The sequence below is a fragment of the Drosophila eugracilis genome, unplaced genomic scaffold, assembly GCF_018153835.1.
Source record: "Drosophila eugracilis isolate 14026-0451.02 unplaced genomic scaffold, ASM1815383v1 contig_1739, whole genome shotgun sequence".
Lineage (NCBI taxonomy): Eukaryota > Metazoa > Arthropoda > Insecta > Diptera > Drosophilidae > Drosophila > Drosophila eugracilis.
The window spans coordinates 36176-108264 of NW_024572576.1; the positions used below are offsets into that span (position 1 = coordinate 36176).

The 72089-nt window shown below is 42.3% G+C and overlaps 3 protein-coding genes across 3 annotated transcripts; all 3 read right to left on the minus strand.

The window, feature by feature from the left end:
• Positions 1–18326: 18326 nt before the first annotated feature.
• On the minus strand, positions 18327–25711 carry LOC121530511. The gene is made up of 2 exons (XM_041819669.1): positions 25499–25711; positions 18327–18710 (listed from the first exon to the last, which is right to left on the minus strand). Exon 2 carries the CDS (start codon positions 18693–18695, stop codon positions 18327–18329), a length of 369 nt encoding a protein of 122 aa, XP_041675603.1. The 5' UTR covers positions 18696–18710; positions 25499–25711.
• On the minus strand, positions 18709–24739 carry LOC121530510. Its single transcript, XM_041819668.1, has one exon. It carries the CDS (start codon positions 23644–23646, stop codon positions 18769–18771), a length of 4878 nt encoding a protein of 1625 aa, XP_041675602.1. The 5' UTR covers positions 23647–24739; the 3' UTR covers positions 18709–18768.
• A 15311-nt stretch (positions 25712–41022) lies between the features above and the next one.
• LOC121530512 lies at positions 41023–41889 on the minus strand. The gene has a single exon (XM_041819670.1). It carries the CDS (start codon positions 41887–41889, stop codon positions 41023–41025), a length of 867 nt encoding a protein of 288 aa, XP_041675604.1.
• Between the last annotated feature and the right edge of the window lie 30200 nt (positions 41890–72089).

Below are 72089 nucleotides of genomic sequence, written 5' to 3' on the forward strand. Positions count from 1 at the left end.
GCAATAGTATTGACACACTTGTTTATGAACTCATGCAATTTATTGACATGCAACTTTCACGTCTTTGACTTTTTAATCCAAAGTTACTCAATTACGACAAACTAGAATCCATTAACAGCCAAAATATACTTTTAATCAAAACATCAACTTGGATTAACCACAAAAATAACAAATAACTACTTACTCACATATCCCTATTAACCACAAAAACATTAACACTAATAAAATAATTCCTTATCCCGATCATAATGGGACTATTCAGATCAACAATCAAATTTTGAAGATGAGAATAAAATTTATAATCAAGACAATAAAGAAGTTAATAATGAATGCATTAAAAATATAATTAAGCGCAAAAATCCAATTTGTAATTTTATACCAACTCTTTCAAAAGAAAAGATTCAATACGTTGAACCAAATATTATACTTACATGGAATCTACCTGAAACTACAATAGAACAAAATTGTCAAGAATTAAATGGCGAAATAAAAATAAATGGAAGCAAAATTATTAGAATAAAACAATGTAGAGTTAAAATTGGAAATGTTATTTTAAGCGAAAATTCATTAAGTCAAGAATTTGATTTAACAGCATTGTATTCACCGAATAATGTAACCAAGATAAAGATTTTTTACACTAAATCCCCTTACCTTTTTATATACAAAAATTAGAAAACAAGAAAAAAATAATCAAGAACCACAACAAGAAATAGAACCGGCACAAAACGAGTGCCTGCATTGTACCCTGAAATGCCAGCCCAAGCATAGGCAACCCTTTTTAAGGGGAGGGAAGTGATATATTCACATATTCACATACCAAGAAATAAGAATATGCAGTGTAAGCGATCCCACGCTGAATCAATGTAAATAATCCACATCCGGAGCAGGCGGTGCTGGTCCTCAATAACATAAACAATTATTGCAATGACTAAGTCCCGCCCCCTGAGTGTCACTCTCGCTCTTGCTTCCAAACTTATGTGCAACCATATAGCCCATTGAAGAAGTCAACATAATTTGTTTTCCGTTTGTAAGAATAAAAATTATTGCCGTCTTCAGTAACTAATATTATAATCAATAAAAGTGATTAGTCTTCAATGACTAAGTCTTAAAAAACTAACTAAGACTAACATTGCATCATAGGTACTATTAAAAAACTAAATAGATACAAATTAACCTGTAACTACAACATAAATATAGCCCCTTAGGATTTTCCGTATCGTCATCAAGCCATCTACCTGCAAATGTATTCCCGTTTTTTGCAGATGCGTATAAGAATACAGATCATAACAAAAACGCAAACACTCAAAACTCACAAAGCGATCTGTGCACTCGGGTGTGTGCTCTTTTCTTGCTGTTCATGAGTGCGACAAACACTCGAAATGTATAAGTGTGATTCGGGTGCCCAAAACAGACACCCTTGACGTTTTCTGGTGTGGACATTTATTTTTAAGCGTTTTATCATACATACCGAATATCCGTGCATACAAGTATTTAAAATTTTAAAATCAAGTCAGCTAAATGTTAAACTGATGTATTATAATCAGCCTATATACTATGTTCTAGCTACTCACATGTTCTTGATTGTGTTTCATTGATAAGAAATTTTTTAAATCGCTTGTTACATCCAAGTGTCGTGTTCAATCAATTTCAATACCATTCAACCCATATCGTATTTCATTGAATAGATACGCCATACAATTGTTAAATAAAGCTATTGTTGTTACGAGTGAATCATCAAGTTTTGTGATATGCCCCTGAATGTGAAGAAAACTTTCACTTGATTGATTTTTGTTATATCAATTGCCTTATCAGAAGTATGTTTTATATTAGGTTCTAATATTTTCGAAGTGAATCCCAATAATGATCCGATTGATTTATTCTTATTGAAAAATATTGGATCAGTTGAAGTGAAAATTTCCGATTGCAAAGTATTACAGTTTGGACTTAGTTCACTAATATCACTGATTTCATATGAACCCACAGGGACTTCTATGTTTTCCAATATGAAATAGATAATTTTATCAATCAACATTTGTAGTTTAACAGTATGTGACTAGACTTATCAATCCACACTGATAATTCTGATTAAGCAGTATGCAGTTTTAACAGTTTACTGTTAAAATACAAGCTGTTAAAGTCAGCTGTTCCAATCGAACACCACGCGCTGTTAAAAATTTTTATTTTGTGGTGCAACTTCAAATTGGTAATCTACGTTGTGTGTTTCGTTCGTATTTGTTTAGCAAGCGGTGTCCCCTTGTCACTTTTGGAAAGAAATTTGATCTTTGCAAAGGGTTTTAAAACAAGTTTCAAGGAGTACCAGTGAGTGTCCATAACCATGTTGTAGATTTGTCAATTCTGAATTCAGAATATATAAGCTTATTTGCGTTTTTTTGCGAATCTTTGCGTAATTTGAATTTTTAGGAAGCAACCTCTTGTTCAGCAATGCTGAAGTTTGGCGTAAGCCAGGGAGTAGAAGTAGAAGTCATGCAGCTGTTGGCTTGTGAAATTTAGTCTGCAAATGGTATCCACGCAAGGGAAGAGGACAATACATACTTTTTTTTATATATTAATAATCAAATTGATGAAAATGATGAAGTTGAAAATGAATACCTAGAATAATACTACCAAAAAAATTACTTTTTGAATAACTTCTATATTTATTATCCGATCTGAACCGATTTGACACATTTGAAATAGGACATTCATCCAAAATTGGGGTCTCTAACTTGAAAAGGTCGTTGCTACGCCCACTTTTCAAAAATACCTTCCTATAGTCATAACCATCATTATACAAGAAAACCTGTAGTGGAAAATCTTGTTAATTTTAAAAATATTTATTTTGGCCAAAGAAACGGGTAAAATTCCACATAGTGCAGTGGCTACAGTTTTCTTGTCAACTTTTATGCATTTGCTTTTCAGCTGATTGTGGGCTTATTTTCTTTTATTTGCACGTACCGAACGTACCTGTTTGTATTAGTGGTTCATAGTCAGTAAGAGCTTACGAAACAGAAACTGCAGTTGATGTAGTTGTTGTCGTCGTTTGTGTCGAAGTCGCCGTTTTAAACGAAGGCATTGTGCTGGTCGTTGTTGTAATAAGCAGATCATTGGTTATGTTGGAGGGGTCGAGGGACGGCCATTTGGCACTCCACAGCTGTCTTTGTGATGTACCGCTTGCACATAATAAGCCGGGAGAGAGCGCGCGTGCTCTCTCCGTATTCGGTTGCAGTGTTGCAGTTGTTGTTGGTTCTGTTAATTCTTCCGCTCTTATGGAGAAGTAAGCGTTATTTCTGATTGACGAGAGCCGACGTTCGTCTGGTTGTTGCTGCCGAGACTTGCTCATTATGGTTTTTCGAGAGATAGATTTGTAACAAATTGTATTATCGCTTATATTAGTAATTAGAACACTTTATATTGGACATTACCAATGCAGATAACCACAAGTACACATGATATTGAGGGAGCAGTTACATAGTTTATTGGGTCTAACTTATAAATTCTACGACAAATATTTCCAAAGTTTTCAAAGACATCGGCTAAAATTAAAACGCCACTTTCTAAGTAAAGCTTTAAGTAATCCCTTCCTGTGCAAAACTATAATCTTCAACACTACAATTTTCATCGCTAAGAGAATTATAAAAACTATTAATGCTAGGAAGCTGGGTTTCGTTAAACTTTTCAAAGCTATTCAAGTAATCATAAGGAAATACACCCTTCCTACGCATTTGTCTGAATTTCTCTCCTTGAAATTTTGTTGCGAGAATTTTAAAATCCCTATCATCCATATAGCTTGATAATTTTTCCAAGCTAGAAAATTAGAAACCGTTCTGAATCTATATACCTAATTTGATATCTATTTAATGCATTTAGTTTTATAGTTTGCGTAAGAGCTATGTACAATTCTTTATTACAAGGAATAGAAAAATTATGAAAAACAACGGGAAAAAATGGATCGCTTAATTTATATTTGGGCTTACAGTTCTTATGAATAGGACCTACGTATTTCCCAGAAAATTGGTCGAAGTGTTTGTCCAGGTCGCCATCGTTGATTACCTTTTCACAGGCACAGCAACTTCCTTCTTGGTCAAAGTCATCGATTGGATCTGTACTGGAATTTTTTGCTGTGGCCCAATATTTGTAAAATAAACTCAAAGTCCTTTCTTTGAGAGTTTTACAAAATGGCTTAATGCAATCTTCAACTGTAATTTTATAAAATTTAAAATATTTCAAATTTATTAACTTAATTTTTTAAATTTATTTTCATAAGTCCATAACTCATTCAGAGTTGTATCATATTTGTGTGTAATATAGAAGGAAAGAAGGATTATTTAAGCAGATCTCATAGTTTTCAAGGACCGCCTCTATGTATGCATATATAACTACTGGAGGTGATAGCTTCTTATGATATCCTTTGAAAGAAGTGGTCGTATTCGGTTCAGGATAGTACGAAGCCACTTTCCCACATTCAAGCTTATTGTGGGTAGTGTTCGTTGTTGTATAAAACTGTAGGCAGTTATCACAAAAATATTTTCCTGCGTGCGATTTTGAATGCTGAGAGCCGCATAATCTTTTGATGCACGTAATATAGGCATAGTGCATATTTTGACGGTTATTAATTCCTAATATATTCACGTGGATTGGTAGAATCTCTTGAGTTTTAACTGTGGGTCCCACAATTTTTTTACCGACATTATCAATTTCATACACATTGATGCTAAAATCTTTATTTTTTCTCGAACTGACTTATTCCTTTTTTGGAAATTGGAAACTCAATTCCTGAAAAATCCAGTCTCTTTCCTTCATAAACAATGACTTCTGCATTGATATTTATGTGGTAGTTTGCGGGTTTCGTTAATTTCTCCCGTGAATATTTCTTTTGTTGTGGCGTTGCAAAAGTAGCATTCTGAAATCGCTGTTAGCTAGAAATGCTAAAATTGCCCACTTAAAACAAAATACGTCTGTGTTTTTAATATTTATTATCGCATTTCGCGATCTTATGCTATTCGGAGCTGGTATGAAACCGCTTGCAGGAATGTTTTCTAGTTTAACTATAGTGGCTTCTAAATAATCAAAGTTCTTGATAGCCCAACCAGAATCCTTTTCCTGGAACTCACTGCTCGATGTTATTAGAGATTCTATTGCGGCATTTAATTCTACAATAATTTTTTCCACTTGATATACCGATCTATACGCCGTTGCAAAGAGTTTCCTGGTTTCAACGGTTTCTCCGTCATCTATTTGTTTCATATAAGACGCGTACACTCTTAACGAGAATTTGATAGCTCTATATTCTGAATCATTCAATCATTTAAGTCAATTACATTTTCATTTGGACGTGAAGTATTTTTATGATTTACATCTTCTCGGACCGAAGCATTCTTATGGTAATTAGTTAGCATATGCTGACTCAAGATACTGGATACCACAAGTATGGCATAAAATTTCTCTTTTTTGCTCTTGTGTATTCCCGAAATCTTAAGCTTTTTGGAGGACTATTTGGTTCCTTACCCTCATACGTTCTTATCCGCTTGAGGGCATTTGCTGATGTTGAGGGAATTTCGTCTCGAACAATAGCTGATTCCCGTTGTTTTCTTTTATCCTTCTTGTTCATGAAAATGGTGAATGCATTTTGGGGTCCTTCACAATTCTTATAGTCTTATAGTTCAAATTTATAGTCGGGAACTATACGGTAGCACAAGTCACATCTTATTTTAGAACTTTCCATTAAAACCTCGAAGGCATTCCGAGGTTTGGAACACTTGTCATAGTGATCACTAAACTCACACATCTTCACAACCATAGCACACAAATCACATGCAATTTTAGACTCCATTTTTGATTTAAAGGATGTAGTTTTTAATTTCTAAAACCTTAAGCTGAAAGTAGCATAGGACATAGGCTGATTATAATACATCAGTTTTACATTTAGCTGACTTGATTTAAAAATGTTAAATACTTGTATGCACGGATACAATCCGTGCAATCCGAATTCAATCGTTGTTCTCATACGATCGTAAATAGGGAGAATAACTATGATAATCTTTCTTTATTATTGAATTATCGATAGTAGGTTTCTCGAGCGCATTAATTATATGTGTCATTTTTGTTTTTTTAATTTGAAACCTAAACTCAATAAAAAATTTTTATTGCAATCTGTTAATGAGATTTGTTGTCGTTGCCGTAGTTGTTGTTATTGTTGGCGAGTGACCGATCTCTAACGTTGGTAATACGAGTGAGGAGCTGTTATTGTTGTTGTTGTTACGCTATATTGCATTGCACGCAAATCCTATTGATTTTTGTTATATCAATTGCCTTATCAGAAGTATGTTTTATATTAGGTTCTAATATTTTCGAAGTGAATCCCAATAATGATCCGATTGATTTATTCTTATTGAAAAATATTGGATCAGTTGAAGTGAAAATTTCCGATTGCAAAGTATTACAGTTTGGACTTAGTTCACTAATATTACTGATTTCATATGAACCCACAGGGATTTCTATGTTTCCAACAAGAATATCCATGTTTTCTAATATGAAATTGAAAGGAATCCTTTAACCAGGAAAATAACATTCACCGTTGAGTTCTGTATAAAAACGGATTTTATTTTTCTAAGTCTTCGCTTACATAGCTAACATGAAATTCTTATAATATACTTATCTATGGTCTACGCAGAGACCACATCTGTTTGCCTGAGCGGGAGCCTTATCAACGGTCCCCCGCAAGGCGACCCTTTGTACAGCGTGAGAACTATATTTATTGTCAGACTCAAATGGCCTGTACTTAAGATTACAACTGTTCGGCGCTGCACCCTTGTAGGTGTTATGTTACAGATCATTATTTACGGCTCTAGATAGATTTACATATTGACATGAACAGAGCTCGTAAAATCTTAAATTTATGACAATTAGTGTTCAAGGTGAGGTGTACAGGATATTAAGTTGTAAACTCTTTACGTTGACAATGCAAACATAAAATTAGTGGACTGTATTTTCTTTTATTGGATATATTTATTTATGTGCTTTAACTTATTATACGACACCTTGCAATGGTCCGGCGAAAGTAATAGCTTGCAATCTTTGCCTTGTAGCACATTTTCTTATGGCATATATGACCATGATTATTATTATTATTAATCCGAGTCCTAAAGAAGCATGTCCGGAAATGTGATGAAAATGCAAATCTTTTAATTTAATATGATTTTCTTTTAAATATTCAATTTCCTTATCTAGGCGTACAATCTCAACAGTATGATTAATAGAGTTCAATTTCAATGGATCCCAAACAACCTTTGGAATTTGACTGATATCTCCTACATACGATGATGATAATACCTCTTCACTTTCGGATTGAATATTATGATGGGCAATCAAAATCCTATCATCTATTCTAGCAGTACAATCTGGTGCAATACTTAGAATTCCTTGCGTGGGTAAATTGAGTAACTGAATTTCTGCATTCGTACACTGTAGTCGTATCTTGGAATTAAAAGGAACCTTAAACAGCCAACTACTTTTCTTTTCTAGCTCTGACCAATAAGAAGAAGAATCTGTCACTGTTTTGTATATACAGTTTGAAACTCTTTTTGGCTTAAGTGGTTGTACTTCACAAGAATTGTCATTCGCAGAATTCCAAGGTCAACTTCCCTGGCAAATTCTCTTATTTTGCTGCCATCTTTGACACTGGCTTAACGTATATTCAGACATAATACGATAAGAATCTATTTCAAAATTATAAATTAAGTATTCCGAGGTCATGTGAACCATAATCATTCGGTCCTCATTCTGTATTGTCAAAGAAATAATTCTAAACAGCTTAGATGGATGTCTACTAAACAGAGGAATTTTAGCATTTATAATTAATTTATTTTCGACAAATAATCCCCTAGCAGTCAATAGCGTATAGATCTCCTTAAGCTCAGTACCTGTCCTTTTGTTGTTTTTTAACAATCAGTATTCTAGCGCTTCTTAATTCATCTACTGTCAGAAAAGCTGGTTATGAAGCCTTTTTAACTTTAATACTAATAAATCTTAGTACCAAAGCTACAACTCGCTCCAATTTTTGAAAACTTTAGTATCCTTCAAGTAACGTAAATATGTTGTTTTCTGTACTCGTGATTACGGTACTAACAACTATTTCTTCTTTCTGATCCAATTGAAACTTTGGCCAATGGTCTTTAGACATCGAAAGCCAATTTGGCCCATTCCACCAAATTGAGCACTCTTTTAATTGGGTGGCGCAAATACCTCTGGAGGCAATGTCAGCAGGGTTATCTTCCGACTTCACATGACTCCATTCTGTATTCATTAGTTTTCTTATATCATCAGTTCTACGTCTAATAAATTTATCTTTGCAGTTCCCATTACGTATCCAAGCTAATGTAATGGTGGAATCACTACATGCAAAACTTTCTGCTATGTTAGAAATTTATTCCTTTGTTCTCTGCTTTAACTTACTTAAAAGATGGGCTGCGCAAAGCTCTAACTTAGGAATAGTCTTTCTGTTTTTCTTAGGATTTACTTTACTTTTACTAGCTATTAACGTGACCGAATCTTCTACCTTTGCATATACAACCGCCGCTTACGCTTTTTCAGAAGCATCTGCAAAACCGTGAAGCTGAACCGGAAAATTTATATGTGTCTTTATCCATCTCGGAATCCTAATGTTTTCCAAAAATTTTAAATTTTCTTCGTACAACTTCCACTCGTTTAAATCAAATTTATTTCCTGTAACCACAGTCTTTGCATAAATAGTTTCCCAACAATAGTAACTGGTGATAGCCATCCTAATGGATCGTATATTTTTGCTAGGCTCGACAATACTATCCTTTTATTGATTTCCTTACTGATAGTAAATTTAACGCAAAACTTAAATTCATCATTAAAAGGTTCCCACTGAAGCCCTAAAGCCTTCACGGACTCATTCTTTTCAATGCTTAACGGTTTGTTTTCTCCAGCATTCTCTACATTTTCAATAATTTCTTGATGATACATTTTTTCAATGTCCGCTGAAACTACATACTGCCATCTGCGCCACTTTAAAATGATATCGAAAATATCTTCTTGAACTCTAGGTCCAATAAACATAATATCATTTAGACATTTACTTTTAGTTGTTTTTGCCGACGCATCAAAAACAACCCTTAATATTGTTGTTAAGCTCGCATCTCTAGTTACGGCTTGATGGGGTAAATAATATTTACCTTCTGAGTTTGCCTCAACCATATGTCCTAAAGACATGTATTCTGTCATAAACTTACAGTATTGTTCTTTTAGGTTTTGATTTTTAATTAGTTTTTTCTCTAAATTTAAAAATCTTGCCATGGCTTGGCCTTTGGATTCCCCTAAGGTTTGTTCTTCCTTAAAGGGCATCTTCACAACATATCGTCCTGAAGAGTCTATGTGTGTTGTTTTCGTGAAATTTTCTTCACATAATTCGGATTCTAAATCCTCTTTACTTTCTTCCTCCAATTCCCAAAATCTTTCTAAATCCTTGCACTCTATCGTGGTCGCAACTACCGTGTTACTTCCTTTTGATTTGGTGCATCCAGAAACTATCCAACCAAAGTCTGTGTTTTGACCAAGAAGAATAAAGATAAACGTTATTACTCCTTTTTGAAGAATTTTAGCATATAAATCGGCTCCTATAATTAAGTCCACTCGACCTGGCTTGTTAAATTCGGGATCGGCTAACGGGTAGTTTTGCCACCTCGTTTTATCAATATTTAATGATCGCATTGGCAACGCTTTCATTAATTTTGGAAGGACAATTGCCTCCACTACTAATTCATTTTTCCTTTCTTTTAAAGGTTTAATGTTTAATTTTATTTTATGCTTTGATATCCATTTTTTTTATCGAGAAAACTCCACTAATCTCAATATAATTTCTTATTTTTGGTGACTTAAGTATTTGTGAAGCTTCCTCTGATATTATCGTACTCTGTGATCCACTGTCAATCAGCGCTCTGAGTTTTTCAAAGCCTCCACTAGCTGATTTCACATGAATCAATGCTGTGGCCAATAGGGCTTGTTCCGTCGTCCTACACGTATTCACTTTTTCTTTATTATTATAAATGTGAAGAAGCGTGTGGTGCGGTTTCTTGCAATTCAAGCAAAGAATTTCATTCGTGCACTTTTTATTGCTTGAATGCTTCAGACACTTAAAACAAATGTGCCTTTTTCTAACCCAGTCATTTCTTTCTGCTGGTTCCATATCTTTAAATTTATAACATTGTGTTATATTATGGGTTGGTAAATTACAACAAGAGCAATTTTCTTTGCTGCTTTTGTTTTGAAACTCTTTTCTAAAAGGTTTATTCTCCTGTGGAAAAGAGGAAATGGAGCTGAGTCTTTGCTCTAAGAACTCCATGACATCAGAAAGTGCCTGAATTTCTTTTGTCTTTTTTACATGGCTCTCATATAAATTTAGAGAATCCTTGTTAAATTTTCGAAGCATTATGTAGGCAAATACTGCATCCACATCTTCGGATAAATGTGCCTTTAATTTAATAATATATATTGACTCATTAATTGTGTCGATAAATGTTTTAATTTGCCTTTTGGATTCAAAATTTAAATTGGGTAAATCCATAAGCCTATTCATATGATCAGAGAAAATTTTTCTTCTGTTCTCATACCGCTTGGTTAGCAACTCCCAAGCGGCTTCATAGTTATCTCCAGTGCCTAGCAGTAAATGGGAAACCACGTTTTTGGCTTCTCCTTTTAACGCTGATTTGAGATAACTAAATTTAACGGCAGTTTTTAGGTCCTCTCTTGTATGAATGAGTTCCAATAACAGCTCATTAAATAGATCCCATTCTTTGGTATCACCGAAGAAAGTGGGTATCTGTATTTTTGGTAGCTTAGGTAATTCCTCTGCGTTTATAGTTATAGATTCCTTAATAATATCTTGTTCCTTGCTAAGTCTTTTATCTATAGCGTCTATAATGTTTCCGACATCGAATTCTAATTCGCTATCATTTCAAATTCCTTGCTTTTAAAACAACTTCTTACTTCCTCAATTAAACCAAAAGTCTTAGTTTTCCAAAATTGAATTTTATTTTTTCTCACCCCCAGGGAAAAGAGATCGGACGTTAGATTATTAACGGATTCATTTAATTAATTCCTTAAACACCCAGCATTTATGTCAAATTCTTCCTTCAACATATCAGCCCTCGATGCGTGCCTAATTTCGCCTATTTCTGCAACTTTTTGATCACCGCTTCCTGCTGTCTTACCCGAGTCTTTCTCAAACTGAATCTTAAGTTTTTCAAGTATCATCATCATCGCATCATAATGTTTTAATGTAAAATACTCGTGCTCAACTGGTCCTACCTTTAGTAAAGCACTATGATTGTAAACAAACACCTTTTGTATGTCCAAAGTTTTTTGAAATTCCGGAAGCGTTAAGTGCATTTTTGCCTCTAAAATTCTTATTTGCTGTGTTAGCTCGGACTGCCTCTTTAAGAGCTCAATGGCCTTTTCGGATGACATTTTCTTAATTTATTTATAATTTTTTTTTTTAATTAAGTTATTTAAATTTAGGAATGAATTTGTATTTCTTATCTGAATTTTTCCTGTTATGCCGCTGTAGACGTCGATGGTAGGAGCGATGCTTGCTGTTGAAGATGTTGGTTGCTTGTTGCTTGATGCTGGTGATGCTTGCTGCTGAAGTCGTCTTGCTGTGTTTGCTGATGAAGTCGTCCTGCTTTTCTTCTTTTTTTTTAGAGTTGATTTCGTTGTTGTTTTTATTTATTTTTTTATTTAAGTTTCTTTTTGTGTTGTAATTTTTCATTTTTGTTTTCGAGTTGTAATTTTTGTTTTTGTTGGCTTTGGATTTTTAACTTTTTAATGCCTTTTTAGCATTGTAGGCACTTTATTTTGCTTAGCTCTTTGGCTTTTAGCATTTGTAGGCACTTTTTCTATTTGAATCCAACTTATTGGATTTTTTAGAATTTTATTGGTTCACTTGTCTATTTTTATTTTCACAAGTGTAACACTTTTCTATGCATTTTTCACAAATTATTATTTTTTTATTTTGTCTGATGTTGGTCTCAAACCACCAAAAAAAATTTATTTTTATTTTTGGTTTAAAAGACACACACTTTTTATGTTTTATTTTTCCGATGTTATGGCCTCGGAAACGCTCAATGGTTAGCGACCTTTAGCTGTTCTTAAAAAAAAACATAATCTTTAATGTGCTTTAAAAAACAAAAAAAGACTCTTTGCTTGTCCTTTTGCTTTTATTTAGTTCAACACTTTTGTCTCTTACCTTTGGTAGGGGAAAACAATCGTGTGAACCTATTTGCTACCTTTAGCTGCAAGCGTCTAGCACTACGCAGAATCTTTAAGGTGCAGAAAATCTCTGAGTTTCTTACCTTTGGTAGGGGAAAACTGCAGAGAGGTCTGTCCAATTGTTCCGCATGGAATCAAAAAGGCTCGATTGACCAAAATGAAAGGAATCCTATAACCAGGAAAAGAACTTTCACCATTGAGTTCTGTATAAAAATTATATTTTATTTTTCTAAGTCTTCGTTTAAGTAGCTAACATGAAATTCTTATAATATACTTATCTATGGTCTACGCAGAGACCACATCTGTTTGCCTGAGCGGGAGCCTTATCAACGGTCCCCCGCAAGGCGACCCTTTGTACAGCGTGAGAACTATTTTTATTGTCAGGCTCAAGTGGCCTGTACTTAAGATTACAACTGTTCGGCGCTGCACCCTTGTAGGTTTTATGTTACAGATCATTATTTACGGCTCTAGATAGATTTACATATTGACATGAACAGAGCTCGTAAAATCTTAAATTTATGACAATTAGTGTTCTTTTTGAACAGAAATAGATTATTTTCTCTATCAACATTTGGAGTTGAAAAGTAAGTGACAAGACTTACCAATCCACACTGATAATTTTTGATAATTTGTATGTTTAGCAAGTGGTGTTCCCTTGTCACTTTTGGAAAGAAATTTGATCTTTGCAAAGGGTTTTAAAACAAGTTTCAAGGAGTACCAGTGAGTGTCCATAACCATGTTGTAGATTTGTCAATTCTGAATTCAGAATATATAAGCTTATTTGCGTTTTTTTGCGAATGTTTGCGTAATTTGAATTTTTAGAAAGCAACCTCTTGTTCAGCAATGCTGAAGTTTGGCGTAAGCCAGGGAGTAGAAGTAGAAGTCATCCAGCTGTTGGCTTGTGAAATTTAGTCTGTAAATGGTATCCACGCAAGGGAAGAGGACAATACATACTTTTTTTTATATATTAATAATCAAATTGATGAAAATGATGAAGTTGAAAATGAATACCTAGAATAATACTACCAAAAAAATTACTTTTTGAATAACTTCTATATTTATTATCCGATCTGAACCGATTTGACACATTTGAAATAGGACATTCATCCAAAATTGGGGTCTCTAACTTGAAAAGGTCGTTGCTACGCCCACTTTTCAAAAATACCTTCCTATAGTCATAACCATCATTATACAAGAAAACCTGTAGTGGAAAATCTTGTTAATTTTAAAAATATTTATTTTGGCCAAAGAAACGGGTAAAATTCCACATAGTGCAGTGGCTACAGTTTTCTTGTCAACTTTTTATGCATTTGCTTTTCAGCTGATTGTGGGCTTATTTTCTTTTTATTTGCACGTACCGAACGTACCTGTTTGTATTAGTGGTTCATAGTCAGTAAGAGCTTACGAAACAGAAACTGCAGTTGATGTAGTTGTTGTCGTCGTTTGTGTCGAAGTCGCCGTTTTAAACGAAGGCATTGTGCTGGTCGTTGTTGTAATAAGCAGATCATTGGTTATGTTGGAGGGGTCGAGGGACGGCCATTTGGCACTCCACAGCTGTCTTTGTGATGTACCGCTTGCACATAATAAGCCGGGAGAGAGCGCGCGTGCTCTCTCCGTATTCGCTTGCAGTGTTGCAGCTTTTGTTGGTTCTGTTAATTCTTCCGCTCTTATGGAGAAGTAAGCGTTATTTCTGATTGACGAGAGCCGACGTTCGTCTTGTTGTTGCTGCCGAGACTTGCTCATTATGGTTTTTCGAGAGAGAGAGATTTGTAACAAATTTTATTATCGCTTATATATGTATTTAGAACATTTTATATTGGACATTACCAATGCAGATAACCACAAGTACACATGATATTGAGGGAGCAGTTACATAGTTTATTGGGTCTAACTTATAAATTCTACGACAAATATTTCCAAAGTTTTCAAAGACATCGGCTAAAATTAAAACGCCACTTTCTAAGTAAAGCTTTAAGTAATCCCTTCCTGTGCAAAACTATAATCTTCAACACTACAATTTTCATCGCTAAGAGAATTATAAAAACTATTAATGCTAGGAAGCTGGGTTTCGTTAAACTTTTCAAAGCTATTCAAGTAATCATAAGGAAATACACCCTTCCTACGCATTTGTCTGAATTTCTCTCCTTGAAATTTTGTTGCGAGAATTTTAAAATCCCTATCATCCATATAGCTTGATAATTTTTCCAAGCTAGAATTTAGAAACCGTTCTGAATCTATATACCTAATTTGATATCTATTTAATGCATTTAGTTTTATAGTTTGCGTAAGAGCTATGTACAATTCTTTATTACAAGGAATAGAAAAATTATGAAAAACAACGGGAAAAAATGGATCGCTTAATTTATATTTAGGCTTACAGTTCTTATGAATAGGACCTACGTATTTCCCAGAAAATTGGTCGAAATGTTTGTCCAGGTCGCCATCGTTGATTACCTTTTCACAGGCACAGCAACTTCCTTCTTGGTCAAAGTCATCGATTGGATCTGTACTGGAATTTTTTGCTGTGGCCCAATTTTTGTAAAATAAACTCAAAGTCCTTTCTTTGAGAGTTTTACAAAATTGCTTAATGCAATCTTCACCTGTGATTTTATACAATTTTAATTATTTCAAATTTATTTACTTACTTTTTTTAATTAACCTTCATAAGTCCATAACTCATTCAGAGTTGTATCATATTTGTGTGTAATGTAGAAGGATACTCCACACGCTGAATGTTTTTGCACCTTTGTTGTTGCCGATGTAGCCGGATTATTTAAGCAGATCTCATAGTTTTCAAGGACCGCCTCTATGTATGCATATATAACTACTGGAGGTGATAGCTTCTTATGATATCCTTTGAAAGAAGTGGTCGTATTCGGTTCAGGATAGTACGAAGCCACTTTTCCACATTCAAGCTTATTGTGGGTAGTGTTCGTTGTTGTATAAAACTGTAGGCAGTTATCACAAAAATATTTTCCTGCGTGCGATTTTGAATGCTGAGAGCCGCATAATCTTTTGATGCACGTAATATAGGCATAGTGCGTATTTTGACGGTTATTAATTCCTAATATATTCACGTGGATTGGTAGAATCTCTTGAGTTTTAACTGTGGGTCCCACAATTTTTTTACCGTCATTATCAATTTCATACACATTGATGCTAAAATCCTTATTTTTCTCGAACTGACTTATTCCTTTTTGGAAATTGGAAACTCAATTCCTGAAAAATCCAGTCTCATTCCTTCATAAACAATGACTTCTGCATTGATATTTATGTGGTAGTTTGCGGGTTTCGTTAATTTCTCCCGTGAATATTTCTTTTGTTGTGGCGTTGCAAAAGTAGCATTCTGAAATCGCTGTTAGCTAGAAATGCTAAAATTGCCCACTTAAAACAAAATACGTCTGTGTTTTTAATATTTATTATCGCATTTCGCGATCTTATGCTATTCGGAGCTGGTATGAAACCGCTTGCAGGAATGTTTTCTAGTTTAACTATAGTGGCTTCTAAATAATCAAAGTTCTTGATAGCCCAACCAGAATCCTTTTCCTGGAACTCACTGCTCGATGTTATTAGAGATTCTATTGCGGCATTTAATTCTACAATAATTTTTTCCACTTGATATACCGATCTATACGCCGTTGCAAAGAGTTTCCTGGTTTCAACGGTTTCTCCGTCATCTATTTGTTTCATATAAGACGCGTACACTCTTAACGAGAATTTGATTGCTCTATATTCTGAATCATTCAATCATTTAAGTCAATTACATTTTCATTTGGACGTGAAGTATTTTTATGATTTACATCTTCTCGGACCGAAGCATTCTTATGGTAATTAGTTAGCATATGCTGACTCAAGATACTGGATACCACAAGTATGGCATAAAATTTCTCTTTTTTGCTCTTGTGTATTCCCGAAATCTTAAGCTTTTTGGAGGACTATTTGGTTCCTTACCCTCATACGTTCTTATCCGCTTGAGGGCATTTGCTGATGTTGAGGGAATTTCGTCTCGAACAATAGCTGGTTCCTGTTGTTTTCTTTTATCCTTCTTGTTCATTAAAATGCTGAATGCATTTTGGGGTCCTTCACAATTCTTATAGTCTTATAGTTCAAATTTATAGTCGGGAACTATACGGTAGCACAAGTCACATCTTATTTTAGAACTTTCCATTAAAACCTCGAAGGCATTCCGAGGTTTGGAACACTTGGCATAGTGCTCACTAAACTCACACATCTTCACAACCATAGCACACAAATCACATGCAATTTTAGACTCCATTTTTGATTTAAAGGATGTAGTTTTTAATTTCTAAAACCTTAAGCTGAAAGTAGCATAGGACATAGGCTGATTATAATACATCAGCTGTCGAGAGAGGCTGTAAATAAAACGAGCGTCTGACGTTGTTGAGTTGATATTTCAAACTAAATTTTATTCGTTCAAATCCTATCTTAAATAGCTAACATGAGAATGTACATTATTGATCTTAGTTCTAGACCCACGCATCGGACAGTTCCCAATCGTGGGTAATACTCTAAGTGCGATAAGGGAGCACACATTTACTCCGATAGCACATATGGTATCTTAAACAAACCCAGACCGCTCGCAGGAGGTCATATTTCGGGTTGCTTGTATTTAGGTAGGCCCAAGTGGCGGATGTACTTATAGATAGACAAATGCAGTACATAGCTGCAAAGATTTAGTACCTAACATATGCATCTTATCTATGTATATACTTTTTCGTGTGTTCTTTCTGAACATTCTGCCAAAGGCCGGCAAAACTGACATAAGATTTACATAATTTATTGCTTATGTATAATTGCTTCAACGATTTAGTGGACTGTAAATTTTTATAATTTTTTAACATATATATATTTTTTACTTAATTATTTGAAATTAAATTCCTGGCAACGGGCCGGCGAACGTTATGGCTTCTAATCTTTGCCTAATCAAACATTTTTTCACAAAATATATTATTAAAACTGCTATAATTATCAATGAAAATATAAGCCCAGCGTGTCCGGAAATATGATGGAAATGCAAATCCTTCAATTGTGGATGATTTTCTTTAAGATCTTTAATTTCTTTTTTTTTATTTATCAATTTCAATCGTATGATTTAATGGGGTTAGTTTTAACGGATCCCACATAATTTTCGGAACTTCGCTTGAAATGGAGTGGGCGGAGTTGTCCAAAAAATAAGCCCGGCTATCTCGGCGGATGTCGGCCGTAGAAGTTGGATGGGGGTGGTTGCAGCTGGAAATTCCCACAAGTCCAAAAAAGAAGAAAGCGGCGAGATCGACTTCACGATGGGATGGCACTTTATTGCTCACTTCAGATTTTAGAATCCGTTAAACTAAGTTAAAACTAAAGAGGAACCCAAACTGGACCGCGGAGTGGTGGGTTTCGCCGGGAGCGGGAGAGCACCGGAGAGCGGGAGTGCAAGCGGGAGTGCAAGCGCCAGTGCAGCGCTCGCTCTTACACTGCCGCTCGAAACTAAGCGCCCTTATGGCGCGAACATTCTCCCCCCCCTTGCGGCAGCAAGAGTCAGGATTACTCCTCGTGGCATACTCCGGAGACGGTCCATCCAAACACGGTGCTCTGAGCGACGGGCAGCCCATCTTCCAGCTTCAGGAACCCCGGTTGGATCAGCTTGGGGAACAAGTCTGACCCCAACGCGAGGGAAATGGTCGATGGGCGATGGAACTGTTCATCCGCGAGCCGGATATCCTCGAACTTGGCCCGGATGGTGTCATTCAGAGCCCGTACTGGCGTGCGAATCCTAAGGCTGGGATCGAGCCTTAAAACGACGTCGAGCCTGAAGTCGCCCGTGCGGGATCGGATGGTCGCCGTGCAGACCTCCTCCTCGCCTGTCTGCGTGACGGGCAGCCGGTATGCCGTCGCCAACGACCGGTCAATACTGCTGACCGCCATGCACGGGTCGATCAGGGCCCCCATCTCAAACGTGGTGCTCCCGGTGTCGAGCAGCACGCAGGCGGTCGGGAGGATGTGAACCACCCTCTGTCGCAGATAAGCCGCCACGGTCAGAGATGGAGTGGGGGCCACTGAACGCGCTGGTTCCCTTGGGACGGGATGGCGAGCCGGCGTTCGGTGCGTGGACGAGAGGTTGATGGCACCGCCTCGTGCATGTGGAGCAGGGTGTGATGATCCCCCCCGCACGTTTTGCATCCCTCGGTGCTTCGGCAGGTCCCTCCTGAGTGCTCGTGGGCGAGGCAATTCGAGCAGTACTTATTAATCAGCACTGCCCGAAGGCGCTTCTCAGCGCTCAGTTTCTGGAACCTCTTGCACTTCCGAAGAGGATGGATGCCCCGGCAGACTCGGCAGCGGTAGGATTGAATACCTCGGGTACGTCTGCTATCCAAATCCTGGGCTGTGCGGGGACGCGGCACCATTATGTTGAAGTTGTTCTGCGAGGAAAAGAGACAAAAAGTTGGCTTAGTATGTGACCTCGCAGACGGAAATAGATTAATGGCTGGAAGTAGCCGGTTCCTTGCTCTCCATAGGGAGAAGGATAACCTTATGCACGGGCCGTTTTATTGTGCCGCGCGCCGTACGGACTTCAGCCACTCGAACTCGGCCATCGGCTCCGGGGAAAACAGAAACAATTCTGCCGAGCCGCCATTCGTTCGAGGGCAAATTATCCTCCTTAACTACCACCATATCGTCAATTTTGATGTTTCGGGTCGGAAATTGCCATTTGTTGCGTTTGTGGAGTTCCTTGAGATACTCCTCTTTCCACCGCGCACTAAACTGCTGATGTTGGGCTTTCAAATGTTGCCATCGATTGATTATCGACTTGGCTTCGCCCTTTATCTCAGGCTCAGCCGTGGAAAGCAACGGCCCGCCAATCAGGAAATGGCCAGGCGTGAGGGCTAGCAGATCGGAGGGATCTTCAGACATCGGGGATAGGGGTCTGGAGTTGAGGCAAGCTTCGATCTTGGCTAGGAGCGTCGCAAGTTCCTCAAATGTATACTTGCGCGTAGCCGTGGCTTTATAGAAAAGAGTTTTGAAACTTTTCACCCCTGCTTCCCACAGACCCCCCATATGCGGAGCCCCGGGCGGGATGAAGCGCCAGTCAAGTCCCTGATGGCTGTGTACATCAGTCACAGACTCTTTGACGGCTTGAAGGAAGTCCCGAGAAAGTAGAGAAGCTGCCCCCACAAACGTCTTGCCATTATCAGAATGAATCCGCCTTGGGCACCCGCGCCTAGCTACGAAACGAGCGAAGGCGGCTAGGAACTTTTCGGCGGTGAGATCGGATGTCGGCTCTAAATGGATAGCCTTCGTGGAAAAACACACAAATACACATACATATCCCTTGGTAATGAGACACGCTCTCCCGGTATAGTTTTTAATCTCGAACGGCCCGGCATAATCAATGCCCGTATATGTAAAAGGCCTCGAGAAGGACACTCTGTCCTTTGGAAGATCGCCCATCAGCTGAGTTTGCAGTCTCTTTTTGTAAATCGTGCAGATCTTACACGGATTCACCACTGCCTTGACCAGATTCTTGAGTTTAGGAATCCAATACTTCGATCGGATCAGGCGAACGATCAACTGACTACCGCCGTGAAGAGTAATCTGGTGGGTGAATTGGACGAGAAGGCGAGACAGTCTACAGCCGTAGGGCAGAATTATTGGATGCCGTTCATCATACTGGAGGGCTCTAGAAGCTGTGACGCGACCACACGCCCTTAGGAGGCCGAGTTGGTCCGTGAACGGAAACAAGTTTAAAATTGGACTTGCCCCCGGAAGGGGCTTCTTCGCTGCCAAGTGCTTCAGCTCTTGGCCGTATGCTCGCCGTTGCGCGATGGAAATCAGCGTTTGTTCTGCCTCTCGGATTTCTTCCCTCGTGGGTCGGGAAGTAGAGGAGATCGCGCCCTTACGGCAGCGGCTAAGGAAGCGCCGAACATACGCCAGGACTCGCAGTGCTTTGTCCAGTTTAGAGAAGCGTTCGAGAAATTCGTCAGAAGGGACCTGGCTGAAATGCACCTTCACCGCGCGCTGCTCGAGCTCTGTGTTCGGTTGCACAATGCTTTGGGCTGGCCACAGCTCTTGTGGCCCTTGCAGCCACTCTGGCCCGTGCCACCAAAGTTGACTATCCGCTAACTCGAGTAGGGACACGCCTCGACTAGCTAAATCGGCGGAATTTTGTTCGGATCGAACGTGTGCCCAGCAGTCGACTGGTACTGCCTGCGTTATCTTGGCCACTCTGTTGGCAACAAACGTGGTCCAGTTGCACGCCGGCTTCCGTAACCAGGCCAGAACGATGGTCGAATCGGTCCAGCAGCGTATGTCGGAACTTGTTGTGGGCATATTAGGAAGAATAGCCGTTACCATTTCGGCTAACAACACGGCGCCACATAGCTCTAGCCGTGGAAGGGACACGGTCTTGACGGGAGCGACTCGGGTCTTGGATGTGAGGAGGTTAGAAAGTATTTTCTGACCCACCTCGACGCGCACGTAGATCGCCGCTCCATAAGCCTTTTGGGACGCATCACAGAATCCATGATACGCCACTTTGATCTCAGGCTGAAAACAGACCCATCTCGGGACGCGGATCTGGTTGAGGTCGGAATACTCATGAAGAAACGCCTGCCACCTCTGACTCATTTCGCTGGGAAGCTTATCATCCCAGCTGAAATCTTGTAGCCAAATCTCCTGCATAAACATTTTGGAACGTATTATAAACGGAGCGAGCCATCCGGCTGGATCAAACAACCTCGCGATTTGGGACAACACCTCCCGCTTTGTAAAGGAGGGTTCCACCACTATTTCTGGCGGCACGAAGTAGAATTCGTCGGACTTAGCCCTCCATCGAATCCCGAGCGTTTTGGCCGTGCTTTCGGTATCGATATCGAGGAACTCGCTATGAAGGAGGTGTTCGGCCGGAATATTTTGTAGTATGCTCGTGTGGTTTGAAGTCCACTTCCTCAACGGGAAACCAGCAGAGCTAAGAGCTGCTTGTAGCTCTTGGATTGAACTATGGGCCTCAGATATGGAATTTGCCCCTGCCAGAACGTCATCGACGTACATATGTTGTTGAAGAATGTGGCTGGCTTTTGGAAACGCCCCTTGGACATCCTCTGCTAGCTGCTGCAGCACTCGAATAGCGAGGAAGGGCGCACAGTTGACCCCGAAGGTAACTGTTTTCAACTCAAAGTCTCGAATATCCCCCTCCTTATCTCGGAACAGGATTCTTTGAAAGGGTGTATGTTTCGGATCGACCCAGATCTGACGGTACATCTTTGTGATGTCCGCGCTGAACACATATTGGAAATATCGCCATTTCAGAATTTGAATGGTCAGATCGGATTGCAGGACTGGACCAGCATGAAGAATATCATTTAAGCTGGTTCCATTCGCAGATGGACTGGAGGCGTTAAATACAACGCGAAGCTTTGTCGTAGTACTTTCGGGCTTGATTACCGCGTGATGTGGAAGATAGTAAGTGGGGGAACTATGAGTCGATGGAACTTCGTGCATATGACCCAGATCCAGATACTCCTGAATCACGCTGTCATATTGCTCTTTTAACGGAAAGTCTCTTTTTAAACGATTCTCGTTTCGAAGAAACTGAGCTAACGCAATGGACCTTGAATATCCCAGATCGGACCCCGAGTTTTCGGGGTCGCAGAATGGGAGCGTAACCACGTACCTCCCGCTTGCGTCTCTTGCGTCAACAATTGCCGTGCTCAGCAGGACGGCTGTAGTATTTGCAGCGAAATAATTTTGCACCGTTGAGGTGCTCGCGGATGCATTGCGACTGGAGGATTGTTGCGCCGAGGGCGCCGAGGTTGGAGAGCTCGTGGGTCGAGCGTTTGAGGAAGTCGTGCTTGAGGAACTGGGGGAGCCGCGATGCAGCAATGTATGATGCCTCCCCCTACACGTGAAACAGCTATGTGTGCTCGTGCAATCACGTAGCTGGTGGCCTCTAGCGAAACAGTTCAGGCATAGCTGCTTCTTTTTGATGTAGCCGGAACGCGCGTCGACAGACATGTTGAGAAAGCGCGGGCACAATCTGATTGGATGATTTTCCTTAGAACATAAGTCACACCCCTTTTGTTTGGGGGTGACCTTGGTCTCGAAGGATTGCAGCCTTTTGGGAACTGACTGAGTCGGCTTCATATCCTCGATAGCCTCAAGTGTCCGATACCTTTCGCTTAGGAAGGTGTTCATCTCCTCCCAAGCCGGAATTTCGGACTTCGAAGTTAGCGACTGTTCCCATAAGCAAAGGGTTAACTTTGGCAGTTTGCTGGCGCACAGGAAGACCAACAGACAATCCCAGTTGTCAGTGGAGATATTGGAATGTGCTAGCGCTGTTAGACACCCCTGAATCGTAGACTGCAGCTCCTTTAGAGCATGTCCCGACTCTTGAGAAATGGAGCTCAAGTTGAACAAAAGCTTGAGTTGGCTGTTGACTAAAAGTCTTTTGTTTTGGAAACGGTCTTGAAGCGCTGCCCACGCTGACGCGAAGCCGTCATTTGTAAGCGGGGATTTGGACACTATGGCCTTTGCCTCGCCACTAGTTTTGGTGAGGAGATGGAAAAGCTTCTCGACCGGTGTCAGCCTGGGGTTGTTAACATAAACTGCCGTGAACAGGTCCCGGAAAGTGGGCCATCGGAGGTAGTCCCCATCGAAAACTTCTGTATCGCAGGGCGGTAGCCGGCAACCGGACGAAATAAGCGGTTGAGAGGGAAGAGCTGGATCGGCTTGAGGCGTCACTCTGTCTAGCGTTTCGCTAATCTGAGCTGCACATGTCTCGTATACGGAGTAGCAATAGTCATACTTTGCTTGTAGGAGAGGTAAGGTGCTGAGGGATCCTTCCTGGGCAATGAGGTCAGAGCAGATTTCGTACTCTTTTTCAACCTTCTCCCATAAGGCTCGCACTTGCTGCAGACGGACTTGCAATGTGTGTGAAGATTGCGAAGCCTGACCAGGAGTATTGATTTTGTCTTCGAAAGCGCTGACGCGATCGCTCACAGCGATGAATTTGTGCAACGCAGCGGTTGCGGCCGTTGGCTGCTCGGCTACCGACATTTTCCTACTAGCGCGCGTGACCCTCAGAAATTTAGTCCCGGATGCAGAGGGATTCTCTGGCTGTTCCACAAGTGAAGATTCGCTCGACGCTTTCGCCACCGGTTTGGAGACGACAATTCTCGGACTTGTTTTTGAGCCCGTCGTTGGGCGATCTCTGATCTTTGGCGTGGCACTCGAGCTTCTAGGTCTCGGGCTAGCGGACTTGGGCACTTGTTTGACGCGAGAAGGCAGCGGAGAGGAAAGGGTGGTCTTTGTTTCCTTTTTTGGTGTCGGCGTTGGCTTCTTGTCACCCTCAACGGGCATACTCAGCTACGCTGTTTAAATCGGAAGGCCTTCCCACCGCCAAAAAATTAAGGAAACGAATAAAAAAAACTGACCCGCAGACTCGGTTTGGAGCAAATTAGCTGATATAGCTAGAAAAATAGCTAGAAAATAGCGACCGGTTACGAAACGCTTATTGGAAAAAATAGCTAAATATAGCTATGAGTTACGGAAACAACAAAAAATAGCTGAATGCCCACTGACAAAAATATAGCTAAATATAGCTAAGAGTTCTGGAAACAGCAAACAATAGCTGAATGCTCCCTGACGAAAAATATAGCTAAATATAGCTAAGAGTTCTGGAAACAGCAAACAATAGCTGAATGCTCCCTGACGAAAAATAGCTAAATCTCGCTGAGAGAATCAACCCAAACGACTAAAAAGGCTGAATAGCTAAACACAAAAAAAAAAAAAAAAAACCAACCGAAACAATGGAAAAAAAAAAAACCGACACATCAACCGCAAGAAAAACTTCGACAATCAATTTAAAAAAAAATTAAATAGCCAAAAAAATTAAATGGCTGGTGGTACGATAGCCTAGGAGCAGAATTTAGATTTGGAATTCTCTGGCAAAAATTTTTCTGTAATTTAGGAACACAATCGAAGTTTAACCACTTTTGCGACACAAGAAAAAAGAAGCCAAAAAAACTAGCTGAAAAACGAATCTAAAATAGCTATCGACCTTGAAATTTTCTTTGACGATTATTCGAAAAATATTAATTTTTTTTTTTTTTGCGCTCGATTTTGAATTCCCGTATGGATGTAGGATTGGTGCCGTGTGTTTTGCTCGTTACTATTTGAATCGTGTAAGTGCCTATGCTTGCATATGAACAAAACGGAGACAAAATAAAAATTGCCCAAATATATGTATGTGTGTATATGGAGTTCGATGCTTAGCACAGAATAGCGCTAAGCTCTGCTCATGTATGTATGTATGTATTTGATGGAAAAATTTTGGCTGCTCGCAGAATAGCGGGGAGCTTATGTATGCGAATATATATGTATGTCAGGATAGCAATTAAAAAACACAATTAATTTTTTCGGATATATGTATATGAATATCAGGATCGCAATTAAAAACACAATTAATTTTTTCGGATATATGTATGTATATGTATATGATATATATTTATTTTATTGCTGGAACGAAATTTTAGTTTTTGGGTATATTTTTATTCTTTATTACAATTTTTCATAAATCGTATAAATTGACAATTTAACCATTAATATAAAACTATAAATTTCGGCGTAAAAAATATTTTATATTTGTGTGTATGTAAAAATTGTGCGTAAATTTGATTTTCAATTGTTAATATGTGTATGGGTCTTTGGAATGATATATATGTAGATATATGTATGTGTAAATAATATAATAATTTTATATGGCTTTGGACAATATGTGTATGTATTAATTTGTACGTGTATACTTGGATATGTGTAAAGAATATTATATTTTTTAATCTTTGTTTGATTTGTGTGTGTATATATTTGGAATTTTCAACATGCAGTTCAGTACCGGACGTGGATATGTGAAAGTGATTTTGCTGTAATATATATATGCACATATGAATGTATATATGTATGTACGCTTGGAAACTAGCGGATCACAGTGAAAAACTATGTAGAGGGCCAATATTGGCAAAGCACTTTGCACTTTAAAATCGAAAAAAAATTCACTGCGGCTAGGCGTATGTTTTTTATACCTATATTCTTGTATATAGGCATCTATATATCACTTCTCACTTTTTCACTTGGAATTTGGACTCGGATGGAAATAACGCCTTGGAAAAGGAATATGGCGACCACGGACGAAAGGTTTGGAAAATAGTCGTACTTATCTTGGAAAAATCCGCAAAGGGGGGCGCTGATCAGGATAGATATCCGGCTCGAAGGACCATGAAATGGAGTGGGCGGAGTTGTCCAAAAAATAAGCCCGGCTATCTTGGCGGATGTCGGCCGTAGAAGTTGGATGGGGGTGGTTGCAGCTGGAAATTCCCACAAGTCCAAAAAAGAAGAAAGCGGCGAGATCGACTTCACGATGGGATGGCACTTTATTTCCTCATTTCAATTTTAAAAACCAAAAAAAAAAAAAAAAAAAAAGAAACCCAAACAAGGGCGGGTGGGGGGGTCTGCCCAGGGGAGGAGGGGGAGAGAGGGAGGGGGGGCAAAAAAAGGGGGCGCACCCCCGGCGCTTTGCTGCCTCACTAAAAAAAAAAAAACAAAGTTACCAGAAAAGATAAACAACATAAAATTTATAGAGATTGTGTTCACATTATATTTTATTTTTCAAATTAAATTTTATAATATTTAATTATAATCTTATATTCTTGAAGTAAAATACAAAAAAATAAAAAAGAAAACCCCCCCCTCTGGAAACCCACAAAAATCCAATTCAAAAACAGAAAAATTAACCTTTATTTGGTATTAAGCGGAACCTTAAACAGCCAACTACTTTTCTTTCCAGTTCTACCCAGTAACTTGTAGAACCAACTATCGTTTTATATACGCAATTCGAAGCTCTATTTGGTTTTAATGGTTGAACCTCACATGCGTTGTCATTCGCGGAGTTCCAGGGCCAACTTCCTTTGCATATTCTTTTACCTTGTTGCCATTTTTGACATTGATTTAAGGTTACTTCACTCATTAAATGATACGAATCGATTTCAAAATTATAAATCAAATATTCGGAAGTTAGTTGTACCATTATCATTTGTTCGACATTCCTAATAGGCAACGGAATTAGCCTGAATAACTTAGACGGATGCCTACTAAACAAAGGCACCTTTGCACTGATGATTAATTTATTCTCTATAAATAATCCCCTTGCTGTCAATAAAGTATATACCTCCTTAAGTTCCGTACCTGACCTCTTCCCTGGAATTATTAGATTTTCCGACAGATTTTCCTGAATTTTAGCAATCTCACTGAGTTTTAGCAATCTCGCTGATTTGGCCTAAGGATGTTTGTATTCAGCCTACCGTGATTAATATCTATTAAAAGGTTTATAATCCCGGATTGGACTTTCTCACCTTCTTCAATCAATGATTGAAGCTGTTTGGTTACCATAAAGAATTTTATCGATTCTTTGTATACATAGTAATTCTCCTTCAGAACTTCTGTCATGTTCTCAATTCTTACTTGCATACTCCTAAAATTGGCGTTAACATCCTCGGTTGTTCTTTTTAATAAATTAGTAGTTGAATCAACAATTGAAGTTTGCTTTTGAACCAATTTATCTATGTTCCTCTGATTGTCTAATACGTTCTTCATATTTTCTTCTAATTGTTCCCTGTCATCTTCATCCATTATACCAAATAAAATATGATAATGGAGCCATAAACTCGCTTGGTTCTGGATCTTCAAAGCTATGAAGTTTGTCACAAACTTTTCTCATTTCCCTTATCAGAGCTTTTCCTTTTGAAATCATCTTGAAATATGCATCCATATTATAATAGATCACTAAATTCCAAGATGTACTTACAATTTCCACATCTCCTAGTGGATCTAAATATATTGCCGCAGTACTATTTATCTTTTGTACCTCAAACACATTCTTTTTGGGTTTCATAGCTGAAGCACTGGATACCTGACAAACTAAAGCAATCAAAGTCAGTATCACTATGCTCCCTAGTTTAGATAACCTAGGGGAAACTCTTTTTTTATGGTTTACGGTCGGAGTTGTGGTTGCATCCTCAGCTTGTTGTACACCAACTAAAGGACAAATCTTGGTAATCGGCCTCGTCAATGATGCTTCTGAGGTTTTTACTTTGACAACCCTAACTTTATCGTCCTTGCCTTTATGAATTTCTTCTACTTTTGCCATTGGCCATCTGGCTGGGTGACAGTTTTCATCTTTTAAAAGCACTATTTGCCCTTTTTCTATATTTTGATTACCTTTTTTCCATTTATATCTTTGCTGTAAGGTATATAAATAATCCTCTTTCCATTTGACCCAAAATTCTCTTCTCATTTTTGAATTAATCTCCACCTATCTAGGCTCGAAATTTTTTCATTTTCTTCAACTGCCTCCACTATATCCAACGTTGGTCGACCTATTAAGAAATGCCCTGGCGCTAGCACTTCATTATCATCCACGTCTTCTCCCGTTGTGTATAGCGGCCTAGAATTCAGTACTGCTTCGATTTGGCATAAAAGGGTTGACATTTCTTCGTATGTCAATATACTATCTCCTATCACTCTTTTTAAATGATACTTTACGGACTTAACACCCGCTTCCCAAATACCTCCAAAGTGAGGTCCTGCCGGCGGGATAAAATGCCACTGAATTTTTTCAGTTTCCTTTTCTGCAGCTACTCTGGAGTTATATTGTATAGCTTTTACTAATTCTTCGTCTAACTTCCGTGCAGCTCCTACAAAATTAGTACCATTATCCGAATATATATTGGTACATTTTCCCTTCTTGCTATAAATCTTTGTAATGCTGCTAGGAATGCATCAGAAGTTAAATCACTAACAACTTCCAAATGAATTGCCTTCGTAGCCATACATACAAACACTGAGATATAGCCCTTAAAAAGTTTTTTTGACGCCGATTTTTTTGAGCATTTTATGGTATGGTCCTGCATAGTCTATACCTGTATTTAGAAAAGGGTATGCTACATTTACCCTGCACTTGAGCAGATTACCCATTATTTGTTTGCCTGTACATTGCCGATATCGTGCACAGGTGACGCACTCTCTCAACCCTTTCTTTAGAGAATCCCTTAACCTAAATATCCAATACTTCCTTTGGATTTGGTTTCTCATTAAATTAATGCCACCATGCAAGGCCTCCTTATGCGCCTTTTCAATTATTAATCTTGTAACGTGGCACTTATCTAATATGATCGGGTGCTTGACATCAAATCGCAATTTGCTATTTTGTAGCCTACCACCGACCCTAAGTATACCATCTTTGTCTAAAAATGGATTTAAACCTGGAATTTTACTTATCTGCTGTATTTCCTTGTTGGCTCGTAAGCATAATATTTCGGTCATAAACTGCTGTTCCTGTTGTTTTTTAATTATTACTAATCGAGCCAATTTTAATTCATTCGCTGTCAGCAAATGTGGGTAGGAAGTCTTCTTGACTTTCATAGCGATAAACCGCAATACCCAGGCTACGACCCGTTCCAACTTTTGAAAACTGGAATATTTATCCAGCAACTTAGAAATTGTGTCTTCGGCTTCTACTATCATTGTGTTTACTGTTACTTCTTCCTCTATAAGTAACTTGGGCCAGTTTTCCTCCGGCGTTGTGAGCCATTTTGGCCCGTTCCACCATAGCGAACAATCTTTTAATTTTGTTGCACAGATACCTCTGGAGGCAATGTCTGCTGGGTTATCCTCAGATCTTACATGATTCCATGCTGTATCCTTTAATTTTTAAAATTTCTTCAGTTCTACGTCTAATAAATTTATCTTTGCAGTTCTTATTTCGTATCCAGGCTAATGTAATGGTCGAATCACTCCATGCATAACTAGTTGTTATGGCCGGAATAGCTTCTTTCGTCCTTATCATCAATAGACTTAAAAGATGGGCTGCGCAAAGTTCTAATTTAGGGATGGTCTTTCTATTTTTCTTAGGATTCACTTTACTTTTACTTGCCAATAATGTGACTGATTCTCCTACTCTTGCATATACGACTGCTGCATACGCTTTCTCAGAGGCATCAGCGAACCCGTGGAGCTGAATCGCAATCTTAGTTCGTGTTTTCAACCATCTGGGAACCCTAATATCTTCTAATGATTTTAAATTTTTCTCGTATAGATTCCACTCCGCCAAATCATTAGTAGATAGTTCCTTATCCCAATCGATTTCTTCTAGCCAAAGCCTTTGCATAAATAATTTTCCCACTATAGTCACTGGAGACAACCACCCCAATGGATCATATATTTTGGCTAGGTTTGATAATACCAGCCTTTTATTTATTTTCTTATTGTTTTTCAATTTAAACGGTTCCCATTGAAGCCCCAAGGTTTTAACTGAGTCTGTTTCCTCTATGCTCAGTACTTTATTTTCCCCTGCATTTTCAACGGTATCAATAATTTCTTTTTGGTTGGAGATCCATTTTCTTAAATTCATACCTACTTTCTCCAACTCCATTGAAATCATGCATACTATTTTCTTGGACTCTTCAATGCTGTCTGATCCAGTCATTAAATCGTCCATATAGAAATCATTAATTATAATCTCTTTAATTAATTGATCCTGACATCGATTTCCAATCTCAGCTAACACCCTGGTTGCTAGATACGGAGCTGATGCCGTACCATATGTCACTGTGGTCAGTTTATAATCTTTGATTTTGTTTTTGGGGGAATTTCTCCAAAGTATATGTAAATATTCCTGATCGTTTTCTGAAATATTAATTTGTCGGTACATTTTTTCAATGTCCGCTGAAACTACATACTGCCATTTACGCCATTTTAGAATAATATCAAAAATATCTTTTTGGACTCGAGGGCCAATCCACATAATGTCGTTAAGACTTTAATTATTAGTAGTTTTTGCAGACGCATCAAAAACTACTCTTAATTTTGTTGTTAAACTCTCATCCCTTATTACGGCTTGATGTGGCAAGTAATATTTTCCTTCTGACTTAGATTCAATCATGTGCCCTAAGTCTATATATGTATTCAGTTATAAACTTAGAATATTGTTGTTTTAGGTTTTCATTTTTACCTAATTTTTTCTCTAAATTTAGAAACCGTGCCATCGCTTGGTTTTTTGAATCCCCCAAAACTTGATCCTCTTTAAAGGGAATTGATACTTCATATCGACCTGAAAAATCTATCTTTGTTGTTTTTATGAAATTTTCTTCGCAAATCTGAAATTCAACGTCATCTTTACTTTCTTCTTCTAATTCCCAAAATCTGTCCATATCTTTGCACTCAATCATGGTTGCAACTATTGTGGTATCGCCTTTTGATTTTGTGCAGCCCGACACTATCCATCCAAATGCGGTATTTTGACCTAGGAGTCCGTCTATTTTCTTTATTCCATTTTTAAAGATGTTTTTTTTTTTATATTCGCTCCTTACAAACCATCTTATAGATCTACTGTACATTTTTTTTTTTTTTTTTTTTTTTTTTCCTGACTGGGCTGCAAGAGCTTGGACCGAAGTCGTGCGGTACGGCCGTGAAGCAATGCTTCGCACAACTCTGACGCCCTACTCCTCCCGCCCGTTACGTGCCCTCTCCAGGGCTCTCAACTCCATCATGGTCTTGGCCACATATACGGCTATGGCTTTCCACTTCGCCGGCGTCTGCAGCATTAGCGGCACCATGCTGCTGGGTGTGAAGGGCTCTTCCAGGATCTCCTCCATGGTTAGGCGATCCTCCACAAATCTCCTACATTCAAAGAGGACGTGGAGAGGGTCCTCTGTGACTCCACTGCCGCACGACGGGCAAAAGTCCTCGCTTTCGTGGCCAAAGCGCTTTAAGTAGCTTCGGAAGCACCCATGGCCGCTAAGGGCCTGCGTGAGGTAGAAGTCTACCTGGCCATGCTTCCTATCGGTCCACTTACCCACGTCCGGAATGAGCCGAAACGTCCAGCGTCCCTTGGAAGATTCCTCCCATCGCCGCTGCCAGTTTGTCAGACACTTCCCTCCTCCTGACCGACACTGAAGAAAGGCTGTCCTGAGCCATGTTGGCCAGCTCCTTCCTTTCTCGGACCAGCTCTTTGATGGGTATCAGCCCTGCGATCACTAGGGCCGCGTCGTCCGATACCGTCCTAAAGGCGCTGGATGTCCGTAACGCGCAGAGGCGGTGGTCTGCCTCGACTCCCCGCGCGTAGGACCTTACTCCCATCGCCTCTGCCCACACTGGGGCGGCGTAGAGGATTTGGGAGCTCACTACGCTAGTGATGAGCTTTCTCCTTTCCTGCCTCGGGCCTCTGATGTTGAGGAGCATCCGCGATAGGGCTCTCGTCGTCTCGCTCGCCCTCCTGTGGGCGTACTCAAGGTGCTCCCGGAACGAGAGCCTTGTGTCCAGCCAGACCCCTAGGTATTTTATGGCTCTCCTCGAGGTAACGGCCACTCCTCCTACAAGTACGGTCGCAGTCTCGACCTTCTTCCGGCTCGAAATCAGCACTGCTTCCGTCTTATGTGGGGCGAGGAGAAGGCCGGCGCTAGACATCCAAGCCTCCACTTTCACCACCGCGGAGTTGGTTAGGGTTTCCACCCCACGAACTGTCTTCGCCACCACCACAAGGGCTATATCGTCGGCGAATCCTACGATGGTTGTACCCTCCCCCATAGGTAATCGGAGGACTCCATCGTACATGGTGTTCCACAAGAGCGGCCCCAGTACAGAGCCCTGGGGCACTCCCGCGGAGATCACTCGCTCCTTCTGCCCTTCCCGCGTATCGTACAGGAGTACTCTTTCGCTCAGGTAGCTGTCCACCATCTTTAGCAGATATGCCGGGATCCTCAGCTCCTTCAGGGCTTGGAGAGTCCGCGACCAGCTCGCCGTGTTGAAGGCGTTCTTCACGTCCAGGGTGGTAACCAGGCAGTATTGCTTGGCACCCCCATTCCATCTGGTGCCTTGGATGGCGCTTGCTGCCAGGTTCTTTACCCTCATAATGGCCTCCACCGTTGACTTCCCTTTCCGGAACCCGTACTGCTCGTCTGCCAGTCCACCTTCCCTGCTTATCGCCGCCTGGAGTCTTGTGGCCAGGATCTTCTCCAGTACCTTGCCTACCGTGTCTAGAAGGCAGATCGGTCGGTAAGATGCGGCCTCTCCTGGTGGCTTACCTGGCTTCATTAGCAGAAGGAGCCTCTGCTTCTTCCACACCTTCGGGAAGGATCCTTCATACAGGCACTGGTTGTAAATGGCTGCTACCTTTTCTGGTATTTGGGCCAGAGCCACTTTTAGCGCTCGATTTGGCACCGCGTCCGGACCGGGAGCTTTCTTAGAGGCTAGGTTCCGAGCGGCCACTAGCACCTCCTCTGCTGTGACGGCTTCCACCGGCTCGTCTTCCATATCCTCAATAGCCGGGCGGATTCCCTCCGCTCTACTGCTTGGGAACAGGACGTCAATTATCGCCCTCAGTGCTACCGGGTCGGAGGGGGTTGGCTCCCCGCCTTGACCTTTTTGACACCATTCTGTACGCCTGTCCCCATGGGTCGTGATCCGCTTCATCGCATAGCTTGAGAAACAACTCTCGCTTGCTGACCCTGAATGGCTGTTTTCAGCGCTTTCCTAGCTGCCTTGAACTCAAGGTGCCTTTGCTCCTGCGCGTCGGTGCCTCGAGCTCGCTGCAGGGATCGTCTAGACCTTAGGCACTCTTTGCGGAGAGACGAGATTTGGCTTGTCCACCACGGGGCCGGCTTGTGATGCCGAGCAAAGGTCGTGCGCTCCTTCATGCTTGCCTTGCAAGCCGCATCAAGGGCCGTAGCAAGCGCCTCCGCTGATTCGTTGGCTGTCTCGTGGAGATCAAGCTCCGCCGTTCGCATATGGGTTTCCAATTGTTGGATTACTAGCGTATCCTGCCGAAACGCCTTGCCGCAGGGGGGAATGCTCGAGATCGCCTGGCTGGTTCCCAGCGAGCACAGTATGGCCTCGTGGTCACTGGCCGTGAAGATGTCGGCGATTTCCCACGTTGATGTCCGTGCCAGACTACTGCTGACGAAGGTCAGGTCGATGATGGAACCGGCGCCTGCTCTGTTGTAGGTTTCCTGGTTGCCCTCGTTGAGAAGTGCGAGGTCCAGGGGTGCTAGGATCTCCAGCAAGGCTCTACTCCTCTAGCATTCGTGGTGGTACTCCCCCACTCCTGTGCCCACGCGTTAAAATCACCTGCTATTAGCACTGGGTGCTTGCCTCTGGCATCGACCGCAAGCTCCTCTAGAGCCTTGCAGTAAGCATCGAGTGAGAGGCTTGGGGCTAGGTAGCAGCTGTACACCCATGTACCTCCCCACTGGATTCTCACGAACCCTTCGCCTCTCCTTACTTGACATGGTCCTTCCGCGGAACTGTTGCAGATCCAGATGGCCGCCTTGCCCTGATTGTTGGTCGCCCACTCTTCGCCTGGCCCGACGCTGTACGGCTCGCATTTTTAAAGATGTGTGCATATAGATCTGCTCCTATTATTAGGTCTACCCTACCTGGCTTGTTGAATTCGGGATCCGCAAGCCGGTATTTATCCCATTTAGCCGTGTCAACGTTAATCATTTGACCTGGTAGTGCCTTCATTAATTTTGGTAGGATGATCGCATCCACCGTCAAATTATTTTTATCCCTTTTTTGGGTTTTGATTTGCAACTTTACTCTATGCCTTGAAATGCATGTTTTACTTGTGGAAACTCCACTTATTTCCGTGAATTTTTTAATTCTCGGTAATTTGAGAATTTGTGAAGCTCCTCCTGAAATTATAGTACTTTGAGACCCACTGTCTATCAAAGCTCTTAATTTTTCGAAGCCACCATTGCCTGATTTTACTTCAATCAGGGCTGTAGCTAACTAACGCTTGCTCCGTTGTTCTACACGTGTTTACTTTTTTCTGGAATCTTAAAATGAAGCAACGTATGGTGAGGTTTGCTACAAGTCGCACACAGCTGCTCACTTGTGCATCTTTTAAAACTTTGATGCTTCAGACATCTTGTGCAAATATGATTTTTTTTCGCCCAGTCAGTTCTTTCTGCTGGGTTCATTCTTTTAAATTTATAGCATTGGACCAAATAATGGCCTGGTAACTTACAACACGCACAATTTTCGCTATTATTATTGGGCATTGTCATGACCACTTTCTTTACAGGTTTATCTCCCTGTGAAAATGATGATATAGAATTCAGTCTTTGTTCTAAAAATTCCATTACATCAGAAAGTGCCTGAATATCTTTTGTCTTTTTGACATGACTTTCATACAAATTTAAATATTCTTTATTAAATTTTCGCAGAATTATATGTGCGCAAAAACGGCATCGACTTCTTCGGATAAGTGTGCCTTTAATTTTATTATATATATTGACTCATTAATCGTGTCAATAAACTTTTTAATTTGCTTATCTGAATCCAAATTTAAATTTGGCATATCCATAAGCCTATTCATGTGCTCTGAGAATATTTTTCTTTTATTCTCATACCGCTTGGTCAAAAACTCCCAAGTGGCTTCGTAATTTTCTCCTGCGCCTAGCAATAAGTGAGTCACCACATTTCTGGCTTCTCCTTTTTAATGCCGACTTGAGATAATTAAATTTTAGAGAGGGGCTTAAATCCTCTCTTGTGTGGATGAGCTCTGTAAACAGCTCATAAACAGATCCCATTCTTTGGAATCACCAAAAAATGTTGGAATCTGAATTTTAGGCAGGGTTGGTAATTCCTCCGCCTTTACCACCATTGACACATCAGCCTGCGTATTAACTCTGCTGAGTCTATTGTTTATCGCAGCTAATATGTTTTGCGTATCAAACTCAATATCGCTAATCTCCTCTTCGAATACCGAACTTTCGAAACAAGCGTTTACCTGTTCTATTAAATTTTGTACTCTTCTGAACAAAAACTCAATTTTGTTCTTTCTTATTGTCAGCAAATCCTGACTGCTGTCGATGAGAGACGTCGTCTCATCCAAATAGTTTCTTAATTTGCCTACCTGAATTCGGAAAGTCTGTGCTATTCCGGAAGCGTTGGAAGTCCCTGGCAACTCAATATTTGTTTCCGCGTTTTTCGACTTGGAAACTGGGGCTGTGGGTACAATCTGTCCCTCTGGCTTATCCTTTAAAGACTCTTTATCAACTCTTAATTTGATTTGAGCCAGGACCATCATTATTACGTCATATTGTTTCGAGTTAAAGTACTCATGATCGACAACGCCGATCTTCAAGAGTAGCGTGTGATTTGCTATGAAGAGTTTCTGAAGCTCTTCTACCCTTACTCTGTCTTGTTCGGTTAACCCTATTTTAGCTTCTACCTGCCTAATTTCCAAAATTATTCCGGACTGCGCCTTTAGCAATTCTAAAGTTTTGTTGGACATCATTTTTGTATAAATATTTTTAAAACTTAGGTATAAGTATTTTTGTTAAATATATTTATATAGGTAGGTATTTTTTTTTTTTGTTAGCTTATCTGGATTTTTTGATGACGATGACGCTGCTGCTGCTGTTGAGATTTCTTTGCTGCCGTGCTGTCTTCCTTCCTTCTGGTATAGGTGTCGGCTTTTAAAGATGATTTGTATATATTTATATTTTTATTTATATATATATATATTTTTTTTTATTTTTCACTTTTTTTTTTGTTGAACTTATTTTCGTTCACTTTAACAGGCTCCTTGCCTTGTTATTCAAAAAAATGTTTTTTTTTTCACTAATTGTCCAGTCTGACTTTTCTGTCACTTCGATTTATTTTATTATTTTCCACAGGCTCCTTGCCTTGTTCTTTTTCACTTTTTTATTTAATTGGCACTTAATACCCGTCGCGTTTAAATATATATTTTTTCTTTTTATTATATTCACGCACTTTATGCTGATGTTTATGGCCTCAAGCACGCCTTACGAATTTTTCGATTTAAAAAAAAAATTTTTAAGCTAAGTTTTTTCTAACTACAAGGTGCTTTTTTATTAAAACACAAAAGATTCTTTTGTATCTTTTTGTTTATATATTTATTTTCTGTTCCTTACCACGGGTGGGGGGACACAAGAGATATTTATTTTTAGCAGCCTTAATATATTTTTTAAGGCGCTGGCTTAAAAAACTCTGAACCTCTTACCACAGGGGGGAAAGTTGCAGAGCGGTCGAAGGACCAAAATGTCGAGAGAGGCTGTAAATAAAACGAGCGTCTGACGTTGTTGAGTTGATATTTCAAACTAAATTTTATTCGTTCAAATCCTATCTTAAATAGCTAACATGAGAATGTACATTATTGATCTTAGTTCTAGACCCACGCATCGGACAGTTCGCAATCGTGGGTAATACTCTAAGTGCGATAAGGGAGCACACATTTACTCCGATAGCACATATGGTATCTTAAACAAACCCAGACCGCTCGCAGGAGGTCATATTTCGGGTTGCTTGTATTTAGGTAGGCCCAAGTGGCGGATGTACTTATAGATAGACAAATGCAGTACATAGCTGCAAAGATTTAGTACCTAACATATGCATCTTATCTATGTATATACTTTTTCGTGTGTTCTTTCTGAACATCAGTTTTACATTTAGCTGACTTGATTTAAAAATGTTAAATACTTGTATGCACGGATACAATCCGAATTCAATCGTTGTTCTCCGACGATCGTAAATAGGGAGAATAACTATGATAATCTTTCTTTATTATTGAATTATCGATAGTAGGTTTCTCGAGCGCATTAATTATATGTGTCATTTTTGTTTTTTTAATTTGAAACCTAAACTCAATTAAAAATTTTTATTGCAATCTGTTAATGAGATTTGTTGTCGTTGCCGTAGTTGTTGTTATTGTTGGCGAGTGACCGATCTCTAACGTTGGTAATACGAGTGAGGAGCTGCTATTGTTGTTGTTGTTACGTTATATTGCATTGCACGCAAATCCTATTGATTTTTGTTATATCAATTGCCTTATCAGAAGTATGTTTTATATAAGGTTCTAATATCTTCGAAGTGAATCCCAATAATGATCCGATTGATTTATTCTTATTGAAATATATTGGATCAGGTGAAGTGAAAATTTCCGATTGCAAAGTATTACAGTTTGGACTTAGTTCACTAATATCACTGATTTCATATGAACCCACAGGGATTTCTATGTTTCCAACAAGAATATCCATGTTTTCCAATATGAAATAAATAATTTTATCAATCAACATTTGTAGTTTAACAGTATGTGACTAGACTTATCAATCCACACTGATAATTCTGATTAAGCAGTAGGCAGTTTTAACAGTTTACTGTTAAAATACAAGCTGTTAAAGTCAGCTGTTCCAATCGAACACCACGCGCTGTTAAAAATGTTTATTTTGTGGTGCAACTTCAAATTGGTAATCTCTTAGAAAAAATCATTAAATAATCTAATTCAAATTGAATATTGATTCTTCAAGTTAATACTATTTTCTTATACTAATACGTTGTGTGTTTCGTTCGTATTTGTTTAGCAAGCGGTGTCCCCTTGTCACTTTTGGAAAGAAATTTGATCTTTGCAAAGGGTTTTAAAACAAGTTTCAAGGAGTACCAGTGAGTGTCCATAACCATGTTGTAGATTTGTCAATTCTGAATTCAGAATATATAAGCTTATTTGCGTTTTTTTGCGAATATTTGCGTAATTTAAATTTTTAGGAAGCAACCTCTTGTTCAGCAATGCTGAAGTTTGGCGTAAGCCAGGGAGTAGAAGTAGAAGTCATGCAGCTGTTGGCTTGTGAAATTTAGTCTGCAAATGGTATCGACGCATTTGAAATAATTCATCCTGTGTTCCAAAATTGGGGCCTCTAACTTGAAAATTGCGCTAAATATTAAATTTTTGTGGACAGAGGGAGGTCGTTGCCACGCCCACTTTTCAAAAATAGTAAAAAATCTTGTTAGTTTTAAAAATATTAATATTGGCCACAAAAACTGGTAAAATTCCACATAGTGCAGTGGCTACAGTTTTCTTGTCAACTTTTTATGCATTTGCTTTTCAGCTGATTGTGGGCTTATTTTCTTTTTATTTGCACGTACCGAACGTACCTGTTTGTATTAGTGGTTCATAGTCAGTAAGAGCTGACGAAACAGAAACTGCAGTTGATGTGGTTGTTGTCGTCGTTTGTGTCGAAGTCGCCGTTTTAAACGAAGGCATTGTGCTGGTCGTTGTTGTAATAAGCAGATCATTGGTTATGTTGGATGGGTCGAGGTACGGACATTGGGCACTCCTCGGCTGTCTTTGTGATGTACCGCTTGCACATAATAAGCCGGGAGAGAGCGAGCGTGCTCTCTCCGTATTCGCTTGCAGTGTTGCAGCTGTTGTTGGTTCTGTTAATTCTTTCGCTCTTATGGAGAAGTAAGCGGTATTTCTGATTGACGAGAGCCGACGTTCGTCTTGTTGTTGCTGCCGAGACTTGCTCATTATGGTTTTTCGAGAGAGAGATTTGTAACAAATTTTATTATCACTTATATATGTATTTAGAACACTTTATATTGGACATTACCAATGCACATAAGCACAAGTACACATGCGTACACTCTGAGCGTCTTTTCTCGAAATAGAAGTCGGCTTTTACGGTGTGTCTTAATTACACGACGGCGGGATATAAAAACACGTTTGTTGTCATTCACTTTCACTGCGTTTTTAAACTATAAACTATAAATATTTAAGTACATATATATTTCGTTTTTGATAGACTTGAGAACGAAAACATACATACATATGCAATAATTGGTGGTGGTAATAAACAATGTGGACGGCAATAATGAACAAAAAAAAAAAATTATTCGCAAGCATTGTGAGTCAAACGAGACGAATTTTAAAACAAAGCAACCACAGAGTATCGATGAAGCTATTAAGATATCACAACAATCAATTTCACCAAATTTTCATCGAAATCAAGAACGACGACTACGACGATGAGGACTAGCGAGCAATACCTTCTGTTCGTTCAGGGATAGGTTTCGGCCAGTGTAGAGAGGAGAGCGGGACACAATAAGGCTTTTCGCTTAGGCGAATTCGGCCGCAACTCTCCCTCTCTCGACATTGTCTTTATCTCTGTCCAATTTTATTTGAATAAATCAGTTGAAATCAGAACTCCCTTTCGTTCGCACGTACTGCGTACGTTTCGTCGAGTTGAAATCAGAACTCCCTTTCGTTCGCAAACACTGTGCCCTTTCGCTAAGTCATAGAATTACCAAACCCTGCATTTCACAAGTTTCGAATTAAATACGAAATCTTATTTAAATTATTCACCGTCAATATTCCATGGGTGATACCATTACAAAAAATTGGTGGGTTCTTACCGTTGCTAAAGCCATAAAATAAAAATGGTTAAGAGCAATTAGCTGAAGCGACACGACATAATCGATATATGGAATCAATTGCAATGGGAAAGGGTCTTTTGCTAAAGCCCTATGGACTAGTTTATAAACCATATTCAGCATCATCAACAAACTAATATATATGTAATATATATATATATATTGATTTAATTGATTTTGTTAAACAGCATTTTAGACACTTTCGTGGTGTTTTTATGCGTGATCGTCTTCCCAAAGAGCCATGGATCAATTAATGTGGGATAATAAATTTAGACAACGATTGCGGTAGTGGTACGCATTGGGAATACTATGATACTATGATCGTTTTCATGATTTGCAGCCACCGATTGAAATTGTTAATTATTTAAAACCACCCATTGATCAAAAATTCAATACATACAACTGTGGACATTTATGTTTAAAATGTTTATTTCGGAAAAATAATAAAATATAATATACAATTTTTTTGGTTTTTATTTTAGTTTATGTCCTTTTGACCCCATGCAAGAGCGTCTATATTATTCTCATTTACATAGCGATTATCATCTAAAAAGCTTAGGGTGAGATTTGTATATTCTTGCGTATAAATTTGATGTAAGTTTGATTGTTCCAACTTGTTTAATTTTTTTATTTTCGTTTTCGTTGTTTCAGAATTATTTGTATTAGGAATTTTTACCGAATAGATTGCACTGAGTCCAATAAATTCTTTTATTATATTTCCCTGGCATTCATCTTTCATCATACCTATTTTTTTTTTGTTTATCAATGGTAAATTAAAAACATTATCTTCAACATATTCTGATGTATCGAAATGTTGATCAATTTCAAAATGAATGTCATCATAAAAAGATATAGTCTTAATATCATAGATATAAGAATCTGTATCCATATACATTAATTTAATATTTTCTTGTTATTTAGGTTTTATATAGTCACTGTGAACATTATACATTTTATATCAGCCAATCAGATTGATTAAATTGTAATATTCGATGAATTTTCCTTAAAATCATACCATTTGTAAACGGCTCCCCCCACGAGTAGGTCCAAAGAAAGGTGAACTTCAAATTCCTATGGCTATGGCGTACGGAACGTTTTATTCTGTAAATTCATTAAATTAGTTTACAATTCAAATATAGCTCTTCTTCTTCCCGCAGTGTGCCCTCCTACTATTCACAAGACAGTGAAACGGCACTTTTCGGCGGCATTCACATAACCGCGATTAATAAGCCCGTACTTCAATGGGCCAAAAATCGGATAACTTAAAAAACACTTCATTTCCTATTAATACTGACTTGACTATCGATAACAATGTTTTGACCGTCGACATCCCCGACCCCGTGAAGACCCGCTTCACTCAAATCTAAAACTGCAAGTTTAGAGGCGGGCCGCAACATTGTCCAAGATAGTCCATTATCATTTACGCGCATAGTGGCGCGTCTGACGACTCCATCAGCTCTGTATACCTCCTCCACGATGCCCTTGCGCCACTCTCGTTTGGGCAAGGCAGGATCGCAGACGAAGACCATATCGCCCTGGCGGATGGGCTCCGTTCTCCGGCACCACTTCTCGCGGCGCACAAGCGTAGGCAGGTACTCCATGACCCACCTCCTCCAGAAGCGGTCCCGCAGCAAGCGGGCAACCCTCCACTGCGGCAAGTGGGTGAGCGGACGCGACTATGTTTTCCGCCTCTATTAGGAGACTCTCCAAAACATGGTCCCTCGGCGCGACTTCCTTCAGGGTATGGCGCAGCACTCGCTTGAAGCACTGCACCATCCGCTCCCATACTCCGCCCTCAGACGGGTTGGATGGGCAATTAAAGACCCATTCAATGCTCCTGCTGGATAACTCACTCTGTATCCTTTCCGTCTCGAACACGTCTCCAAATCGCCTGGCCTCCCTGTCAGCTCCCACGAAGTTCTTGCCGTTTTCACTCCGCAGTTTACGTACTGGTCCTCTACGGCAGACGAAGTTCCTGATCGCTATTGTACAGGAATCCGTTGACAGGTCATGCGCCAGCTCCAGATGAATCGCCCTTGACGTCAAGCATGTGAACAAGGCGAACCAACGCTTCTCTCTATGACGAGCAACAGTCACCAGCAGTGGCCCAAAGTAGTCTAGTCCTGTGTACTTGAATGGCCATCCTCCAGCTTCCAAGCGATCCTCTGGAAGGGGTGCCATTATCGGCGACATCGGCCGCGTCCGTTGTAGCTTGCATTCGTTGCACGACGAGATTACCTCCTTCAGCTCTCGTCTTATCTTCGTGACTTCGTAGACCTCGTAGTTAATTTCTTCCGATTTCTCTTTAAGTACCGTCATAATTTCTATGCCAGGTATTAACATTAATAATTGAGCCTTTTCTTTATTAGATAGGCCAATAAAAGGGGAGAAATCTAGATCATATGTCCTCATATATATACTTTCGAAATTACATATATACGTGGGACTATATGATACCATGAAATTAACTCTTTCTGCTAGGTCTGGTTCTTTTACCAAGACTTTTTTTTTAATTCCTCTTTGTTATTTTACTCATAATATCTTGTCAATGTATATTATTATGTGATATTATTTTTTTTTTTATTCTGATCTTATATCTTTTTTTTATTCTGATCTTACATCTTATATATATATGTATAATTTCTTTTTTTATTTACGATTTTCTTTATATCTTTTTTTATTCTTAATTACATTTTATTGTATTTAGCTTTATTTACAGCTATTGTTTGTGCCTTGCTTTTTTTTTAAATTCTGTCCAAGTCGTTTGCTTGGCTCGCATATCTTTTCCTTAAACATTTATTATGCAGCTTATACAATTTATAAAAGCAATTGGCACACATTATTATGACAATTATTAATAACATGATATTGACGAATTCCAAAGCGATATTATTTGGTTCGACTTTATTTATTACGTTAGCAGTGGAATCCACTGTCTTAACGTCTACTAACCCCATATTAGTTGGATTATTAATTTCTTTTAATTCAACTATGTTTTTATATGGGTATTCTTCTGGGTATTTGCTTATTTTATTTGTCTCTATAGACATTAATTTTTCTTAAGAATTTTTGTCTTTAATAAAAATTCTGTTTCTGCATGTTATATCGGTTTACAAATTTGAGAGTTGATTCTCTCTTTTCCTACCTAGTGTTTCCGAATGGCTTTGCAGGCCAAACGTCTTGCTGGTCGACTTAATTGTCGTCAGGCATTACAAATATATATATATATAATAATTTTAAAATTAATGTTGCGCACTCTTTAGTGCTGTCGGTCAGTTCACCCTTGATGTTTCCAATCGTTGGTACAAGGGGCGGCCTGCCTCTCGGACTTCTTCTTGATCCCTTTCGTTGGTACAAGGGGCGGTCTGCCTCTCGTACTTTCTTCTTGTTCCAATCGTTGGTACAAGGGGCGGTCTGCCTCTCGTACTTTCTTCTTGTTCCAGTCGTTGTCACAAGGGGCGGTCTGCCTCTCGTGATTGATTGATTATTGTTGATTTCTTTTGCGACATCTATTCCTTTGCCTGGCATGTGCCCAAGCAATGCGGGCTGTAGAGCGGTCCTTCGCAGTCCGGTGGATATTCGGGTTTCCTTTTTGGTATCTCTTTTGGCTGTGGCCGATGTGTATTCTTGTTAATTTGGATGTTTGTATTTACTGAGGGACATGGGTTGCTCTTCACCTTTAACAGTGACTCTAAATGTTCGAGTTCACTTGTTAGTTTCACTGCAGTGTCCCAGGGTGGTGGGACTTCGGACTACCATGGTTGCCTGATGCCGCGCTAGTTGTTATATCAGGTCACAGATATCCAATCGTTGTATCTTGTAGTTGGTGTATTTCACTTGTTATTAAAAACGCATGCACGTCAGTGCAGTCTTAGTTCAGTTTTGATGCTTCATTTGGGCGCGGTAGTGTCTTACTACCATCTCCGTAAGACTGTGCCTGTGTCACTGTATCACAGGCCTCCTCGCACTGTACGGCATGGACAGCGCGGCATCGACTCAGCCATAAACTCGCAGAACTCCATATTTGTCCACGTAAGGCGCCAGACTTCGAATCTTCGATGACAAATTCATTTGATGCTACCAATGCGAACTCACCGGGCATCTCCTCTTCATCAGGTGCATCTGGAACATGCTCGGTTCCCTCCTCAGGCGTTGGCCAGCCGCTTGCTGGGATTTCGGGCTAAGGTCCGCCTTGCTCTGCGACCGCGTCGCATCATCCGCTGCGTTGTCAGCTGTAGGTACCCATCTCCACTGGGAAACCTTCGACGACTCCAAAATCTCCGCCACTCGGTTGCTAACAAACTGCTTATCCATTTCAGCACCGTTTTTGAATCCGTCCATAAAACCGTCTCGCTGATGTCCACACTGTGTTCTTCCTCATCACTCTGGTTCCAAGGACCGCTGCCTGCAGCTCCAGCCGTGGGATGGACATCGTTCTCATCGGCGCACACTTCGTCTTTGCGCACACGAAGCTAGTCAGCACGTTGCCATTCTTATACGTGACCCTCCAATAGGCCACCGCCACGAATGCAGATTGACTTGCGTCCACGAAAACGTGTAGCTCGATGATCCAAACTGCTCCACGCCCAAAATAGTGGCGAGGACATCGGAACTGTCCCACGGCGTCCATCTCTCTGCGCTAGGCAGCAAAGGCTCTGCCTATCTCCTCCGGCATCGGTTCGTCTGCCTCCAGATCTCCCGCAGCAACAACTTCGCTGTAATCATCAGGCAGCACAGGAACCCCAATGGGTCGAACATTGACATCAGCAGGCTCAAAAACTCCCTCTTTGTTGGGACTCGCTCTCCACTTAGGACGCTTTTTGGCACTCGATGATACTCCACGTTGAATCTGATGTCATCCGTTGCTACCTGCCAACGCATTCCAAGGATTTTCTGCTCAGACTCACCCCATCAGACGCTCTTGACTTGTCCAGGTGGTCCCAACGCCGCTTCCACGATGGGTGAGCTGGATGAGAACTGGCATAGCTCGAATCCAGCCTCCGCGTGTATCTCCTTCACTCGGGTAGATACCTCAATAGCTTCGCTCTCCGTATCGAAACTATCCACGTAGTCATCGACGTAATGGTGGTCGATGATGGCCTTGACTGCCCTCGGATCTAAATCCCGAAACTTCATGGCATTCACCGTCTTGACGTCATTACGTTCATTTCGTATATATCCGGCTCTCGATCGTCGTTGCCATCTCTCCAAAGGAACCGTTGGGAACATCGATCCTCGGGTCGGATCAGCACTTGGTGGAACATCTCCTTGATGTCCCCGCAGACTCCGACTGCTCCTTCTCTGAAGTGGAAGAGCACAGCTGGCAAGGGCTTGTAGTGCTGTGGCCCCTTGTTCAGCGCCGAATTGAGTGAGGTTCCTCCAACCTTGGCTGCAGCATCGAACACAAGCCGGACCTTACCGGGCTTGTTTGGGTTTTTCACACCAAAATGTGGCAAATACCACAGCTTGTCGTTCTTCACCGCGACCTCATCTGGCTGCTGCTTCCTTGCATATCCTTTGGAAACCTTGATGACCGTCGTATTCCAGAGCCAACTGCCCGTTGCGCTTCAACTTCTTCTCGACGTTGATCAGCCGTCAGTGCGCCATCTCGTAGCTCCGTGGCAGCACAGCGTTGTCGTCCTTCCAGAGCAATCCCGTCTGGTAGCGACGCCCCACTTTCACCGTGGTGTCCTCGAAGATCCTTTGGGCCCGCGCGTCGTCGCTGGCTGCGACCGGTGGCGCGAGCTTTACACCAAAGCTTTCCATGTCGATGTAGTCCTCCACCATCTTTTCCATCGTGTCGTCCATTGACACGGCTAGAAGGCAGGACCTATCCGGAACAAAAGTCGGCATCCTTCGACGTCAATACTTAAATTCGTCTGCACGGGCGCCTCCGCTGGCCCTTCTCCCCAGGTTGTCTCTGAGAACAGCCGGCTCCTGGCTCCTCTCGTGGTCCCTGTAACCACCTCGTGGCGAAGACCTCCTTTCCGGGCTGACATCTGGTTTCCTCCGTTGTGGCGCCTGAAGCCACCTCGCTGTTCCGGCCTTCTTCGCCCTTCGTCCTCTGCATGTAGCAGACGGTGATGCAATCTGCGGCATCCGTTAATCTCGCATGATCTGGTCGTATGCCCACTCCGTAAGCATGTGAAGCAGAGCCGATGCCTCTTCACCATGCTCCACCTGCCCGGTGGCGAAGCTCCGATGAACTCCCTGCAGTTCGTCGTAGCATGTTGCCCTCCACAAATTGGACAACCTCTATGCCGGTCATCCCGCTGCTCGTATCCGTCCTGGTCGACGCTCGCGTGTAGAACTCGACGCCTCGGCTCCTTTTCCTCGACGTCCAAAATCGTACACATGATGTTTGCGTACTCCTGTAGCCACACGCTGAAGTGCGCTACAGTGGGAAAGGGCTCGATCGATGCAGCGTGCCTGGCCCAATCCATTCGTTTGCTGGTGGGAAGCTTTGCCACAAGCTCCTTCATGAGGGTGGGGTTTTCCAGATGTTGCTTCGCCTTCGCCGACTGCAAGAAGGCCGTGAGGTTACTCACTCTAGTTGCGAAGGGAACGATCCTCCGTTCTCCTCCGTAATCGGCGGCACCTCTCGCACGCTATTCAGCTGGCTTCGTATAAGCTGCTCCGGTCGGCCAAACCTAAAGCGCAACTGCTTCATCACGGCTCTGACGTTCGCAGGGTGAATCAGCAGCGACTTCACTGTCTCGCGTGCTTCATCTTTTAGCGCCTCCAACAGCCTCTGGTTGTTCTCCAGGTCCGTGCAGTTGTACGCTTGGGTCGTCTCCACAAATGCACAATTAAAGATGGGCCAATCCTCGGGCTGCCCTCCAAATATAGGCAAGTCCGGGAGCCTCCTTGGCCCAATCGCTCCTTGGGTTCCAATCGGTGTCATCGAGGCGTAGGATCCCACGAATGGCGATGCAGTTGCCACGTTGTGGATGCTCCCGCCCGGTAGCTCGAATCCATGCGCTGTCTGCTCAGCACTTGTAGCACACAGTGGGTTGCTAGTCGTTAGTAACGGTGGTCCATTCCAAGATCGCGGCAGCGTGTAGGTCCCACTGGTCGCACCGAAACTGCTATTTGGGACCGGCCCGACCCCGTTAGTTTGGGCCTCACCGTTAGATGTGGCGGTTAATGTGGTGGCCAATGGCGTTCCGCTCCACGATGGCGGCCGGTCCGACGCTCCACTGTTGGCGCCATTTGCGCTTGGGCCAACTGCGATTGGCGCGCAATTGGCGGTGCTCGTTGTGTTCATGGCTCTAACCTGCTTCAGCTCATTCTCCAAGGCCGTGACCCTATCCAAAAGGTACGCCGTGGGTGGCTGGCTCACCTCCGGCTCTGAGCTCGCAGCTGCTGTTACAGTACTCCTTGGTTGGGACGCTACTGTAGTCGCTGTAGTGGCTGGGCGAGAAATGGCCGCCGCCGTGGTTATGTTAACCCCTGGCCGGTTTTCTGCTGCACTACTCGCTGGCTGCTGCGTTGTTGTAGGGGTGGCTTCCCCTCCGTTCAGCCGGGAACTCCTCCTGGGGGAATGCTGCATCTCCAAATAAATATGGTCCAAATATGGCGCTGACCTAGCGCTCCAAAATGGCGGACCTGTGCCGTCTGGCTGCTGCCGCTGATGCTCGGCGCTCCTTGCGCCTCCTGACCGCTGGTGCTAGGCGCTCCTTGCGCTTCCTAACCTGACGCTGGCTGCGTCTCCTGAACTGACGCCGGCTGCGTCTCCGTGTCGCTGGCTGCGACTCCGTCCGTACTCAGTGTTTGGCGCTCCTTGCGCCGTCTATGTCGCTGGCTGCGACTCCTCTGCTGGTACGGGAAATACGCTCCGTGCGCTCTTGGCAACTCTCTAGCTGGTTGTCAAGCCGTCCTCCAACGCAAGTTGCCCTTGCAGTCTCCCTAGGACTGCGAATAAAAGATATCGTCTTGTGAAGTGCGGAGTTGCCTTAAACGGCTCCCCCCACGCGTAGGTCCAAAAAAAGGTAAACTTCAAAGGCCTATGGCTATGGCGTACGGAACGTTTTATTCTGTAAATTCATTAAATTAGACAGTGAAAAGGCACTTTTCGGCGGCATTCACATAACCGCGATTAATAAGCCCGTACTTCAATGAGCCAAAAATCGGATAACTTTAAAAATACTTAATTTCCTATTAATACTGACTTAACTATCGATAACAATGTTTTGACCGTCGACAGTAAGACACTGTTGTAAATTTCTATAGTGAATTATAAATTATATATAATGCACTCAATTTTGGCTGTTGCATATTTTCATTTTTTTGTTTTGTTTAGACATTCATGCGGACAATTATTGTGCCGATTGTGTATGTTTTCAGTATATTCTAAATCTACTTCTAAAACATAACTGTAAATGTAAATGGCTCATCTACGCATATGCTTAAATTAAAATTTTCAAATCATTTAAAATATCAATATAAAAATAGCTTGTGACATGGCACATAACTCTCTTCAGAACAATTTCTATCAGTTAATTGATTCTAAAATTTTTCGCGTGTGTATCTTGTAATCGTTCAACTGAATGTAAATAGGTATATGGAAATATACCCTTACGTTTTACCATTTGAAATTTTTCTGATTCCCCGAAAAATGCTCTTATCGTACATAAATTTATTTCCGTTTAATAACTAGTTAGACTGTCTAAACTAGACGACTTAAATCTAAGTGAATCTAAAAATCTTAGTTCCAATATTTCATTTTTTCTAACTACAATTTTCTCTGATATTGATATATAAAACTCTTTGTTTAATGGTATTATAGAAATTAAACCATCAATTTTTGTTAATTCTTTCACAAGTAAATGACAGTCTTATGCTGAGAGATTATGAAAAAAATATAGGAAAACATGTTGGTAAATTATGGTCCACATTGAATACGTTATGAGCCGCTCTTCTATATTCTCCTGTTAAATGACAATGATCTAAAACTTTTACGCTTTCATTAATAAATAAATCTCCGCATATATTTCAATTTCGTTTTGAGTAAAATTAATTTAATCTTTCGATTGATAGCGGCTTGAACGGTAACGGTAACTCAGTTATAATTTTATTACACTCCAGACTATGCTTTTCCAGTTTGTTGCTATCGAAATTATATATATATATTTTAAATATTTTTTATCTCAATTTAAAAATAATTTTGATAGCATTTATAACAATTTTCGCGAGAGCTGATATGAATGCCCATTTAAAGCAATAAAATCATTATTTTTCACATTAATGCACGGTTTTCTTGTTCATATTTATTTATATTCACTTCCAAATGCATTATTTTATTTATTAATGGCCGCTGTCTCGTTCTTGATATTCACTTATTCCATCTTTTATATGGTTGTAAAACCCGATGAATTTTAGTGTGACTTACTTATCAGTTGCTTACATCCAGTATTTATACCATTTGCTTGAAAATATAAGCGTGAGAACTGAAAGGATAACGATAATTGTGTTTCTATCTACAACAAAATAACATGCAAAATATATTACACGAGAAGCGGATAGGAAGTGAGAATGTTTTAGAAAATATTGAGGCATGACAAAATGTCTTAATTTACAACCCACAACACACAACTCTCATTGATGAAGAGTAGAGGAAATAGTTATCATTTCAGAGACATTTGAAAATTATTTCATTGGACTGCTAACGCATTATCTTCAAACTCCTGGATTCAGCTGAGTACAGACGGCTGTCTCGAACCATTGAACTGAGACAGGGAGTCTTCTATGTCGTGCAATGTAAATGAACTGCGACATCCGCCTGGTGTAGACCTTGAGTGATGCAATGAAGTTGCATCCCCGTAATCAGATTCCTCATCCTCAATTACCTCAGCTGACAAGTTGTAGTGATCGAGAAGTCTGTCCAGAAGTGTCTGCTTCCTACTGCTTGTAGCTAAATTAAGCAGTGATAATTGCTCCTTCAACGCGTTCACTTTTAACGCCAAAATTTCTTCTCCTTGCCTGCCGACACCACCAATTACTCTATTAAAATAAAAGATAACAATGGACTAGTTTTTGTTAATAATATTCGCATTATTTTCACTTACCTTACCACTCGTTGATGCTTTCTCTTTTTATGTATTTATTTATGAAGAGCTACCAAATAATTTAAAATTAATAGGTAGCTGTGATGTTGAGAAATGGCAACCGGGGCCTTCCTTCAGCTCGTTTTGTTTTACAATAATTACATAAGTACTATTTTATATATACATTTTGGGTAAATTAAAATTATCTTAAATTAGGACATTGGTTTTTAAAAATAGTATTATTTTTAATATGTTTGGTAATGTGGGGCTTGAGATCGATTCTAGTGGACTGGTGTTTTTAAATATTAGTGGTCTTTGGGAGTTATGTGACTTGCAGTTACTATGTAAGTGATTAATTGATAAGGCATCGTTGGTATCATTGCAGAACGGAGAGGTCCTGGTTTTAGTTGAGTCCATATAGAGTATATGTGCAATTTTTGTGTGGGGAGCCTTGAGGAATGCCGTGTTGTATTGGTTGAAAGGAGTCAATGCGTCAGTTATCAACACAACATTTTTAAACTATAAAATGATTATTATAATAATTATTTTTATTAATTTAATTTTGAATTTGCTTCCAAAATGTGCGCGCAAGTCTCCAATTTTCGTAGTGCCCATTGAAAATGTGCTATTACCTCTTAGTGGGTTTTTAAATTGTAGGACACCATGATGCCCCAGTCCGTTGTTGCTGGATGACTTTTTCCAATTCTTTCAAAGAAGCTTCCTGGTTTTTAGTGAACTGTGTATATTTGATTGATTGAGCAGAAACTAAAGGCAATAAAAGAAGCATTATAGTCAATGCAATTATTAGTGAGGGCATTGATGATTGTTTCAGCCTTTTCCTCAGTTGTTCATAAAATTTGGTGTTACTCTTCATCTTCCATCACTAGATATTTATGTATAGGTTATTCTGAATATTCCTGTTGATCAACACTTTTCAGGCCACCTTCATTTCCTGCAGTAGGGATATTTTGAATTTGTATTCTGATAGCTCTGTAGCATGTGATGTTGAAGGTTGAGCGTCATCATAAAATTGGTGGTGTGCCGATTTTGTACTTTGCACTGTTGTTTATTAACCAATGTAGCCTTCTTGCCTTTAATTTAAGTTATGTTCTCTTAGTTTCGATGTACTTTCGCCAAGTAAGCCGTCTGTCAAGGTGGACTCCAAGATATGTTACACGCACCTCCACTATTTACATACATTTAATATTAATACATGACTGCATCTTCAATTTTTGGTTTTTAATATGAAATTCTTATTTAAATTAAATTCAGATAATAAACCCTTACAAAATATGTATACTGTTCTCCTATTACAAAGGGTAAACAGTTCTCAAAAAAAATCATACATGTTCTAGTGACCACTTCAGGAATCGAGAAAACGGCAAGAGAAAAAATCCGATAAGCCCGCTGCAATTCGTGTTTCTATTATACAGATGTACCTGCTCTCCTTCAATGATTTGATTGGATAACAACTAGAAGCCTAAAAACAAATACGTTGAATATGTATGCGTGTCTCAAAGTTGGTATTAAAATCGGGACCGCATCCATCGAAATTCACAGTCTTAGTTTTCACTTCACAATGATCAGTCGCAGTGGTAATACCAACTGCTTCTCAGCAAAAAATGTATGAGCAATAAAATAACAACTGTATTTATCTGGGAATCAGGAGTCGAGCACGTTAAAATCTAATGTCGTGAACGTTTGCAAATCCGTGCAGTCCGTATGAACGCTGAGATCTCAGGACCTATAGCAGATACAAAGCTGAGATTAAGCATGAAGATTCTTGAGGTCCCGGGACAGCGCAAGTTTATTACAGCATCCTGCCACGCCCACTCTAACGCCCACAAATCGCAAAAAACTAAAATTGCTGAAATTTTAGAAACTATTGCAGATAGAAATGAAATTCAGAAAGTATAATCTTTAGATGACAGCGCTTCTTATAGTGGTACTACTATCCGGCCACACCCACCCATACGCCCACAAGGCTCAAAAGACGGTTTTCGGATTTTCTAGAAAAGCTGATATCTCGGTAACTATAAGAGATAGAAAGTTCGGATCAAGCATGTATGTTTCTATGATGCTCCCAATGCGAATTGTTTTTTTCCGATCACGCCACGCCCACTCTATCGCCCACAAAAGCCGAAAAACCAAAAATGCAAAAATCTCAAAAACTATAAAAGCTACACAATTTTGCTTAGGAACACGTTTTTAGGAGATGCCTCTGCAACTTGCCACAAAGTTGCATCCGGCCACGCCCACTCTAACGCCCACAAACCGCGGAAAACTGTGGAGTCTATAATATTATTATGAATGCCTTCGTTTGACCTTGTGTAACTTATTTCTGTTAATATCTATCGATTTACAAAAGATTTTTCAAATCGGAACATTATTTCGCTATTTATGAAGAAATTAAGGTTATAAGGCTCCATATGGGCAGTGACGTCACTATAAGCATACTCAACATACTTCCTCTGACAATAGGTGGCGCCTTGTGAATTTCCACTAGCAAAATTAATATTTTAAAATTGTGTAAAACAGTAACGGGTATCTTATAGTCGCGGCACTCGACTATAGCGTTTCCTCTTGTTTGTTATTGATATTGTGTATGGTCTTTATGATTTGAAAATGTAAATTTTGTTTTCATAATTTTAATGTTTTCCTTACCCCCAAGGCATTTACTCATTGGTTTACCATTTAATAAGTTTTTAAAATATCCCAAACTGATTTATTGACTTTTCTAAAATAATATAAATCAATTGTTTAATCTGGTTAAATTAAAACTTTGATCAAAGATCATCACGAATATCCATTTAAATATGATCAGTTTTATAGTGCATGAATATTTAAATAAGATTTTTTATTTAATTCGAAAAACTTGTGAAATGCAGGATTTGGTTATTTTTATGAATTAGCGAAATGTTGTTAAAAAGCGAAAGGCCACAGTACGTGCGAACGAAAGTCAGTTCTGATTTCAACTATTTTATTTAACTAAAATTATTATATTCTATGGACATTATTATATTCTAATGACAAAGACGAGAGAGGGGGAGCGGTGGTCCAATTCGCCTGAGCGAGAAGCATTATTAAGTCCCGCGTCCCTCTTTACACTGGACGAAACATAACCCTGAGCGAACACCGCCCCCTCTGAAGGGACGACGTCCATCAGGACAGCATCGGTAGGAGCGCCAGTCTTTGAATGGCGCCCCGGTAGGTTTCCTCCGCTGTTATTATTTTTCAAACGGACTGTCATATCGTATTTGATATCCAATGAGTAAAATTTCCTTAGCATCGTTTTCGGTGTATCTTATCTGAGCTTATCTGGCTTATCTGACTGATATCCGTCGATGGCGATCTTTTCATAATTCTTGTGGTATCATTGACCAGACCCTTGGTTTCGTTTGACACTGGCGAGCACAAAACCATTGTTCTTCTGAAATATGACAGCCTCCTCGCAGTCTATGGTCTCGGAGCTTAACAATGGCATTAGTGTACTGCTGGTCAACTGATCGTTTGCCATGATTCTAAGCTTCCCCACCAATATGGGATTCGGATGCATGGGCATATTCATTTCGGATGGACTGAACATCATTGAAATCGCCGCCGATACCTTGGGCCTTAAGTACTTCTTCAGGACGGGGGTGGTCCTTCTGCTGAGCAGGATCATACCATTATTGATCCGCTTCACACTTTCACTTTTTTTTAAACTGGTCTTTTAGTGAAGCTGCATCCATTGCTGGCCATGCTAAAAGTACTAGGCTTCGGAAGTCTAGAGACGCCATCCAGGCGTGGAATGCGCGTTATGACCGGATCCTTTGCCATAATCGTTGTTTGCTGATATGGAAATTCCCAGGTGAAATAACCAGACGGTGTATTTCTTTCTGTTTATTAAACTTTTTTTTTGATAGGAGCGCCGGTCTATGAATGGCGCCCAGGTAGGTATCCTCTGCTGTTATTATTTCTCAAGTGGTCTGTCATATCGTGTTTGATATCCAATGAGCAAAAGGTCCTTAGCATCGTTTCCGGTGTATTCTTTGTGGGTCTCATTATTTGAGTGAAAGCCGTTGATGGCTATCCTTTCATAATCCTTGTGGTATCTTTGACCAGACCCTTGGTTTCGTTTGACACTGGCGAGTCCAGATCCATTGTCCGTCTGAAATGTGACAGCCGGTTGCTCTCCAATTTCATTCGATCCGGTTGCTCCTCCTCGCAGACATTTGTCCTGGACCTTAACAATGGCATTGGTGTACTGCTGATCAATTGATCGTTTGCAATTATTCTACGCTTCCCCACCGATATGGGATTCGGATCAATAGGCATATTCATTTCGGGTGAATTGAACATCATTGAAGTCACCGCCGATGCCTTGGGACTTAAGTACTTCTTCAGTACAGTGGTGGTCCTTTTGCTAAGCAGGATCATACCATTATTGATCCGCTCTCCACTGGCGCTCTCTTTCAGACTGCTGCCCTAGTCCCGCAGAGCCGCTTAAGAGGGGGCATAAGCGCTGCCTGGACGAGGTTTTGCAGGATCCCTGGGAACTCGGAAAATCTGTGTGGCCTTGGGAGCACTCGTTGGTGATCAAATTTGCTGGGTGGTGGTGGTGTTGTTGCTGGTGGTTCTTTTAGTGGAGCTGCATCCGTTGCTGGCCATGCCAAAAGTACTAGGCTTCGGAAGCCTTGAGACGCCATCTAGGCGTGGAATCCGCGTTGTGACCGAATCCTTTGCCATAATCGTTGTTTGCTGATAAGGAAATTCCCAGGTGAAATAACACGACGGCGTATTACTTTCAGTTTCTTAAACTTTCTTTTTTCATCCTTTTGCTATTCATTTCGGATGAATTGAACATCATTGAAGTCACCGCCGATGCCTTGGGACTTAAGTACTTCTTCAGTACAGTGGTGGTCCTTTTGCTAAGCAGGATCATACCATTATAGATCCGCTTCACACTGGCGCTCTTCTTCAGACTGCTGCCCTAGTCCAGCAGAGCCGCTTAAGAGGGGGCATAAGCGCTGCCTGGACGAGGTTTTGCAGGATCCCTGGGAGCTCGGAAAATCTGTGTGGCCTTGGGAGCACTCGTTGGTGATCAAATTCGCTGGGTGGTGGTGGTGTTGTTGCTGGTAGTTCTTTTAGTGGAGCTGCATCCGTTGCTGGCCATGCCAACAGTACTAGGCTTCGGAAGCCTTGAGCCACCATCTAGGCGTGGAATCCGGGTTGTGACCGGATCCTTTGCCGTAATCGTTGTTTGCTGATAAGGAAATTCCCAGGTGAAATAACACGACGGCGTATTACTTTCTGTTTCTTAAACTTTCTTTTTGGTAGGAGCGCCTGTCTATGAATGGCGTCACGGTAGGTTTCCTCTGCTGTTATTATTTTTCAAACGGACTGTCATATAGATATGATATCCAATGAGCAAACGGTCCTTAGCATCGTTTCCGGTGTATTCTTAGTGGGTCTCATTATCTGAGTGATATCCGTCTTTTGCGATCCTTTCATAATCCTTGTGGTATCTTTGAACATAACCTTGGTTTCGATTGACACTGGCGAGTCCAGATCCATTGTTTGTCTGATATGTGACAGCCGTATGCTCTCCAAATTCATTCGATCCGGTTGCTCCTTCTCCACGCAGACATTGGTCTCGGACCTTAACAATGTCATTAGTGTATTGCAGGTCAATTGATCGTTTGCAATCATTCTACACTTTCCCACCGATATGGGATTCGGTTGCATGGGCATATTCATTTCGGATGAATTGAACATCATTGAAGTCACCGCTGATGCCTTGGGACTTAAGTACTTCTTCAGTACGGTGGTGGTCCTTTTGCTAAGCAGGATCATACCATTATTGATCCGCTTCCCACTGGCGCTCTTCTTCACACTGCTGCCCAAATCCCGCATAGCCGCTAAAGATGGGGCATAAGCGCTGGCTAGGCTAAGTTTTGCAGGATCCCTTTGAGCTCGGAAAATCAGTGTGGCCTTGGGAGCACTCGTCCGTGGTCGAATGTGCTGGGTGGTGGTGATTTTTTTTCTGGTGGTTCTTTTAGTGGAGCTGCATCCTTTGCTGGCCAGGCCAGTCCAGATCCATTGTTCGTCTGAAATGTGACAGCCGAGAGCTCTCCAACTTCATTCGATCCGGTTGCTCCTCCTCCTCGCAGACATTGGTGTACTGCTGGTCAATTGATCGTTCGCAATCATTCTACGCTTCCCCACCGATATGGGATTCGGATGCATGGGCATATTCATTTCGGTACGGTGGTGGTCCTTTTGTTAAGCAGAATCATACCATTATTGATCCGCTTCCCACTGACGCTCTTCTTCAGACTGCTGCCCTAGTCCCGCAGAGCCGCTTAAGATGGGACATAAGCGCTGCCTGGACGAGGTTTCGTAGGATTCCTTGGAGCTCGGAAAATCTGTGTGGCCTTGGGAGCACTCGTCGGTGGTCAAATTTGCTGTGTGGTGGTGGTGTTGTTTCTGGTGGTTCTTCTAGTGAAGCTGCATCCGTTGCTGGCCATGCCAAAAGTACTAGGCTTCGGAAAGACAATATCTAGGCGTAGAATCCGCGTTGTGACCGGATCCTTTGCCATAATCGTTGTTTGCTGATAAGGAAATTCCACGACGGCGTATTACTTTCTGTTTCTCAACCTTTTTTTTCTACAAAATGATCAGTTGTATAGTGCATGAATATTTAAATAGGATTTTTTATTGAATTCGAAAAACTTTTGAAATGCAGGATTTGGTTATTTTATGAATTAGCGAAATGTTGTTTTATAGCAAAAAGGCACTGTACGTGCGAACAAGTTCTGATTTCAACTATTTTATTCAACCAAAATTATCTTGTTCTATGGACAGAGATAATAACAAAGTCGAGGGAGGGAGAGCGGTGGACGAATTTGACTGAGCGAGAAGCTTTATTGGGTCCCGCTTCCCTTCTTACACTGGTGCCCTGAACGAACACCGCCCCTTTAAAGGGATGACGTCCTTCAGGACAGCATCAATAGGAGCGCCAGTCCATGAATGGCGCCCCGGTAGGTTTCCTCCGCTGTTATTATTTTTCAAACGGACTGTCATATCGTGTTTTGGTATCCAATGAGCAAAAGGTCCTTAGCATCGTTTCCGGTGTATTTTTAGTGGGTCTCATAATCTGAGTGATATCCGTCGATGGCGATCCTTTCACAATCCTTGTGGTATCTTTGAATAGAACCTTAGTGTCGTTTGACACTGGCGAGTCCAGATCCATTGTTCGTCTGAAATGTGACAGCCGAGTGCTCTCCAATTTCATTCGATCCGGTTGCTCCTCCTCGCAGACATTTGTCCTAGACCTTAACAATCGCATTGGTGTTCTGCTGGTCAATTGATCGTTTGCAATCATTCTACGCTTCCCTACCGATATGGGATTCGGATGCATGGGCATATTCCTTTCGGATGAATTGAACTTCATTGAAGTCACCGCCGATGCCTTGGGACTGAAGTACTTCTTCAGTACGGTGGTGATCCTTTTGCTATGCAGAAATATATTATAATTGATCCGTTTCACACTGGCGCTCTTCTTCAGACTGCTGCCCAAATCCCACAGAGCTAAGAGCTAAATATGGGGCATAAGCGCTGGCTGGGCGTGGTTTTGCAGGATCCCTGAAAGCTCGGCAAATCTGCGTGGCCTTGGCAGCACTCGTCGGTGGTCGAATGTGCTGGGTGGAGGGGAATGCGCGCTGTCACGGGATCCTTTGCCATAATCGTTGTTTGCTGATAAGGAAATTCCCAGTTGAGATAACGAGACGGCGTATTACTTTCTGTTTCTTAAACTTTTTTTTGGTAGGAGCGCCAGTCTATGAATCGCGCCACGGTAGGTTTCCTCCGCTGTTATTATTTTTCAAACGGTATGAAAATTCTTTGTGGGTCTCATTATCTGAGTGATATCCGTCGATGGCGAACCTTTCATAATTCTTATGGTATCTTTGATCAGACCCTTGATTTCGTTTAACACTGGCGAGTCCAGATCCATTGTTCGTCTAAAATGTTACAGCCGAATGCTCTCCAACTTCATTCGATCGGGTTGCTCCTCCTCGCAGACATTTGTCTGGGACCTTAACAATGGCTTTAGTGTACTGCTGGTCAATTGATCGTTTGCAATCATTATACGCTTCCCCACCGATATGGGATTCGGGTGCATGGGCATATTCCTTTCGGATGAATTGAACATCATTGAAGTCACCGCTGATGCCTTGGGACTTGAGTACTTCTTTAGGACGGTGGTGGTCCTTTTGCTAAGCAGGATCATACCATTATTGATCCGCTTCACACTGGCGCTCTTCTTTAGACTGCTGCCCAAATCCCACTGGCGCTCTTCTTCAGACTGCTGCCCAAATCCCACAGAGCCGCTAAATATGGGGCATAAGCGCTGGCTGGGCGTGGTTTTGCAGGATCCCTGAAAGCTCGGCAAATCTGCGTGGCCTTGGCAGCACTCGTCGGTGGTCGAATGTGCTGGGTGGAGGGGAATGCGCGCTGTCACGGGATCCTTTGCCATAATCGTTGTTTGCTGATAAGGAAATTCCCAGTTGAGATAACGAGACGGCGTATTACTTTCTGTTTCTTAAACTTTCTTTTTGGTAGGAGCGCCAGTCTATGAATCGCGCCACGGTAGGTTTCCTCCGCTGTTATTATTTTTCAAACGGTATGAAAATTCTTTGTGGGTCTCATTATCTGAGTGATATCCGTCGATGGCGAACCTTTCATAATTCTTATGGTATCTTTGATCAGACCCTTGATTTCGTTTAACACTGGCGAGTCCAGATCCATTGTTCGTCTAAAATGTTACAGCCGAATGCTCTCCAACTTCATTCGATCGGGTTGCTCCTCCTCGCAGACATTTGTCTGGGACCTTAACAATGGCTTTAGTGTACTGCTGGTCAATTGATCGTTTGCAATCATTATACGCTTCCCCACCGATATGGGATTCGGGTGCATGGGCATATTCCTTTCGGATGAATTGAACATCATTGAAGTCACCGCTGATGCCTTGGGACTTGAGTACTTCTTTAGGACGGTGGTGGTCCTTTTGCTAAGCAGGATCATACCATTATTGATCCGCTTCACACTGGCGCTCTTCTTTTAGACTGCTGCCCAAATCCCACTGGCGCTCTTCTTCAGACTGCTGCCCAAATCCCACAGAGCCGCTAAATATGGGGCATAAGCGCTGGCTGGGCGTGGTTTTGCAGGATCCCCTGAAAGCTCGGCAAATCTGCGTGGCCTTGGCAGCACTCGTCGGTGGTCGAATGTGCTGGGTGGTGGGGAATGCGCGCTGTCACGGGATCCTTTGCCATAATCGTTGTTTGCTGATAAGGAAATTCCCAGTTGAGATAACGAGACGGCGTATTACTTTCTGTTTCTTAAACTTTCTTTTTGGTAGGAGCGCCAGTCTATGAATCGCGCCACGGTAGGTTTCCTCCGCTGTTATTATTTTTCAAACGGTATGAAAATTCTTTGTGGGTCTCATTATCTGAGTGATATCCGTCGATGGCGAACCTTTCATAATTCTTATGGTATCTTTGATCAGACCCTTGATTTCGTTTAACACTGGCGAGTCCAGATCCATTGTTCGTCTAAAATGTTACAGCCGAATGCTCTCCAACTTCATTCGATCGGGTTGCTCCTCCTCGCAGACATTTGTCTGGGACCTTAACAATGGCTTTAGTGTACTGCTGGTCAATTGATCGTTTGCAATCATTCTACGCTTCCCCACCGATATGGGATTCGGGTGCATGGGCATATTCCTTTCGGATGAATTGAACATCATTGAAGTCACCGCTGATGCCTTGGGACTTGAGTACTTCTTTAGGACGGTGGTGGTCCTTTTGCTAAGCAGGATCATACCATTATTGATCCGCTTCACACTGGCGCTCTTCTTCAGACTGCTGCCCAAATCCCACTGGCGCTCTTCTTCAGACTGCTGCCCAAATCCCACAGAGCCGCTAAATATGGGGCATAAGCGCTGGCTGGGCGTGGTTTTGCAGGATCCCTGAAAGCTCGGGCAAATCTGCGTGGCCTTGGCAGCACTCGTCGGTGGTCGAATGTGCTGGGTGGAGGGGAATGCGCTGTCACGGGATCCTTTGCCATAATCGTTGTTTGCTGATAAGGAAATTCCCGGTTGAGTAACGAGACGGCGTTACTTTCTGTTTCTTAAACTTTCTTTTTGGTAGGAGCGCCAGTCTATGAATCGCGCCACGGTAGGTTTCCTCCGCTGTTATTATTTTTCAAACGGTATGAAAATTCTTTTGTGGGTCTCATTATCTGAGTGATATCCGTCGATGGCGAACCTTTTCATAATTCTTATGGTATCTTTGATCAGACCCTTGATTTCGTTTAACACTGGCGAGTCCAGATCCATTGTTCGTCTAAAATGTTACAGCCGAATGCTCTCCAACTTCATTCGATCGGGTTGCTCCTCCTCGCAGACATTTGTCTGGGACCTTAACAATGGCTTTTAGTGTACTGCTGGTCAATTGATCGTTTGCAATCATTCTACGCTTCCCCACCGATATGGGATTCGGGTGCATGGGCATATTCCTTTCGGATGAATTGAACATCATTGAAGTCACCGCTGATGCCTTGGGACTTGAGTACTTCTTTAGGACGGTGGTGGTCCTTTTGCTAAGCAGGATCATACCATTATTGATCCGCTTCACACTGGCGCTCTTCTTCAGACTGCTGCCCAAATCCCACAGAGCCGCTAAAGATGGGGCATAAGCGTTGGCTGGGCATGGTTTTGCAGGATCCCTGGGAGCTCGGAAAATCTGTGTGGCTTTAAGAGCACTCGTCGGTGGTCGAGTGTGCTGGGTGGTGGTGATGTTGTTTCTAGTGGTTCTTTTAGTGGAGCTGCATCCTTTGCTGGCCAGGCCAGTCCAGATCCATTGTTCGTCTGAAATGTGACAGCCGAGTGCTCTCCAACTTCATTCGATCCGGTTGCTCCTCCTCCTCCTCGCAGACATTGGTGTACTGCTGGTCAATTGATCGTTTGCAATCATTCTACGCTTCCCCACCGATATGGGATTCGGGTGCATGGGCATATTCCTTTCGGATGAATTGAACATCATTGAAGTCACCGCCGATGCCTCGTACTTCTTCAGTACGGTGGTGGTCTTTTGCTAAGCAGGATCATACCATTATTGATCCGCTTCACACTGGCGCTCTTCTTCAGACTGCTGCCCAAATCCCACAGAGCCGCTAAAGATGGGGCATAAGCGCTGGCTGGGCGTGGTTTTGCAGGATCCCTGGGAGCTCGGAAAATCTGTGTGGCCTTGGGAGCACTCGTCGGTGGTCGAATGTGCTGAGTGGTGGTGATGTTGTTTCTGGTGGTTCTTTTAGTGGAGCTGCATCCGTTGCTGGCCAGGCCAAAAGTACTAGGCTTCGGAAGCCTTGAGACGCCATCTAGGCGTGGAATCCGCGTTGACCTCGTTACTTTTTGTTTCTTAATTTTTTTTCTTATCTATTTTTTAAATTTTTGTGACCAGACCCTTTTTTTCGTTGTTTTGGGTTTCGTTTGACACTGGCGAGTCCAGATCCATTGTTCGTCTCGAAATGTGACAGCCGAGTGCTCTCCAACTTCATTCGATCCGGTTGCTCCTCCTCCTCGCAGACATTGGTCTGGGACCTTAACAATGGCATTGGTGTACTGCTGGTCAATTGATCGTTTGCAATCATTCTACGCTTCCCCACCGATATGGGATTCGGGTGCATGGGTATATTCATTTCGGATGAATTGAACATCATTGAAGTCACCGCCGATGCCTTGGGACTTAAGTACTTCTTCAGTACGGTGGTGGTCCTTTCGCTAAGCAGGATCATACCATTATTGATCCGCTTCCACACTGGCGCTCTTCTTCAGACTGCTGCCCAAGTCCCACAGAGCCGCTAAAGATGGGGCATAAGCGCTGGCTGGGCGTGGTTTTGCAGGATCCCTGGGAGCTCGGGAAATCTGTGTGGCCTTGGGAGCACTCGTCGGTGGTCGAATGTGCTGGGTGGTGGTGATGTTGTTTCTGGTGGTTCTTTTAGTGGAGGCTGCATCCGTTGCTGGCCAGGCCAAAAGTACTAGGCTTCGGAAGCCTTGAGACGCCATCTAGGCGTGGAATCCGCGTTGTGGCCGGATCCATTGCCATAATCGTCGTTTATACCCGTCGATGGCAATCCTTTCATAATTCTTGTGGTATCTTTGACCAGACCCTTGGTTTCGTTTGACACTGGCGAGTCCAGATCCATTGTTCGTCTGATATGTGACAGCCGAGTGCTCTCCAACTTCATTCGATCCGGTTGCTCCTCCTCCTCGCAGACATTGGTTGGCCTAACAGGCATTGGTGTACTGCTGGTCAATTGATCGTTTGCAATCATTCTACGCTTCCCCACCGATATGGGATTCGGATGCATGGGCATATTCATTTCGGATAAATTGAACATCATTGAAGTCACCGCCGATGCCTTGGGACTTAAGTACTTCTTCAGTACGGTGGTGGTCCTTTTGCTAAGCAGGATCATACCATTATTGATCCGCTTCACACTGGCGCTCTTCTTCAGACTGCTGCCCAAATCCCACAGAGCCGCTAAAGATGGGGCATAAGCGCTGGCTGGGCGTGGTTTTGCAGGATCCCTGGGAGCTCGGAAAATCTGTGTGGCCTTGGGAGCACTCGTCGGTGGTCGAATGTGCTGGGTGGTGGTGATGTTGTTTCTGGTGGTTCTTTTAGTGGAGCTGCATCCGTTGCTGGCCAGGCCAAAGTATTAGGCTTCGAAGCCTTGAGACGCCATCTAGGCGTGGAATCCGCGTTGTGGCCGGATCCATTGCCATAATCGTTGTTTGTATCCGTCGATGGCAATCCTTTTATAGAACTTGTGGTATCTTTGAACAGAACTTGGTTTCGTTTGACACTGGCGGGTCCAGATCCATTTTCGTCTGAAATGTGACAGCCGAGTTTTCCAACTTCATTCGATTGCTCCTCCTCCTCGCAGACATTGTTCTGGGACCTTAACAATTTCTGCTGGTCAATTGATCGTTTGCAATCATTCTACGCTTCCCCACCGATATGGGATTCGGATGCATGTGCATATTCGGTTTGGATATTTCAACATCATTGTAGTCGATGGCGATCCTTTCATAGTCCTTGTGGTATCTTTGAACAGAACCTTGGTTTCGTTTGACACTGGCGAGTCCAGATCCATTGTTCGTCTGAAATGTGACAGCCGAGTGCTCTCCAACTTCATTCGATCCGGTTGCTCCTCCTCCTCGCAGACATTGGTCTGGGACCTTAACAAAGGCAGTGGTGTACTGCTGGTCAACTGATCGTTTGCAATCATTCTACGCTTCCCCACCGATATGGGATTCGGTTGCATGGGCATATTCATTTCGGATGAATTGAAAATCATTGAAGTCACCGCCGATGCCTTGGGACTTAAGTACTTCTTCAGTACGGTGGTGGTCCTTTTGCTAAGCAGGATCATACCATTATTGATCCGCTTCACACTGGCGCTCTTCTTCAGACTGCTGCCCAAATCCCACAGAGCCGCTAAAGATGGGGCATAATGGCTGGCTGGGCGTGATTTTGCAGGATCCCTGGGAGCTCGGAAAATCTGTGTGGCCTTGGGAGCAATCGTCGGTGGTCGAATGTGCTGGGTGGTGGTGGTGTTGTTTCTGGTGGTTCTTTTAGTGGAGGAACGCCAGTCTATGAATGGCGGCCAGGTAGGTTTCCTCCGCTGTTATTATTTTCAAACGCATTAGTCGTGTTTAATATCCAATGAGCAAGGGTCCTTAGCATCGTTTCCGGTGTATTCTTAGTGGGTTTCATTATCTGAGTGATATCCGTCGATGGCGATCCTTTCATAATCTTGTGGTATCTTTGACGAAACCCTTGTTTCGTTTGACACTGGAGAGTCCAGATCCATTGTTCGTCTGATATGTGACAGCCGAGTGCTCTCCAACTTCATTCGATCCGGTTGCTCCTCCTCCTCGCAGACATTGTTCTGGGACCTTAACAATGGCATTGGTGTACTGCTGGTCAATTGATCGTTTGCAATCATTCTACGCTTCCCCACCGATATGGGATTCGGATGCATGGGCATATTCATTTCGGATGAGTTGAAAATCATTGAAGTCACCGCCGATGCCTTGGGACTTAAGTACTTCTTCAGTACGGTGGTGGTCCTTTTGCTAAGCAGGATCATACCATTATTGATCCGCTTCACACTGGCGCTCTTCTTCAGACTGCTGCCCAAGTCCCACAGAGCCGCTAAAGATGGGGCATAAGCGCTGGCTGGGCGTGGTTTTACAGGATCCCTGGGAGCTCGGAAAATCAGTGTGGCCTTGGGAGCAATCGTCGGTGGTCGAATGTGCTGGGTGGTGGTGATGTTGTTTCTGGTGGTTCTTTTAGTGGAGGAACGCCAGTCTATGAATGGCGCCCAGGTAGGTTTCCTCCGCTGTTATTATTTTTCAAACGGAGTGTCATATCGTGTTTAATATCCAATGAGCAAAGGGTCCTTAGCATCGTTTTCGGTGTATTTTTAGAGGGTTTCATTATCTGAGTGATATCCGTCGATGGCGATCCTTTCATAATTCTTGTGGTATCTTTGACGAAACCCTTGGTTTCGTTTGACACTGGAGAGTCCAGATCCATTGTTCGTCTCATATGTGACAGCAGAGTGCTCTCCAACTTCATTCGATCCGGTTGCTCCTCCTCCTCGCAGACATTGGTCTGGGACCTTAACAATGGCATTGGTGTACTGCTGGTCAATTGATCGTTTGCAATCATTCTACGCTTCCCCACCGATATGGGATTCGGATGCATGGGCATATTCATTTCGGATGAATTGAAAATCATTGAAGTCACCGCCGATGCCTTGGGACTTAAGTACTTCTTCAGTACGGTGGTGGTCCTTTTGCTAAGCAGGATCATACCATTATTGATCCGCTTCACACTGGCGCTCTTCTTCAGACTGCTGCCCAAGTCCCACAGAGCCGCTAAAGATGGGGCATAAGCGCTGGCTGGGCGTGGTTTTGCAGGATCCCTGGGAGCTCGGAAAATCAGTGTGGCCTTGGGAGCAATCGTCGGTGGTCGAATGTGCTGGGTGGTGGTGATGTTGTTTCTGATGGTTCTTTTAATGGAGCTGCAACCGTTGCTGGCCAGAGCAGTCCAGATCCATTGTTCGTCTGATATGTGACAGCCGAGTGCTCTCCAACTTCATTCGATCCGGTTGCTCCTCCTCCTCGCAGACATTGGTCTGGGACCTTAACAAAGGCATTGGTGTACTGCTGGTCAATTGATCGTTTGCAATCATTCTGCGCTTCCCCACCGATATGGGATTCGGATGCATGGGCATATTCATTTCGGATGAATTGAAAATCATTGAAGTCACCGCCGATGCCTTGGGACTTAAGTACTTCTTCAGTACGGTGGTGGTCCTTTTGCTAAGCAGGATCATACCATTATTGATCCGCTTCACACTGGCGCTCTTCTTCAGACTGCTGCCCAAATCCCACAGAGCCGCTAAAGATGGGGCATAAGCGCTGGCTGGGCGTGGTTTTGCAGGATCCCTGGGAGCTCGGGAAATCTGTGTGGCCTTGGTGGTCGAATGTGCTTGGTGGTGTTGACGTTGTTTCTGGTGGTTCTTTCAGTGGAGCTGCATCCGTTGCTGGCCAGGCCAAAGGTACTAGGCTTCGGAAGCCTTGAGACGCCATCTAGGCGTGGAATCCGCGTTGTGACCGGATCCTTTGCCATAATCGGTGTTTGTATCCGTCGATGGCAATCCTTTCATAATTCTTGTGGTATCTTTGACCAGACCCTTGGTTTCGTTTGACACTGGAGAGTCCAGATCCATTGTTCGTCTGAAATGTGACAGCCGAGTGCTCTCCAACTTCATTCGATCCGGTTGCTCCTCCTCCTCGCAGACATTGGTCTGGGACCTTAACAATTGCATTGGTGTACTGCTACTCAACTGATCGTTTGCAATCATTCTACGCTTCCTCGATATGGGATTCGGATGCATAGGCATATTCATTTCGGATGAATTGAACATCATTGTAGTCGCCGCCGATGCCTTGGTACTTAAGTACTTCTTCAGTACAGTGGTGGTCCTATTGCTAAGCAGGATCATACCATTATAGATCCGCTTCACATTGGCGCTCTTCTTCAGACTGCTGCCCAAATCCCACAGAGCCGCTAAAGATGGGGCATAAGCGCTGGCTGGGCGTGGTTTTGCAGGATTCCTGGGAGATCGGAAAATCTGTGTGGCCTTGGGAGCACTCGTCGGTGTTTGAATGTGCTGGGTGGTGGTGGTGTTGTTGCTGGTGGTTCTTTTAGTGGAGGAACGCCAGTCTATGAATGGCGCCCAGGAGGTTTTCTCCGCTGTTATTATTTTTCAAACGGAGTGTCATATCGTGTTTGATATCCAATGAGCAAAGGATCCTTGCATCGTTTCCGTGTATTCTTAGTGGGTTTCATTATCTGAGTGATATCCGTCGATGGCGATCCTTTCATAATTCTTGTGGTATCTTTGACCAAACCCTTGGTTTCGTTTGACACTGGAGAGTCCAGATCAATTGTTCGTCTGATATGTGACAGCCGAGTGCTCTCCAACTTCATTCGATCCGGTTGCTCCTCCTCCTCGCAGACATTGGTCTTGGACTGCTGGTCAATTGATCGTTTGCAATCATTCTACGCTTCCCCACCGATATGTGATTCGGGTGCATGGGCATATTCATGTCGGATGAATTGAACATCATTGAAGTCACCGCCGATGCCTTGGGACTTAAGTACTTCTTCAGTACGGTGGTGGTATGCTTTTGCTTAGCAGGATCATACCATTATTGATCCGCTTCACACTGACGCTCTTCTTCAGACTGCTGCCCAAGTCCCACAGAGCCGCTAAAGAAGGGGCATAATGGCTGGCTGGGCGTGATTTTGCAGGATCCCTGGGAGCTCGGAAAATCTGTGTGGCCTTGGGAGCAATCGTCGGTGGTCGAATGTGCTGGGTGGTGGTGATGTTGTTTCTGGTGGTTCTTTTAGTGGAGCTGCAACCGTTGCTGGCCAGGCCAGTCCAGATCCATTGTTCGTCTGATATGTGACAGCCGAGTGCTCTCCAACTTCATTCGATCCGGTTGCTCCTCCTCCTCGCAGACATTGGTCTGGGACCTTAACAAAGGCATTGGTGTACTGCTGCTCAACTGATCGTTTGCAATCATTCTACGCTTCCCCACCGATATGGGATTCCGATGCATGGGCATATTCATTTCGGATGAATTGAACATCATTGTAGTCGCCGCCGATGCCTTGGTACTTAAGTACTTCTTCAGTACAGTGGTGGTCCTATTGCTAAGCAGGATCATACCATTATTGATCCGCTTCACATTGGCGCTCTTCTTCAGACTGCTGCCCAAATCCCACAGAGCCGCTAAAGATGGGGCATAAGCGCTGGCTGGGCGTGGTTTTGCAGGATCCCTGGGAGCTCGGAAAATCTGTGTGGCCTTGGGAGCACTCGTCGGTGGTCGAATGTGCTGGGTGGTGGTGGTGTTGTTGCTGGTGGTTCTTTTAGTGGAGGAACGCCAGTCTATGAATGGCGCCCAGGTAGGTTTCCTCCGCTGTTATTATTTTTCAAACGGAGTGTCATATCGTGTTTGATATCCAATGAGCAAAGGGTCCTTAGCATCGTTTCCGGTGTATTCTTAGTCGGTTTCATTACCTGAGTGATATCCGTCGATGGCGATCCTTTCATAATTCTTGTGGTATCTTTGACCAAACCCTTGGTTTCGTTTGACACTGGAGAGTCCAGATCAATTGTTCGTCTGATATGTGACAGCCGAGTGCTCTCCAACTTCATTCGATCCGGTTGCTCCTCCTCCTCGCAGACATTGGTCTGGGACCTTAACAAAGGCATTGGTGTACTGCTGCTCAACTGATCGTTTGCAATCATTCTACGCTTCCCCACCGATATGGGATTCGGATGCATGGGCATATTCATTTCGGATGAATTGAACATCATTGTAGTCGCCGCCGATGCCTTGGTACTTAAGTACTTCTTCAGTACCGTGGTGGTCCTATTGCTAAGCAGGATCATACCATTATTGATCCGCTTCACACTGACGCTCTTCTTCAGACTGCTGCCCAAATCCCACAGAGCCGCTAAAGAAGGGGCATAATGGCTAGCTGGGCGTGATTTTGCAGGATCACTGGGAGCTCGGAAACTCTGTGTGGCCTTGGGAGCAATCGTCGGTGGTCGAATGTGCTGGGTGGTGGTGGAGTTGTTGCTGGTGGTTCTTTTAGTGGAGGAACGCCAGTCTATGAATGGCGCCCAGGTAGGTTTCCTCCGCTGTTATTATTTTTCAAACGAAGTGTCATATCGTGTTTAATATCCAATGAGCAAAGGGTCCTTAGCATCGTTTCCGGTGTATTCTTAGTCGGTTTCATTACCTGAGTGATATCCGTCGATGGCGATCCTTTCATAATTCTTGTGGTATCTTTGACCAAACCCTTGGTTTTGTTTGACACTGGAGAGTCCAGATCAATTTTTCGTCTGATATGTGACAGCCGAGTGCTCTCCAACTTCATTCGATCCGGTTGCTCCTTCTCCTCGCAGACATTGGTCTGGGACCTTAACAAAGGCATTGGTGTACTGCTGCTCAACTGATCGTTTTCAATCATTCTACGCTTCCCCACCGATATGGGATTCGGATGCATGGGCATATTCATTTCGGATGAATTGAACATCATTGTAGTCGCCGCCGATGCCTTGGTACTTAAGTACTTCTTCAGTACAGTGGTGGTCCTATTGCTAAGCAGGATCATACCATTATTGATCCGCTTCACACTGACGCTCTTCTTCAGACTGCTGCCCAAGTCCCACAGAGCCGCTTAAGAAGGGGCATAATGGCTGGCTGGGCGTGATTTTGCAGGATCCCTGGGAGCTCGGAAACTCTGTGTGGCCTTGGGAGCAATCGTCGGAGGTCGAATGTGCTGGGTGGTGGTGGAGTTGTTGCTGGTGGTTCTTTTAGTGGAGGAACGCCAGTCTATGAATGGCGCCCAGGTAGGTTTCCTCCGCTGTTATTATTTTTCAAACGGAGTGTCATATCGTGTTTAATATCCAATGAGCAAAGGGTCCTTAGCATCGTTTCCGGTGTATTCTTAGTGGGTTTCATTATCTGAGTGATATCCGTCGATGGCGATCCTTTCATAATTCTTGTGGTATCTTTGACCAAACCCTTGGTTTCGTTTGACACTGGAGAGTCCAGATCCATTGTTCGTCTCATATGTGACAGCCGAGTGCTCTCCAACTTCATTCGATCCGGTTGCTCCTCCTCCTCGCAGACATTGGTCTGGGACCTTAACAATGGCATTGGTGTACTGCTGCTCAACTGATCGTTTGCAATCATTCTACGCTTCCCCACCGATATGGGATTCGGATGCATGGGCATATTCATTTCGGATGAATTGAACATCATTGAAGTCACCGCCGATGCCTTGGGACTTAAGTACTTCTTCAGTACGGTGGTGGTCCTTTCGCTAAGCAGGATCATACCATTATTGATCCGCTTCACACTGGAGCTCTTCTTCAGACTGCCGACCAAATCCCACAGATCCGCTAAAGATGGGGCATAAGCGCTGGCTGGGCGTGGTTTTGCAGGATCCCTGGGAGCTCGGGAAATCTGTGTGGCCTTGGGAGCACTCGTCGGTGGTCGAATGTGCTTGGTGGTGGTGATGTTGTTTCTGGTGGTTCTTTTAGTGGAGCTGCATCCGTTGCTGGCCAGGCCAAAAGTTCTAGGCTTCGGAAGCCTTGAGACGCCATCTAGGCGTGGAATCCGCGTTGTGACCGGACCCTTTGCCATAATCGGTGTTTGTATCCGTCGATGGCAATCCTTTCATAATTCTTGTGGTATCTTTGACCAGACCCTTGGTTTCGTTTGACACTGGCGAGTCCAGATCCATTGTTCGTCTGAAATGTGACAGCCGAGTGCTCACCAACTTCATTCGATCCGGTTGCTCCTCCTCCTCGCAGACATTGGTCTGGGACCTTAACAAAGGCAGTGGTGTACTGCTGGTCGATTGATCGTTTGCAATCATTCTACGCTTCCCCACCGATATGGGATTCGGATGCATGGGCATATTCATTTCGGTTGAATTGAACATCATTGTAGTCGCCGCCGATGCCTTGGTACTTAAGTACTTCTTCAGTACAGTGGTGGTCCTATTGCTAAGCAGGATCATACCATTATTGATCCGCTTCACACTGACGCTCTTCTTCAGACTGCTGCCCAAGTCCCACAGAGCCGCTAAAGAAGGGGCATAATGGCTGGCTGGGCGTGATTTTGCAGGATCCCTGGGAGCTCGGAAAATCTGTGTGGCCTTGGGAGCAATCGTCGGTGGTCGAATGTGCTGGGTGGTGGTGTTGTTGCTGGTGGTTCTTTTAGTGGAGGAACGCCAGTCTATGAATGGCGCCCAGGTAGGTTTCCTCCGCTGTTATTATTTTTCAAACGGAGTGTCATATCGTGTTTAATATCCAATGAGCAAAGGGTCCTTAGCATCGTTTCCGGTGTATTCTTAGTGGGTTTCATTATCTGAGTGATATCCGTCGATGGCGATCCTTTCATAATTCTTGTGGTATCTTTGACCAAACCCTTGGTTTCGTTTGACACTGGAGAGTCCAGATCCATTGTTCGTCTCATATGTGACAGCCGAGTGCTCTCCAACTTCATTCGATCCGGTTGCTCCTCCTCCTCGCAGACATTGGTCTGGGACCTTAACAATGGCATTGGTGTACTGCTGCTCAAATTGATCGTTTGCAATCATTCTACGCTTCCCCACCGATATGGGATTCGGATGCATGGGCATATTCATTTCGGATGAATTGAACATCATTGAAGTCACCGCCGATGCCTTGGGACTTAAGTACTTCTTCAGTACGGTGGTGGTCCTTTTGCTAAGCAGGATCATACCATTATTGATCCGCTTCACACTGGAGCTCTTCTTCAGACTGCCGACCAAATCCCACAGATCCGCTAAAGATGGGGCATAAGCGCTGGCTGGGCGTGGTTTTGCAGGATCCCTGGGAGCTCGGGAAATCTGTGTGGCCTTGGGAGCACTCGTCGGTGGTCGAATGTGCTTGGTGGTGGTGATGTTGTTTCTGGTGGTTCTTTTAGTGGAGCTGCATCCGTTGCTGGCCAGGCCAAAAGTACTAGGCTTCGGAAGCCTTGAGACGCCATCTAGGCGTGGAATCCGCGTTGTGACCGGACCCTTTGCCATAATCGGTGTTTGTATCCGTCGATGGCAATCCTTTCATAATTCTTGTGGTATCTTTGACCAGACCCTTGGTTTCGTTTGACACTGGCGAGTCCAGATCCATTGTTCGTCTGAAATGTGACAGCCGAGTGCTCTCCAACTTCATTCGATCCGGTTGCTCCTCCTCCTCGCAGACATTGGTCTGGGACCTTAACAAAGGCAGTGGTGTACTGCTGGTCGATTGATCGTTTGCAATCATTCTATTCTTCCCCACCGATATGTGATTCGGGTGCATGGGCATATTCATGTCGGATGAATTGGACATCATTGAAGTCACCGCCGATGACTTTGGACTTAAGTACTTCTTCAGTACGGTGGTGGTCCTTTTGCTTAGAAGGATCATACCATTATTGATCCGCTTCACACTGACGCTCTTCTTCAGACTGCTGCCCAAGTCCCACAGAGCCGCTAAAGAAGGGGCATAAGCGCTGGCTGGGCGTGATTTTGCAGGATCCCTGGGAGCTCGGAAAATCTGTGTGGCCTTGGGAGCAATCGTCGGTGGTCGAATGTGCTGGGTGGTGGTGGTGTTGTTGCTGGTGGTTCTTTTAGTGGAGGAACGCCAGTCTATGAATGGCGCCCAGGTAGGTTTCCTCCGCTGTTATTATTTTTCAAACGGAGTGTCATATCGTGTTTAATATCCAATGAGCAAAGGGTCCTTAGCATCGTTTCCGGTGTATTCTTAGTGGGTTTCATTATCTGAGTGATATCCGTCGATGGCGATCCTTTCATAATTCTTGTGGTATCTTTGACCAAACCCTTGGTTTCGTTTAAAACTGGAGAGTCCAGATCAATTGTTCGTCTGATATGTGACAGCCGAGTGCTCTCCAACTTCATTCGATCCGGTTGCTCCTTCTTCTCGCAAACATTGGTCTGGGACCTTAACAATGGCATTGGTGTACTGCTGGTCAATTGATCGTTTGCAATCATTCTACGCTTCCCCACCGATATGGGATTCGGATGCATGGGCATATTCATTTCGGATGAATTGAACATCATTGAAGTCACCGCCGATGCCTTGGGACTTAAGTACTTCTTCAGTACGGTGGTGGTCCTTTCGCTAAGCAGGATCATACCATTATTGATCCGCTTCACACTGGCGCTCTTCTTCAGACTGCTGCCCAAATCCCACAGAGCCGCTAAAGATGGGGCATAAGCGCTGGCTGGGCGTGGTTTTGCA

Bases quoted from the DNA above. Each gene is read 5' to 3' on its own strand.
- LOC121530512 (XM_041819670.1), bottom strand. From the start codon at position 41,889: ATGACGGTACTTAAAGAGAAATCGGAAGAAATTAACTACGAGGTCTAC.
- LOC121530510 (XM_041819668.1), bottom strand. From the start codon at position 23,646: ATGCCCGTTGAGGGTGACAAGAAGCCAACGCCGACACCAAAAAAGGAA.
- LOC121530511 (XM_041819669.1), bottom strand. From the start codon at position 18,695: ATGGTGCCGCGTCCCCGCACAGCCCAGGATTTGGATAGCAGACGTACC.